The sequence below is a fragment of the Hibiscus syriacus genome, unplaced genomic scaffold (genome assembly GCF_006381635.1).
Source record: "Hibiscus syriacus cultivar Baekdansim isolate YM2019G1 unplaced genomic scaffold, ASM638163v2 tig00111754_pilon, whole genome shotgun sequence".
Taxonomy (NCBI): domain Eukaryota; kingdom Viridiplantae; phylum Streptophyta; class Magnoliopsida; order Malvales; family Malvaceae; genus Hibiscus; species Hibiscus syriacus.
Window position 1 is genome coordinate 792752 of NW_024063169.1, and position 54616 is coordinate 847367.

General features: G+C 35.8%; 3 protein-coding genes and 1 pseudogene across 3 annotated transcripts in view; all 4 read right to left on the reverse strand.

Moving 5' to 3' along the window:
* Positions 1-6649: 6649 nt before the first annotated feature.
* Positions 6650-32675, reverse strand: LOC120169173 (probable disease resistance protein At4g27220). The gene is made up of 6 exons (XM_039177386.1): positions 30980-32675; positions 30799-30884; positions 30403-30657; positions 10426-11388; positions 7494-7751; positions 6650-6946 (listed from the first exon to the last, which is right to left on the reverse strand). The coding sequence occupies exons 1-6, from the start codon at positions 32583-32585 to the stop codon at positions 6650-6652; spliced, it is 3465 nt and encodes a 1154-aa protein (XP_039033317.1). The 5' UTR covers positions 32586-32675.
* On the reverse strand, positions 11603-13190 carry LOC120169133 (annotated as a pseudogene).
* An 11446-nt stretch (positions 32676-44121) lies between the features above and the next one.
* LOC120169175 lies at positions 44122-45837 on the reverse strand. Its single transcript, XM_039177387.1, has 2 exons — positions 45064-45837; positions 44122-44877 (listed from the first exon to the last, which is right to left on the reverse strand). Exons 1-2 carry the CDS (start codon positions 45835-45837, stop codon positions 44122-44124), a joined length of 1530 nt encoding a protein of 509 aa, XP_039033318.1.
* A 6459-nt stretch (positions 45838-52296) lies between these two features.
* The window catches only part of LOC120169176 (probable disease resistance protein At1g61300), a 6917-nt gene continuing 4597 nt past the window's right edge, over positions 52297-54616 (reverse strand). Inside the window, exon 2 of the mRNA XM_039177388.1 lies at positions 52297-52629. Within this exon, the coding sequence (XP_039033319.1) occupies positions 52297-52599 (303 nt within the window). The 5' untranslated portion in view covers positions 52600-52629. The remainder of the gene's footprint in view (positions 52630-54616) is intronic.

Below are 54616 nucleotides of genomic sequence, written 5' to 3' on the forward strand. Positions count from 1 at the left end.
AAGCTCAAAACTTGTCAATGAGGGGAGATATGAAAATCAATGTCTCTCCCAAGATGTTGGTCAAACGTTAAACCTTCAAAGTGAACGTTCCAGTGGTCAGTCACAGGGTCTTCAATATGATCATAATAACGGCAAGGAGAAAGTAGGGTCAAAAGAGCTTTCATATAGCCAGATATATCCCAAGTTGCTCCAAGCCCAGCTGATTGCTCCACGTCTGGCCAAGCCTTTGTTGCCCCTTATCCGAGTTGGTATAATGAGAAAGTTTCCTGTGAATATCATGCGGGAGCCCGAGGACACTCCATCGATAATTGTAGCAACTTCAAACGACAAGTCCGAGATCTTTTGGCTCAAGGAGTTATAGAGGTGGATGCTAAACAGCTGAAAGTCAATCCCCAGAATAGAGTTGACGGGGTCAAAACAAGTGAAGTACACACGGAAGAGAGTGTTGGAAAAGAGAAGAGCGAAGTCAAGGAAATCGAGGTATGTGAAGCAGAGATAAATTACCCAACTCTTGAGACCTCTCTGACACTAAAAAAGAAGATAGAAGTGGGAAGTGACAAGATAAAAGTCAAAGGAGAGGTAGTCCGAGACTGGCCGCAGAAGATGTCTTGGGAAAATACGACCCTCAAGGTTTTTCAAGTGCCCATTTCTGACTTGCTATCCCCTTTAATCAAGAATCAATACCTCACTCCAAGGCCATTAAGAATGAAGACTAGCCCATCCGCTTATGGCTATGACCCGAATAGTGCTTGCGATTTTCATCTAGGGGCATTGGGCCATCACACTGATAAGTGTATACCATTGATGGAAGAGATAGAAAGGCTCGTTGAAAAAGGAGTCCTGACAAGAGAAGTGATCGAGAAATGGGGAGTAAGTGAGGGTAAAAACCCTAATCCAACGGGCACCCGCTATTCTAGGGAAAGTAGGGCCTTTTGGTTGAACAAGTGAAGGTTGTGCTCCACCACAATCGCATTTTTCATTTGCGGCATCTTGTTTGAACATGTTTTTTTGTACTTTCTCATCTTTCTGTTTGTAAGGATATTTTAAATGAATTCATGTTACTTTAAGGATGGTGAGCATTGAATCGAATTTTCAACTTGAAATTCTTTGAATATCAATTGAATTAAAAGCTCTTTAATGATTAGAGTTATAAATCTTTGACAAAATGACAAGATTGAAACCCGATAAAACAAGGACCTTGACCTTACCCCCAGAAGATACAATCGAACACCATACCCTATTCTTGCAGGAACCGATATAGCCTTCTCCTATCATAAGGGAATGAACCATAGGCTTGGTATTCAGGTATGCATAGGAGCGGACAACATGGGGCATCTTTTGCGTATGACATTACAAAATTGACTAGACCATTTTTGTTGACGACGTTTGATGATGATTATGATCTTTACAGATGAAATAGTCGAGTAGGTGAATCTAGTTTAGGTCAGTTGCTTGGAAATTGAACTCTAACGATGAGATTTTCTGACATTCAACAACACCTAGACTATGACAGGTTCTTCTTGACAAGCTTAAGAAATTGAATCCACATACTCATCAAAATATATGATATACATGTATACAATAAAGCTGAGCTATTCCACTAAGGCAATTGGTTATAGAGGAAACTCGAAAACCCTGGCTTTATGAATAGATTATACTCAAACCATGACCTTGATCGGGTACCTGGCAATTCGGTGTATGCTCCACTGTGATTGTCAAGTCAAAGACTTTGTGATGAGATGAACCCTTCAGCTAGCCTGATAAAGGCAAATTACAATAAAGCTGATTTCAGCTAGCCAGACAATGGCAAATTAAATTAATTTTATAAATAAGGAGTTTCGGTAAAGATGGACTAAGGGAGTTAAGGAACACCTGTTATAGTCAATTTCACACAAGCACTCAGAAATTTCATTTTTAGATCGATATTTCTGCACTGCCTTGGCTAGAGGATTCTACGAAGCTTGAACAAATGGAAGATTTTAGAGAACTGAAATAAAAATGTTCTAGAAAGTTTAGTAATCGATTATGCTAGTTGCGTCATTTTGTCCGCATCCGATTAAAATACCAAGCCAAAAAGAAGGGCATGTTGCAATGTTCACAATGATTGAGAAATAAATGAAATTTTGTTGGCCGAAACCTTAGAAAATAGGAAACCAACCTGAAACCAACCCCTCAATTTTGATATGTGTCAAAGAGCTATAACCCAGAAACATTAAAGAGCTATTGATTCTTTTGATATTCTGTGAACTCATGTTTATGATTTGATTCAATTGTGAGCTTGAATTAGGGGGCAATGTTTTATAAAATTATTTCATTCTTTGATCCCTAAAATAAGAGAAATGAAAAAAAAACATTTTCAAACAGGACAGTTCAAATGTGGAAGGTCCTTGAAGTTGATGAGGCTCATTGTGCCTCTTTTTGAGAAGAAGAATAAGCAATGTCGGAGCATGAAGCAATCCGCAATCTTGAAGCAGATGGTCCAAGATATCAAAGTGGATGGATAGAACTTGTAATGTTTCCTTGTGACGTTGTCAGTAGCCCATCAAGAAGAAGATGATCTCATCATTCAGGAGATGCAGTATCCCAGCTCGTAACAAAATGCAAGGCATTATGTTAGAAAGGTTGATCATTCCTTAAGCATCGATGGAGGCGCGAAGAGAAGCCCTCAAGACATTTGGTCGCACTGTTGTGTGGCGGCACTAGAATTTGAGCATTCGAAGTTAAGAGATTTTGGTGCGAAGGGAGCCATGAATACCCACATTGGGGCACGATTGAACCCCCATCATTTTGAATGACAAGATTCAGACAAAGAAGGCATCAAGAATGAGCCTTACAATTTGAGGTGATGGGGCATTTTGAAGGCCCGTACCAGTATGAGATAATGTTGGGGCGACTGAACCCACATCATGATGAAATGACAAGATTCAGACCAAGAAGGCATTGAGAATGAGCCTTATAATTTGAGATATTGAGGCATTTTGAAGGCCCGTACCAGAATAAAATAATGTTACGACATTAGTGAAGGCCTGTTTTAGCCAGAAGTATTGATGTGGGACATTTTTGAAAGCCAATGAAGGCCTGTGGAGAAATCATTGAAATGAACAAATATTTCCAATGGGATAGAAATGTATGAATGCTGAAAATAGTGAAACAGTGACACTGGGGTTTACAGTATATGATCATTTTGTCCATCATCAGTTGCATCATTCTGGTGATTTCACATGCATTAATGTTGGCAAGCCAAAACATCTCACCTTAATTTCTATTGAGTTTTGGTATCCTTGTAATACCATACAAAAACACTGAACGCTATGCAAAGAGCTTCTCTGGTGGAAAGATATGAGCAGAAACCGCATGAAAAGATGAATATGTTTTCAAATGATTTACGAACCGGTAAAAATGATGTTGAATCAATGTTGTGATCATGTGTTGTTTCCATTACCCAAGATGAAGGTTGTCTTACGCATCTCCAAGGTTAAAATGAGAAATGACGTGGTGACATGAAGAATTGGGGTAGATCCTCCTTGGGATGTGCTGCAAGAGTCAAATCAGAATAGATGCTGCTATCCCATTGATCTTTGTGGAGTCCGGCAGGGTCATGCATAGTCTCAAAAAAAATAGGGCAACACAATCATGCTTCTGGCCATAGCAAGAAGTTGAGAGAGAAGACACTTTCTTTGAAATGAAGAAAGAAGACAAAGACGACAAGAATATAGAATAAGATTAAATTGATCTTCAATGATGCAAGTTGGGAACTATGAGTTGCTACACGAGTATATGAAGCAGACCTTTTAAAGAGTGATCAAGTAGAAGAAGAATGAGTTCACTACTCTGGAGACGAGTGAAGATTGAATCAATATTTTTGCATTCATGAAAACATCATTCGCATAAAAGAAAATGCATTACACTGCTATATTTAGTTGCATTTGCATTTAAACACATGGCTTTGACAGATTTCAAGAGAAAAGAGAAGATTCATGATGTCAGAAGACCAACAAGTTGAAATGAAGATTTCAAACCTCAAACGCAAGGAGTCGCGTTTAGAGAGACATACCCTGAAGAATTGAGAGGTCTAATCCACAGAGGAGACATTAATCTGGAGTGATGACCATCAGATGAAAAAAAAAAAACAAAGATACTTGTGTATGAAGAAGTGAATCGATCGATTGGAAGGACTTGCACACATGAGATTGGAGCAAGTCAATCTTAAGCCTTCACCGAAGAGAAGTGAAGCAAACCATCCTAAGCCTTCACCGGAGAATAGTGAAGCAAACCATCTGAAGCCTTCACCGGAGAATAGTGAAGCAATCAATCTGAAGCCTTCACCGGAGAATAGTGAAGCAAACAATCATAAGTCTTCACCAGAGAGTAGTGAAGCAAACCATCTGAAGTCTTCACCAAAAAGTAGTGAAGCAGATCCATTTTAAGCCTTCTCAGAAGAGTGTTGGAACAAACCATCCGACCATCAGATGTAGGAGAAAAAGAAAAAGTTTTCGAGTACAAAGAAGCTGATCAAGTGATTAAAAGGAAACACGCGCGAGGAGTCATTAACCGATTCAAGGTCCCAGAAAGGGAGAGGTTCAAATGGCAGTCAAGTCAAGGAAGACTCTCGTATTCAATTGCGGCGAGACAAGCTCTCACAAGAGAAATGATTTCGAAAAGATTCTCTTAAATTTTAAATTTTTGAGTATAATGTTTTTCGAATCTTCAAGCATACATTAATGATTGATAATGTTTGATTTTCAGGTTCGACCTTTGAGGCAAATCAAACTCAAGCCTTCACAATAAAGTGGTGAAGCAAATGAAGATTACTTGAGTTCCATACTCCCTAGAGAAAGAGGGAGTGAACCCGTATGAAGATATCCGAGTTCTATACTCCTTAATGAAAGAAGGAGCGAACCCGTTTGAAGAAAATTTCCAAGTTCTATACTCCCTGAAGAAAGAGGGAGCGAACCTGTTTGCAGAAGATTATTCGAGTTCTATACTTCCTGAAGAAAGAGCGAAGCGAACCCGTAAGAAGAAGATTCTTGAGTTCTATACTTCCTGAAGAAAGAGGAAGCGAACCCGTTTGAAGAAGATTATCGAGTTCTATACTTCCTGAAGAAAGAGGGAGCGAACCCGTTTTCAGAAGATTATTCGAGTTCTATACTCCTTAATGAAAGAAGGAGCGAACCCGTTTGAAGAAATTTCCAAGTTCTATACTTCCTGAAGAAAGAGGAAGCGAACCCGTTTGAAGAAGATTATCGAGTTCTATACTTCCTGAAGAAAGAGGGAGCGAACCCGTTTTCAGAAGAATTGTTCGAGTTCTATACTCCCTGAAGAAAGAGCGAAGCGAACCCGTTTGAAGAAGATGTTTGAGTTCCATACTCCCTAGAGAAAGAGGGAGAGAACTCGTTTGAAGAAATTTCCAAGTTCTATACTTCCTGAAGAAAGAGGAAGCGAACCCGTTTGAAGAAGATTATCGAGTTCTATACTTCCTGAAGAAAGAGGGAGCGAACCCGTTTTCAGAAGAATTGTTCGAGTTCTATACTCCCTGAAGAAAGAGCGAAGCAAACCCGTTTGAAGAAGATGTTTGAGTTCCATACTCCCTAGAGAAAGAGGGAGAGAACTCGTTTGAAGAATATGTCCGAGTTCTATACTCCCTGAAGAAAGAGGGAGCGAACCTGTTTGCAGAAGATTATTCGAGTTCTATACTCCCTGAAGAAAGAGGGAGCGGACCAGATTATTGAAGATTGTTCGAGTCTTATACTCTTTGAAGAAATAAGGAATAAACACGATTGTTGAAGATTGTTCGAGTCTTATACTCTCTGAAGCATAGAGAACAGAGACGTTTGTTGAAGATTGTGCGAGTTTCATGCATCCTGAAAAATAGGAGCGAACCCGCTGATCTAAGATTGATCAAGTCCTATACCCATTGAAAGAATAGGGAGCAGACATGTTATCCGAAGATTTTTCAAGTCTCACTTACCCCGGAGATCGAGTGAAGCAGATCTCTTATCAAATTTTAAAGCAAGAAGATGGGACTGGACAAAAACGCCCAAGTACTATATAAGTCATCCGAGCCATTTTTAGCCTTTTCAGAAGAGTGTTGGAGCAAACCATCAGATCGTCAGATGTGGGAAGAAACCGAAGATTCTCGGATATGAAGAAGTGAAATAATCCATTAAAAGTGTTTGTGCAAGTGACGGAAGCGAAAGTCAAGAAGAAGACTGAAGAAAGAGAAATGACGTTGCAATCAAACAAAATTAGGTCATTATTTTTGTCTTTGCTACATTCTTGTGTTCACAAAAACAAGCAAAGAGGGGCAGCTGTAATACCCTAATTTTGTCCAGGCTTTTTAAATCCATTTGATGATGCCTGATAATTAATTTGGAAGTAATCATGCTCAGACGAAGAATCAATTCAAACGACGAAGCTTGAAAGTTTACGTTTGGAAGCTTTAGGTGCTCAATTGGGATTAGTCGTATATGGAAATCGAGACACATATTGAAGTTCAATACAAATTAAGTGTCTAAAGTCCATTTACATATTTGAAGCCCAATTACAAACCAAATTAATTGCAAGGTCAAGATTCAAGCCCAACAGTAATTAAATTGCAACCCAACCCAAGCTATCCATGTCTCCCATGTGCAGCACGGTTCCCCAACAGCTACTCCACGCCCTTCCAAGCATCACCCACGAGTGTCCATGCTTGACCGGACATCACCCTGCCAGCACTACAACCGAGCAGACAAGGCTCAGCTCCCAGCTGTGACCGAGTAACCTCCCACGTGAAACAACACAATTGCAGCTGCAAAGTGGCCGGTTCTCGAGTGAGACCCATGTCCTGTTGCTCCACTAACCGTGCACAGCTCCCTAGCAGCTGCTTCCCACGTGAAATGCTAGAACCAAGCAGCAACTCATGCTTCACCGTTCCCACGAGCAACAGCTCATACGCCCTGCTCCACTACAGCAGACCACGCCCGTGAAGACAGAGACATGGCTCTGCCACCCATGCTCTGCAGCATCAAAAATAACGACCACACAATTCAAGACCAGGCAATTAACGAGGAGCACGGACTGAGAAGGGAACCAAAAAAAACACATAAAGGGAAATCAGTTTTAAAAGCAAGAGAGGAGGTTCACGAGGAAAAAAAAAAGCATTCAAAGAGGAAAAAAGCAGGCCAGAAAGAAAGAAAGAAAACTTGTGCTTGTAACGAGGGTATTATGAAACCCATTAAAATGCTGTAACGAGGGTCATACCCGGTTCCTTTGAAAGCAATATCAATGGAGGTATTCTCTTGAAATTCGTTTTTTAGTGTGAGTGTTTGTTTTAACAAGAGTAAAAAAAAACAGTAACGAGATAGATTAATCCTAACAGCTTATGAGTAGAAAATCAAGCAACTCCCAGTGCATTAAAAAATTTAATTTTCGATGGTTAGCCTGAAAATCAATGAATGATCGAGCAAAACAAAATGAAGGTAAGGGAAATAGAAATAGACAGTTAGATTTACCTTTGGTTCTATTCTGCTTGATTGTTGATGTCGGTTTAGCATCGTCGGGGTTTGGGTTTTGTGCCTGGTTCGAAAGTTAGCAGGGGCCACCTGTGAACGGTGGCCGAGCGTCGTCCTTGGGGAGGTGAGGAGCACTGCCGTGGTGGTTTGAGGAGAGAGCTGCGGCGAGGATGAACGAGGGAGATGGGTGAGTTGTAGATGAGAGTAGCGCCGTTCTGCGTGGAAGAAGAGAATAGGCAAATGAAGGTTAGGTTTAGCCTAAAGTTAGTTTTATATTAGGTTTTTAGGGTTAATTGCTTTAAGGTCACTATACATTTGCCATTGATTTCCATTTTGGTCCCAATCGAGTTCTGTTTGTTTCGTAATTTGGACTTCATCTTTCATGTACATTTTATTTTAGTCCTGAATGATAGGGTATGCATTTTCTTTCGTTTGCACATTTGGTTTTCAAGTTTTTGCACATTCTATTTTAGTCCTTGAACATAGTTGTTTGAATTATTCTTTGTTTGTACATTTGCTATGCGGTTTTGTAAATCTACATTTTGGTCCAGCATGTAATTGTGGATTTATTTCCTAGGTAGTCATGCATTTATTCAGCTTAGTCCATTTTAGTCTAAATAGAATATTTATGCTTTTAAATTTGGTCTTCATATTTTACATGTGTTATGTTTCAGTCCCCAATTTGATATTGCCTTGTTTTTGATTTTGTCTTGTAAGTTTGTGATCTTTTAATTGTAGTCCAGCATGAATTGTATTTATTTTTCTTGTTGTTTAGACATTAAGGCTTTTAATTTTTGCATGTTCCTTTTTAATCCTAGTTGCTTAGGTTTTATTTCTATGTTAGTCCTTTGTAATGTTAAGTTGTTTTATTTCAACTTTTTGGTTTATCATAGTATAATATTAGTTTTTACCTAAATAATTATTTTATTTGTAATTAAGTCATTAAAGTTATGTTTCAGTATTTAGTCCTTCTGTTTAATAGTTGTAATTATTTTTTAAAATTTATAGTTTGAAATGTTAAGTTTTCTTCTTTGTATTTCAGTCATGTTTGTATATTATGTGTTAATGCGCATGGTTTTAATTTTCAATTAAAATATACATGTAGATAATTTTCACATGTCACATTGCATGATAGTTTAATCATAATATTCAATTAATTTCTGCATGTTACCCTCATATGCATAACTCGATCTAATCACATAACCGGATTAAGGGCAATATCCTTTTAATGTAAAACTGTCATAATGGCTTTTCTTAACTTACAGGAAAGTTGTTTTTGACGATTTTAAATTACAAGTGTATCCCGTCAGTGACGCCTGATTAAATTTGGATATATCATTGTAAAATTTGGGAGCGAAAGAAAAGGAAATATTCGACTATTTAAACTTTTCGAGAAAAGGTCGTTAGAACTGAACTAAAGATTTGGTCTCGGTATTTATAAATAATCGAATATTCTTTATCTTTCTAACGACTTGGTAATTTTAACTTAACTTATTTCGTTGCTTTTGCATACCATAAAATTTGCACTTTTGTTGTTTTAAGGATCAAAAATTAAATTAAAGTTGAACTTGTAAAATTCGCTGCAAAGACATTAATTAATCGACTAGGTACCGATTTAGGGCGCTGTGGGGGTGCTAATCCTTCCCCACGCGTAACCGACTCCCGAACTCAGATTTTGATAACGCAGACTGCAAATTCGTCGTTTTAATTAAAAATATTTTTTTATTTAAAATGACAACGTTTTGGGTGTCCAATCACACCCTAATCAAAGATTGGTGGCGACTCCTCGAACCTTATTTTTTATCGTAAAGGAATTTCCAATTTTTCGAAACGAGAGGTTTTCTAAAATCGTATTATTTTTAATTAAAATCAATCGTAAAGAGAATAATTAAAAATGACGTGGTTTCCAAAATCTCGCCCCCTCCACGGTTTAAAAAATCGTTTCGACAATTTCAACCAATAAAAATCATTTATCTCACTCTTTTTCTCTATGTTATTATCAAATATGGAAAAAGAATGAAGATTTATCCTTAGAAAAAAATGACATAAATGATAGTTATTAGTAGGATTATGAATAACGTGATAAACGGGATTCCTATAATAATTTTTAGTGTAAACTACCAGTTTAATATCTAAATTATCAATTTTGATTCGTTTTAATACCTAAATTTTTATTTTTTTTAAAATTATTTTTTGACATTTAGGTTTTGTTTCATTTTAGTATCACACCGTTAAAAATTTAACGTACGGGCTGACGTGGCATAACTCCAGTGGAGGGACGACCAATCTGAACGGTGGGCTGCGAGAGAATGAAGAGTCGACCAACATACTCCATTTTCAGGCTCATCGGGTTGTGGACCATGGAAATCAAAGGATGAATAAATCAAAGAGTGCATCATCAATTTGGGGAGATTGAGGCGTTTCTCAATGAAACAGAGGTCAGAATTGCGTTTAGGGGGTCGAAAAGGTGCGGGATAGAAAGTTTGAGTTTTATCGGCCAACGAATACGAAAATCGACAATTGTAGACGTGGTGGCTGACGGATACGACGTTCAACGACTGTAGACGTGACGACGGACGAGCCCATCCGTTAAGTTTTTAACGGCGGGGTACTAAAATAAAATAAAAAATAAACGTTATGTATGGTTTTGAAAAAAAAAATTAAGTATTAAAACGAATCAAAACTGATAGTTTAGGTAAACGTGTAATTTATCCTAAATTTTATTCATATAATAATCCAGCTTTCATTCACCAAAGTAATTCCCCGTAAACAAGAAAAATAAAAGCAATGCCAATGACCCGTAGTTCCCCTGACTTTCAACAAAGAGCTATCCAGTTTGATCCTACTAGAACACCCTCACCAAGGGCTCCAAAAGAGACTTGACATCCTATTGACACTGATTCCCACCACTCATTTGGCTTTATATAAACACCAAGAGAGAAGGTGGAGGTACATATGCAGATGCAGATGGTGGCACATTATCAGGTAGGGGAAGATTAAGACCCATTCTTTTTAACTTGGGACATTTCAGTACTTCAATTTCTACTAGAGAATCACAAACCACTACTGAATCCACACTGCAAATGCTCTTCAATTCCGGTAGAGAACACAACTTCAATATCCTTAATTGTGGAAGACGAAATTCCACGGTAACCATTACTCTTTCATCCACTTCTGATGCTATTATTTCCTCCACTTGCTCACACCCGACAACTCTAAGCTCTTGTAAATTCAGTGGTACGCAGTCTGGGGAGAACAACTTTCTCATATTCCCACAATCATATATATGAAGAAATTTAAGATATGAAAAGGAGCCAATTGAGGAGAGGATAAACCTGGAGAAAAGGGGGTATTCTTCACTACAATCAACGTTGCAATCCCAGATACGCAATCCCTTAATGTCACGTGGAAGCATAATCTGATAGCTGTAAATATTACAACCACATACAACAATGTCTTTTCTTACTTCTTTACCCACCGCATGCCATAGTACACCTCCCACAGAGATTATGTATTGTCGTGGCTCTTCTCGACCACGACAAGTTTGGAGATACATATGTAAGTTGTGCCAGTCGTAAAACCTTCCTTTAAGAATTTCCAGTTTCTTCAATCCACCAACCTCCTTTCCACTTATCAGTGTTCCTTCCACGATCAAGTGTTGAAGGCAAGCAAGTCTTGAAAGTATTCCATTTGGGATCTCATTTAGGTTCTTTGACTGATCCAGATTTAGATATTCGAGACTCACCAGGTTTTCCATTCCTTGAGGGATTTGCTTGATATATGTTCTTTGGAGATCCAACTTCTTTAAAACTTTAAGATTTGACAACGATGGAACATTCTCTAAATCTTTACAATAAGCAAGTAACAATGAAATGAGATTCTTCAAATTTGATAAGGAATGTGGAAGACTCTTGATAGGGTTGAAGGAAAGATCAAGAATCTTGAGTGCATCCATATGATCGAAGAACTCTTCTGGGATACTCCTTATACCACAATCAGACAATAACAATGTTGTGAGCCCGGGACACGTCGACAAGGAAACTAGAAGACTCTTGATAGAATTTCTGGAAAGATCAAGAATCCTAAGCCCATGCATATGCTTGAAGAACCCTTCAGGAAGACTCGCTATATCACAATCAGACAACAACAATGTTGTGAGTCTGGGGCACTTCGGGGGTGACATTTCCAAGGGTATGTATAACCACCGATTCCCCATCAACGAAACTTTCTCTAGATCCTTGCTCCATTCTTGAACATCTGGTGCCTTTCTTAACATCATGCCCGCTTTTACCAAGAATCGAGATTCTGCAATACGTAATGCCACGTCCCTTAGAAGATCATGCATCTTTACAGTTCTTGCATTTTCAACATGAGTAAAAACTTCTAACAAACAATTGTTGATGAGTCTATTCATTATTGCACGACCCCTGTCAAACCCTGCCCGCATGCTATCCATTTCTTCCACAAGCCCTTCTGCGATCCAAAGTTGAATAAGACCTTCCTCTTCAATTTCCTCATCTTCGGGATACAATGCACAACTGAGGAAACAGTCTTGAAGTTTTGGATTCTTTAAACGATCATGACTAAATTGTAATTGTTGGAACACTTCATCTTCGAATCCATTAACACTCTTTTGCGTAGACTTAATTCTTTTAGTGCATTCCTCCATTCTGAAATGTCATCAATGCCCTTCATACAAGAAGCTATAGTAATTACTCCTAAGGGCAAACCTGCACAACGCTTTGCGATCGATCTTGCAATTAGTTCCAGCCCTGGAATATTGAGAATATCACGACCCACCTTCTCCAAGAACAACTTCCATGCATCTTCTTCCGTCAGAGGCTTTACTTTAATTACTCTACAACCCACTTGTCGACACACATCAAAAGATCGAGTTGTCAACACTAACTTACTCCCATTTGATGGCTCAGGAATTCCTATTCTCTCAAGTGAAACCTTCTCCCATAGGTCATCCAAGATCATCACAAACCTACTCTTTTCAGACAATGTTTCAAAGAGAATCCCTGCCTTAGTTGTTTCATCTTCATCGCCAGAAAATTCTACTCCGATTTTACTGGCAATGTCTTTCTGCAGTTTAGGAATACACATCTCTTTGGATACGGTGATCCAAATTACAATATCGAATTTCCCCGTCTCTTTTAGGAGCTGGTTGTTTGTAACTTTCATGATGCTTGTTTTCCCCACGCCACCCATCCCCCAAACTCCAATCTTTGTGACCTCATCATCCATTAAGCACTGCCAAATATCTTCAACACAGGACTTTACAGCTTCACCTGATAAATTTGTTGTCGACAAAATCTGTCCGATCCATTCAGGATTGTCAACCACCAAATCTCCATGAAATTTTCCGTATTGAGTAATAAGTTCTTCAACTTCCGTTGTACTCTTTGACACATCTTCTGTGTGAAATCCACGTGTAAGAGCATTGCTTTCACCAATTCTTCCATCAAGGTCTTGCACTTCGCCATTGATTCTCTCAACATTTTCCAACCATATTTGGACTTCTGCCTTCAGTTTCTTCCTTGGCTGCAGCTGTGTTCTCATTATGGATTCCGTATCTTTCTTCGTACCATTCAATTCTTTTAATTTCCTTTTAAGGTCCTTCATATGCTGATCAAAGCTCATGTGATTGTCCAAGTGCTTATTAATCTTATTCAGAATAAAGTCCATGGCTGCAAGTCACGAGCAATATGTTAGAAACTGGGCAACACAGTTAATGAACATGGGTAGAAAGCAATATATGCCATGGACTTGCAGTTTATGAAAAAATCAAGTTAATGAACGTAAAAAGAATGAAAAAGAATCATGTTCCTTGCTGTTTATGAGATTTGAAAGAACAATAAAAATGTAAAATTCAATAAATACCTCTTCTGACAAATTTGTTCGGAGATGACCGGATAGAACTAGCGAAAAAACGTTCCTGATAATATGAGGACACGGTGCTATAAAGAGCCACTCCAAAAGGTTCTCTATGCCTGACTGCCTGTGCTAGAATCACCTACACTAAAGCAATTTTCACCAAAAACAACAACATACAAGGAAATCACATACCCTTGGCGGAACAAGTAACTGTTACACGCACACAGCACAACAGGTAATTACAAATTTCCAAGTGTATTGGTAATTGTTGTCTTTTTTTACCTTACAGGCTACTGATATTGGTATTTGTTATTTGGGTTTATTTATTTATTTATTATTAAATTAAGTTTATTTTGAAATGTATTTTTTTTATAGTTAGGACAGTGTTTAGAATAATTATAGCGTCGTGCCTAAGGAAATAAATAAGATTTGCAGAAAGTTTCACGTAGGAAAATGTTTGAACTTTGAAGCGTGTTTATTGTTTTTCAATGGTTTATGTCATGGGCAGTGTAGTCAATAAATACCTGCTGGAAGAAGATAATGAAGGTTGGGTCAAATAACTTTATTGTTTTCATATCCATTTTCTTCTCTTTATATTTAATACTAATTTTATACTGCAAATAAAAAAGAAAAAAAAAACCAAAGTATGTTAGGTTAGGTACAACGACGTCAATTTTAATAAAAAAAATCAAAGTATATTTAATAATAAAGATGGTTTGGTGCAATCACTTCAATAAAGGCAAATTAAGTTTGATATCACTTTATTAAAATTTCGAGTTTGAGTATTTGTATATGTAAAAAATTTCTACTGTGAGATTGACCTATCAAAATTAAGTGTACGATATGAGTCGATACGAATTAATCAAGAAAAAGAATAGACCATAAAAAAAGTTTAATTTGAAAATTCTGATTTTATTGTTCGTTCCTGTCCTTTTCAATTTGATGTTACATGATGCGGTATTGATACCAACTAAACAAATCCAATTTTAAAATATTCCGAATATGATTTAATCCGAGGTCAAAATAATTTAGGGTAAATTTTATTGTTAGCCACCCAATTATTCGGGTGTTGTTATTTTAGTAACCAGACTACAAAAACTTTTAATTTTGTTATTTAAGTTTTTTATTGGTTCTATTTTGGTCCCTCTACATTAAAACAAAAATATGATGTGGTATTTTTAAACTATGCATACATTTAATTCTTTGATATTTATACACTTTGTCAATTTAGTCCTAATTCTAAATAATTAAAAAAAGTTACTCGTCTTTACGACCATAATGGAATTTCGTTGATCTGACGGTGGTGCAAGGTGTGTGAGTTTACGGGGAGGGCATGTGAGCGGACATGTGGTCCATTGAGGGGTTTGGGTGTTCGATTGAGCAACGCTAGAGTGCCTAGTACTATCAAGGCTAGGGTGAGGGCCTAGGATTCCAGATATGAGGGTTGTGAGCGTTGTCAGGACCTATAGTTCTGGATGCTAGGGCAGAGAATTCTGTTAGGGTCCAAGGTTCTAAAACTGAGGCCGCGAGCATTGTTCAATGGAATTTCTAGTAGGGTGGTTAATTAGTTATATAAATATGTGTTTGTAGCTTAGTTTGGGTTGTAAGCATGAGAGAAAATATTGATGAGAAAAAGTGTGTTTAAAAGAAAGATTGTATGAGTGGTAATAATATTATGTGAGTTGCAAAGTCCACGTGTAACCCCCAGATTGATACGGTAGACCCGATCCGATCTGGAGTGTCACATTAGGGCCACCGGAGCGATCCACTGTAAAAATAGCGAAAAATTTAAAACTTTTTATCATAACATGTAAACTTATAAAATCATTTGTCACTATTTAAAAATAAAACATATTTTCAGACTCGTATATAAAACAAAATGCAATTACATGCCCCCTAATCACATGTACCATACTCTGCAAACAGCATCGGAAGAACTCCCTTACTGATGACGATAGTTGCACTGGTACAATTCTTTTAATCTGCAAAGGTGAGTAATAGAGTGAGCTTCGAAAAACTCAATAATACAAAACTACCAGATGATGCTGAAGAACGTGCAGATACATATAAACATATATTTCCTTATTGGTTCAGATATCTACAGATTTCTTTGGCTGAGCTGAGGTACCATTGATATTTCAGGTATTAACAGATAGTATTCAGTTCTGATGGAAAATATTTGGGATGTTTAGGTTCAAGAGATCAGAATAGGTTTTCTAGTGTGTTCCCAAAAATCATGTAACTTTTCAGATCTTTTTTAAAACATATATATATACCCCCATCCGTTAAGTCCAAAATGTGTAGGTTCCCCAGAACCATACACCCACCGTCAAGTCCAGTAAGGCCCTGAGTACACAGCCGAGGAGCCGGTAAGTAAGGCCCTGAGCACACAGCCGAGGAGCCTCCAGGTATACTTCCTCCAACATTACCCCTAATAAAACATGTTCCGTCTGTAAACGGATATATCAAAAATCAAAACATAATCCAGGTCAAGTATCAGATCAAAATCTAGGTCAAGTATTCGATAAGAATCCAGGTCGGGTATTATAATAGAAATCAAATCGGAAATCAGGTAAAATATACAGGTGATTAGGGAACACACCAGAGTTTACAGAAATTATTCAGAGGTACTGGATAATCTTAGCAGGTAGAGAAATATGAATCTTCAGTATACCGATAGGATATCAAAATTTAGAATAACTATAAGAAGAGTTCAATAACTAACGAAATCATCAGTTATTCAGAATATGACTTGGGCTGATAAGGAAGAAATGAAGATTCAGGACACTTACAGTCTATGTCGATTGATTTCATTATCAAACAACTTCAGATGAATATCTCCAAGAATTAATGCTTATCGACTGGTCAATTCATTATCCTTACAGGGTATTTACACTTTAATACCACAAATTCTAGTCCATATATAATCTTCGGAATCATCGCTGAATAAATCTTCCAATGCCTTTATTTCATGTTCACGCTTTCACTATATCATGAAATGCTGACGTGCTTGATTTGTAGTTCAAGATCCATAAGAACATTACATCATGTATGTTCATTAACGTTTCTAGACTCATCCAAATCACTTACTTAATCCTTAGTCCTTGAGGTTACTTAGTTCATTTAGCATTCAAGTCTATTCCAGTTACTTCGGGATTTTCCAGAGTAATTCAAACGTTACTGAATTTCAGATACATATTGTACTTTCGTTCCATTCAATTTGGTCTTCGTGGTTGATTTGTCGAACAAACGTCCAATTCTTATTCCTTAATGCGATCTAGAGTTGAGCTGAGCTGAATACTTCCAAAATTTATCAACGAGCCAAACTTGAGAAGACGAACACGCATTCAAGTAATATCTATGCCATCTAGGTATTGACATAGCTTTAGGGTTGATCTACTCTCTTAAATTGTGTTCCATTACTTTTAAAGGTAGTCCAACACCTATGTTTATTTGGATTCCTTAATTAATCCAAGACATTTACTTAATATAGGCCATAAGGGTATTTTGGTAATTTTGGTGTTCAGTTTTATTCCATTCATTTCAGAGCTCGAGGATATCCAATCATTCCTGAGTTTGGTGATATTCTTGGATTATTTCCATTACAGGGGTATTTTGGTCATTCTATAGATTCAGTGTATTTTAATCATTTTCTTCTGTCCGATCTTGCTATTAAATTCAATCTTATCATTTATTTCAGTTCTTTCGAACAATTCTGACAGCAGAATACCCTCGATAAATTATTCTTCAAGTATTTACTCATTACTCGAATATTTTTCGGTCAAGTGCCTTCTCAGATTTTACAAACGGAATATCATGAATTTTTCTGTACAAAGACAGGATCTTAACAATTAAATTTGTACTTAATCGAGTTAAGTAAAAATCCTCAAAGTACCTTCTCATTCAAGGTCAACTCAGGCTATTTTACCTCTCAATGGCATTTTCGTAATTTCTTAACCAGATAATTTCGATATTAGCTCTTAACGAAAATAATTATAATTTAAAGATCCTATGATTAATTGATTTCCCGAACCAGTTATCCAAATTTTCTAAACAAAACTATTATTTCTTATGCACATCTGTAATTATATCATATCAATATGTCTTTTCAGAGTTATTAACCAACTTCCAGGGAAAATTCTTGTCATCCTACAACATAAGGGTATTTTCATAATTTTACCCTACCTGAGTATTCTCATAATTTCCCATCCAAGTACCTTTAACATTTAACCTTTGATGATATAAAATATAAGTTACAAATCCATGACTGATTTCTTTTTCACTAATCATAAACTTGTAATTTAATTCTATCAATTCCTCAATCTCCTATTAATCATCTGAACCATAATCACTTGCCAAATTTCTACTGTTTTCGGATCGAGTGTAAAAATTCATTAACTACACTGTTAAGTTAATCGATTGATGGAATCGGCCAAGAGAGGGGTGAATTGGCAATTAAAATTTTGGTGGAAGCTTTTGCAGAAAATTGAAAATATTTGCACAGTGATTTAGAGTGGTTCGACTTTCTCAACCAAAGTCTACGTCCACTACCTTAGCTATCCACACTAAGGATTTTTCAACAAATTCACTAATTTGTTCTTACTTTTGAGGCCAAAGAGATAACCTTACAACACCTTCAAGAATATACCCCAATTCTTGAGAACACTCTTTCTCAAAGAGAAGATTACAAATTTGCAAACTTACAAGGAAATCCTCACTAGGTAGATTGTTTGCACAATTCTAGAACAAAGAAAAGAACACTCAAAAATGAATACAATTGAGTACAAGAAGTGTTCTTGAAAGCAAAATGAATATTGAATGAAAAATAGGCTTAAATTGCTCAAACAATGAGTTTGATGCTTTCTCTTTGATTCTCTCTTGATTATAGTTGCTTGTTGTTTCTTGTTATTGATCAATGGCTTCTAAGCTTGTTTAAATACACCTTCAAATGATTCTAAACGTTGGGGATGATTAGTGGAGTCAATAGAGCCGTTTAAGTGTGAAAACAATTAATGAAAGTGGATGGGAGCGTCAGTGCATCGATGCATACCCTAGGTGTATCGGTGCATCAATATAAAATTCAAATATTTTGACCGTTGGACTCTCAGTGCATCGGTGCACTACGAGTGCATCGATGCATAAAATGCATTCGATGTTTTGAAAAAGCCTGAGTGCATCGATGCATGGTCTTGTGCATCGATGCATCAAATGCACTGAGTGCATCGATGCATAAAATGCATTTAATATTCAAGAAATTAATTGATGCATCGATACATGGATTGGTGCATCGGTGCATGCCTTTGAAAAATTGATTTTAGGCTTGATTTTGGTTCAAAATACTTTGTGAAAATTTGTTTAAAAATAGTTTAAGTATAAAACACAAATTTACACATTTAGTAAGGTTTAAAATTGATCTTCAAAGACTTGGAGTAATAATTTGATATTCGAGAAATTAAATCGAATATACTTTAGAAAATCATTTGCAAAATCTTAAATTCATTTAACTTAATTTGTTATATCGAAACATCAAAATGTTTTCAACAATCTCCCCCTTTTTGATACAAAACACTTGAGTAATTTTAAGATTTTCTTTGAAAAACTATTTTGAAAATCAAGTTTGAAATTACTCCCCCTTACTATAGCACTTCTCCCTTTAAAAACATTGTAACTTTAAAAACATTGTAACACTTAACACTGCTCCCCCTTTTTTGTTAAATAAAAAAGACTCAAAAATTTAAACAAGGTTTTGAAAAACATTTAGCCAATTGATTATTAATATAGCTTAAGCTGCTAAGATAACAATCAAGAGAAACATTAGCCATTAGTTTCATAATCAATATTCATATCAAATGTGAAAAAATTGGTCATAATGCAACTAATATGATGAAAAATTTAATAAAAATTATGCTCATAATGAAAAATTCAAACCAAATATATAACTTAAGTTCAAAATCCAATCATCCAAATTATAACAAATCCAAAACAAACAATCCAGAAACATCAAAACAATCCATGTTTGAAATAACAAAGAAAGCATGGAGAAAAGGTCTAATCCATCGGAGGGTCGGGAGGAGGAGGATAATGAGCTTGAACTTCAAGAGTGAGCGCGTCCATATGTTCACGCATCTCCCACTGAAACTATGTAATCTGAGACTCCGTGGAAGCAAACCTCAGATCAAACGACTCCAAGAAAGATTGAAAATATGTTGGCATTTGATCTTCTTGACGTGCTGGTTCCGGAGCAGGCTCATCGTCTGGTACGTGATCGTCGATATCTTGCATAAGTTATTAAAACTCAGGATCATCGTCAGTAGCCGGTACCGGAGGAGGAGGAGGAGCACGAGAAGAGTTAGGAGCAGCTCGTGAAGAACTAGCTCCCGGAGTTTGCTTACCGGGTAGATAGACCCAAAGACCGGTTTTCTCTCGTCTTGTTTCCAATCCGCTTTCTTCAAGGATGTAAGATTGATTCGATTTTGGAGAGGAATAGGATTGTCGAGAGAGACGTCTAGACCGAGTTTGATAAAGATGTTACTAAGAAGACATCCATAAATCAATGTTTCAACATGTTTTGAAGGAACAATATTTATAATGTCCACTAGTTGACTGAAAATAATGTGGGGCAGATTTATTTTGATTTTATTTTTAATACAATACATCCACCATAAATCCCTAGCACGAAGTGTGGAGTACCTACCTCCGGATAGTCTAAACCACCAAGAGATCATCAAATGGAGAAAATGATCATGATGAGAATGAAGGGTACTAACACTAGCGTTTGGAATATAGTGATAATTCACATTTTCATTATATGACCCATCATCATCTAACCCAAAACGTGAGGCTATAATCATGGGGTCAATATCAATATATTGGCCTAAGATATAGGATCTAATAGAAATAGTCCCACATTGAGTATCATTTTGAATACACACCGCATTGGAATAGAAAATGCGGACCAATTATTGATAGACGATAGGTTTGAGCTGAAACATTTTATCAAACTTCCAAGTTTTAAGAATTGGGAGGTATTCAAAATCAATGTCAATCATAGCTTGAAGAGAAGGAATACACTCTTCCCGGATTCTATAGGATTGGAAAGACTCCATATACCTATGGTACAGGTCATCTCTACGACGTTCAGGCATGTTGAAACAAAGTTCTATAAGACTATTAGGAGGTTGAGGAACTGGAGTAGGAGGTTGGTTTGAACGAGAACAACTCGATGAAGTTCTAGGGCGTTTGGGATTAGACATGGTTTAGGAATCAGAATAAGAAATATAACCTATAATTTGAAACACATGTATGCAATTTAATCAATTCCAAAACTCAATTGAGTCCTCAATAATTCAAGGTTCTCTAAACTGAATCTTAATGGGCAAAGTTTTGAAAACTATTTGAAAATAATGTTTGTAAAATTATAATATGTATAGTTTTCATTAAAAGAACATAATTAAATCAAAAACATCAAATTTAAAAATTAAAGTCAGAATTTCGATTTTTTATTTCAAAAATTCAAAAAAAATCTTTGAAAATTTGTGAGTTTTTGATGAAATTAGTTGTAAAATTGAGTTTCTAATCATCAAACAATCAATGCCTGATATAATGTTCATCCTAGAACTAATTAAAACTAGTCCTAAGATCAAAAATCAATAATATAGAGGTTTTTGAAGTATTACCTTGAAAATTTCGGATTGATGAGAATAAGATGATGTTTTGCACGATTTGATGATAAGAGCAGGATTAGGAGTTGAAAATCTCGAAGATTCTGATAAATTTTTGTTGATTTGAGACAAATGGAGAGTTTAGAGAGAGAAGGGGACGAGCTGTTGTATGAAGAGAGAGAAGGGTTTTGAGAGAATGAAGGATAATTAGGGTTTTTAACCAAAAACCCGACGGATGCATCGATGCATGACCCCGTGCATCGATGCACATTCAAGGCGTGCATCGGTGTACCTTCATGGTATATCGATGCACATTCAAGGATGCATCGATGCACTGTTAGGTGTATCGATGCATGAAGCACAAAAATGTCAAAAATATGTTCTAAACACTCAGAATGCTAAATTAATTGGCTCTAGTGGTATTGGCAACTCATATATTGAAAATTAATCATGTTCAAACAATCAAATAAATCCTTAAACTGTATTTGAACATTAAATTATTTTTCATCAAGCAACATAAACTCCCCCTAACTAATAGCAAAGAATGCAATCAAAAACTATTATTATAAGCATTTTTCATTCATTCTTAAAAGTGCCAAAAATATTTTAAACACTAAGTGAAGATAGGTCAGTTAAACCTAATTCTCTCCTAAGTGTCCAAAATATTTCTTTGTCTAAAGGTTTTGTAAAGATATCTGCTAATTGATGCAAAGTATCAACAAATTCTAGAACTACATCTTCTTTAGCGGCATGGTCTCTAATGAAGTGATGTCTAATTTCAATATGTTTAGTTCTAGAGTGTTGGATGGGATTTTTAGTGAGACAAATAACACTAGTATTGTCACACTTGATAGGAATGGTACCTACATCAATTACATAGTAAAAAAGTTGTTGTTTCATCCATAAAACTTGTGCACAACAACTACCAGCTGAAATATATTCTGCTTCAGTGGTAGATAATGCTACACAATTTTGTTTCTTTGAAAGCCAAGAAATCAGCATATTTCCAAAGAATTGGCAATTACCGGAGGTGCTTTTCCTATCTAATTTGCATCCTCCATAATCCGCATCAGAAAAGGCATGCAAGCTAAAGCTAGAGTCTCTAGGATACCAAAGTCCTAAACTAGGAGTGTCCTTAAGGTATCTAAAGATCCTCTTAACAGCTAGTAAATGTGATTCTTTAGGGCATGATTGAAATCTAGCACATAAGCAAACACTAAACATAATGTCCGGTCTACTTGCAGTTAGATAGAGTAAAGAACCAATCATTGACCTATATAATTTAACATCCACACATTTACCTCCTTCATCTAAGTCAAACTTTGTTGATGAGCTCATTGGAGTGTCATAAGGTTTCCCATTTTCCAACCAAAACATCTTGAGCATATATTTGACGTACTTAGCTTGATTGATGAAGATGCCATCTTTTCTTTGCTTGATTTGGAGTCCCAAGAAAAATGAGACCTTTTCCATCATGCTCATCTTAAATTCACTTTGCATTAGCTTAGAAAATTCTTGGCAAAGAACATCATTAGTAGAACCAAATATTATATCATCAACATAAATTTGAACTACTAATAAATCTTTACCTTTATGCTTTAAAAACAATGTAGTGTCAACCTTCCCTTTTGAAAAACCTTTTTCAATTAAAAAAATTGACAATCTTTCATACCAAGCTCTAGGAGCCTGTTTTAAACCATAAAGCGCTTTTGTCAATTTAAGAACATGATCCGGAAATTTTGAATCTTCAAAACCTGGAGGTTGTTCCACATACACTTCTTCTTTTATAAAACCATTTAAAAATGCACTTTTAACATCCATTTGATATAATTTAAATTCATGAAAACATGCAAATGCTAATAACATTCTAATTGCTTCCATCCTAGCTACGGGAGCGTATGTTTCATCATAGTCTATGCCCTCTTCTTGAGTATACCCTTGAGCAACAAGTCTAGCCTTGTTTCTTACTATATTACCACTTTCATCAAGCTTATTTCTAAATACCCATCTAGTACCTACAGTAGATTTATTACTAGGCCTTTCAACTAATGTCCATACTTTACTCCTCACAAATTGATTTAACTCTTCTTGCATAGCCATAATCTAATGTTCATCTTTTAATGCTTCTTTAATATTCTTAGGCTCTATGCATGAGATAAATGCCACAAAATTACAAATATTTCTAAGAGAGGATCGAGTTGTTACCCGTTTGGATGGATCACCTATAATCTCACCATCATTGACATAATTGTACTCTCTTGGATAAGATACTTCCCTTTCTTCAATGGTTAGATTCTCGAGAGGATCATGAGTTTCCTCATTTTTTGTTTCTTCCTTTGATGATGGTTCTCCAACGTCATGTCTAACGTCATTTGTATTTATAACACCTACATCATTATTCAAACAAGAATCCTTCCTCGGAAGGAGGTTATCATCGAAAACAACATGTATAGACTCTTCTACAACTAAAGTTCTTTTATTAAATACTCGATAAGCTTTAGAATTTAAGGAATAACCCAGAAAAATTCCTTCATCACTTTTAGCATCAAATTTGCCAAGATTATCTTTACCGTTGTTTAAAACAAAACACTTACATCCAAAAGGATGAAAATAGATAATGTTAGGCTTTTTATTTTTGAAAAGTTCATATGGAGTTTTCTTTAAAATAGGCCTAATCATTACTCGATTAATAACATAACAAGCGGGTATTTGTGGCTTCCGCCCAAAAATATTTTGGCAAATTTGTTTTCACAAAGCATGGTTCAAGCCATTTCTTCTAAAGTTTGATTTTTCCTCTCAACAACTCCATTTTGTTGAGGGGTTATAGGTGCTGAAAAATTATGGCTAATACTATTAGAATTACAAAAATCAGTAAATCCAAGATTTTCAAATTCAGTTCCATGATCACTCCTAACACTAGTTATAGAGTAACCTTTTTCGTTTTGGATTATTTTTTTTGAAAACGTGATGAATTTTTCTAATGCTTCATCTTTAGTACTTAAGAATAGAACCCAAGTATATCTAGAATAGTCATCTACCAAGACAAATGCATATTGTTTTCCACCCAAGCTAGTAGTCCTAGCTGGCCCAAAAATATCTATATGGATCAATTGTAATACTCTACTAGTTGATACATTGATAATGGATTTAAAAGAAACTCGCTTCTGTTTTCCTTTAGCACAAGTATCACAGATTTTATCAATATCAAATTTTAGCTTAGGCAAACCTCGAACTAAATTTCCTTGAATTAGCCGTTGCAAAACACTCATACTAGCATGTCCTAGTCTCCTATGCCATAACCAACTATCATGCTCATCCTTAGCAACTAGGCATAAATTAGTCATAACACTAGAGTCTAAATGCACCATGTAAATGTTTCTTATTCTATGACCAACAAGCATAATCAAAGTAGATGCAATGTCAATCAATTTTACAAACACTTAATTTAAAAAAAAAACATTGTATCTTTTGTTAAATTCATCTAATCGGATTATGCTTTAATCCACTCACATACAAAACATTATGCAATGTTGATTATCGAGATTAAGAGCACATGCATAAAGTTTTTGAAAATGTTATGCATTAAAACTTTATAATATTTAAACAAAAATCTATGCATAATCATTAAGAAAAATTTAAGGTCAAAATTTTGTAAAACCAAAGTTCTTGAAAAATCGATATAAATTGTTAAAGATATATCAATTACATTTTTAAAACAATTTTGACCAACAATTAATACGATGAACTAGAGTTTATAAAATATTACCAAAAATTACTATGTTCATCATACAATATTTTTCAACATACATGAGATAAAACATAATTATTCAACATTTAAAAAAACCTCATGCATGCATAAACTAAATTAGCAACCAAATAAAATAAAAACATTAAGTTCGGAGGTTACTCATTCCTTTTTCATGTGTGGCTAGAGCATCTTGAATATCATCATCTTCATCACCATTTCTCCCACATACCTACAAGTGACATTTAAGTACATTTTGGTATCCAAATTATTTTGGATCCTTGAACATTAGTTTCAATGCCTCTTGTTCCTTTTGGAACCCATACTTGTCTAATTTTAAATCGTTTTCCTTTCTTTAAAGGACAAGTATGTTCCTTATGACCATGATAATGACAATGTAAACATATTGCCATTATTGAACTAGATGAATTATTTAAAATGATATGATTTTCTTTTGTTAAGCATTCAAGTTTAACTTTCAAATCAAAATTTTCTTATTCAATACTTTCAAATTTCATTTTTGAAAGCTCTAAATTCTTCTTCAAGAGTTCATTTTGTTTTTCAAATTCCATTTTCGTTTCTAGAAGAAGTTTGTTTAATTTGAAAAAAAAATTTTCAAAGTTTTCAGATTTTAGTTTTGAAAGCTCTAACTCCTTTTTCAACATTTCATTTTGTTTTCCCAAGTCTGTTTTAGCTTTCCAAAGAAGATCATTTTTAGTTATAAATTTAGAAATCAAATTCCTATATTTGGAGTTCATGGTATCAAACTCCGAAAATAATTTATCATAAGCATCTTGTAACTCATTAAAAGATTTTGAATTTAATTTATTTGAGTTAGAAGATACCTTTGGCTCTGTGAGAGCTAATAGAGATATCACCTTTGTTGGTTCTTTTTCTTCCTTGGCATTTGAACAAGAAGAAACTCATTTATATACAATAGGATCAATTGCACAACATAACATGTGCATAGCCTTTTTGTTTTGTTGAGCTTTCTTCCGTTCTTGATCACTCCACTTCTTTGCCTTCTTCGTAGGAGAGGAATATCCTTTCTTGATTATCATATAATCTTCCATATCAAATGATTGGATAAATATCATCATAAACCTCTTCCAACGATGATAATTTATTCCATTGAAGTGTGGAGGCACGTCAATTGGTCTGGATTCTTCCATGGAGAATGAACTGGAACTGGATGCAATCTTTATCGATTTAACTCTTCCCGAATCGACTCAAGAGGTGGTTAAACCTTCAAATGAGTGAGGCTCTTATACCAATTGTTGAGTTAATCGATTGATGGAATCGGCCAAGAGAGGGGTGAATTGGCAATTAAAATTTTGGTGGAAGCTTTTGCAGAAAATTGAAAAGATTTGCATAGCAATTTAGAGTAGTTCGACTTTCTCAACCAAAGTCTACGTCCACTACCTTAGCTATCCACAATAAGGATTTTCCAACAAATTCACTAATTAGTTCTTTCTTTTGAGGCCAAAGAGATAACCTTACAACACCCTCAAGAATATACCCCAATTCTTGAGAACACTCTTTCTCAAAGAGAAGATTACAAATTTGCAAACTTACAAGAAAATCCTCACAAGGTAGATTGTTTGCACAATTCTAGAACAAAGAAAAGAACACTAAAAAATGAATACAATTGAGTACAAGAAATGTTCTTGAAAGCAAAATGAATATTGAATGAAAAATAGGCTTGAATTGCTCAAACAATGAGTTTGATGCTTTCTCTTTGATTCTCTCTTGATTTTAGTTGCTTGTTGTTTCTTGTTATTGATCAATGGCTTCTAAGCTTTTTTAAATACACCTTCAAATGATTTTAAACGTTGGGGATGATTAGTGAAGTCAATAGAGCCGTTTAAGTGTGAAAGTAATTAATGAAAGTGGATGGGAGCGTCAGTGCATCGATGCATACCCTAGGTGCATCGGTGCATCAATTTAAAATTCAAATATTTTGACCGTTGGACTCTCAGTGCATCGGTGCACTAAGAGTGCAACGATGCATAAAATGCATTCGATGTTTTGAAAAAGTCTGAGTGCATCGATGCATCAAATGCACTGAGTGCATCGATGCATGGTATGTGCATCGATGCATAAAATGCATTCGATGTTCAAGAAATTAATTGATGCATCAATGCATGGATTGGTGCATCGGTGCATGCCTTTGAAAAATTGATTTTAGGCTTGATTTTGGTTCAAAATACATTGTGAAAATTTGTTTAAAAATAGTTTAAGTATAAAACACAAATTTACATATTTAGTAAGATTTAAAATTGATCTTGAAAGACTTGGAGTAATAATTTGATATTCGAGTAGTTAAATCGAATATACTTTAGAAAATCATTTGTAAAATCTTAAAATTCATTTAACTTAATTTGTTATATCGAAACATCAAAATATTTTCAACATACACAAATGAGACCAACATTAACTTATTCATACATTTACCAATATTCACATGTTCCATAAAGCATAAAGAGGTAGTAAAATATTACCTCAATTTTCGTGCAATACTGATCGATCATAAAAATTCCATTCGAACGCCCTCAATCTTGAAATCATCTTCCAATATTTCCTCATATCCATATCAACAGAAATTACATCAAAAACGGAGCTTAATTCTGAAAAACGAATCGAATTGGATGATAAATCAGTGAAAAATAGCTTATCTGGTTCGAATTTGGCAAAACGGACTTCGTATTCGGATTAAGGATGTTGAAAACGGACTTTTCAAAAATTTAGAATTTTCGGTCAAAATCAAAGTTAACGGGTTTGACTGGAAATTTCGAGGTCTTCGGGTCCGAATTCCAAAAAACGGACTGCGGAATCGGATTTGAAACGTCAAAAAATGTCAAGATAGATATACTCGGTCAAAGTCAAAGGTCGTTTAATGCTCGGTCAAAGCCGGTCAAAGTTTTGGTCAAATGTGGTCAACACCGGTCAACAGTCGACCATTTTACACAAATATCACCCTATTCTGCAAATATTTACGAAACTAACACCCAAATTTTACACAAATAGCACTCAAACATAATTTAATTACAAAATTATCACCCAGACGATGCCCACTCTCGGGGATGGCACGTGCGACACGTGAACAGTAACTCAGAGTCAGAAAATTCCCGGAAAAATTTCTAAAAATTATTTTAAGCGATTTTAAGACACTTACAAAGCTCGGTTCACAATTTTGAACGGCGGAGAGCTCGATTCCAAAACGTCGAAAACTTTGACGGTCTCACCCCTCCACGAGTCAGCGACGATTGAGAAACGGAGAACACCAGTGGACTCGGAACGATGCAGGGAACACGATGGTATGGGAGGTGTCGTAAAGTGATGACCAGATCGTCGTGAATTGACGAAAAACCAACTGAAATTGAGTTATTACCGACGATACTTACAACTGAAATTAACGACGAACGGCGACGATTCACGATGAAAGCTTTAAGGGTTTTTGTTCCTCGGTCGACAACGAACACGATGGTGATTTCGGTTCGTCGATCGGAGGTCGGACGGCGAGTAGATCGGAGTTGAAAGTAGGGTTGTTGGGGAAGGAAAAACTGGAAAATGTCTCTGGAACTGACGGGGAGAGTTTATAATTCTTTCCTATAGAATATTGGCTAAATTAATAGTTTAGCCACTAAAATTCCTGTAATTCTTAAAATGGTCTGTTAACTTTGCAATTTTATAATTTAATTCCTAATTTCTTCCAAAAATACCAATTAAATTCACCACTTTATAATTTCTTAAATTTAGCCCCTAAATTGGGGTGTTACACCACGGATGACCTATTTACGCTTCCAACAGATTCACTCCCCCAACAGGTCATATTTAATACTATCTTGGTCAGATAGGTTTACAGAAGAACTAATGGCATATAAGCAGGGACGGAATGAGGGGCTTCGGGTGCGGTCGTATTTTTATAAATTTTAAATTCTCTTGTATTTTAGGTATTTTTTTACATTTTATATTGATTATCTTATTCTGCATCTTGAAGAGCCATCCTGTTCAACTTCGGACAATCTTGTACCGAGATTTTATCTAGAGAATCACAAATCATCACTCCCTCAGCACAGCAAATGCACCTCAATATAGGTAGATGTTTCAACAACAGTATCCTTAATCGTGGAAGATGAAATTCCATGGTAACCATTCCTCTTTCCTCAGCTTCAACATCTGATGTTATTATTTCCTACAACTGCTCACAATTACAAATTCTAAGCCTTTGTAAATTCGGCGGCACACGGTTCTGAGAGAACAACTTTTTCATTTTTCTGCAATCATTATATAAAGAAACTCAAGAGAAGAAAAGCAGCCAATTGAGAAGAAGATAAACCTGGAGAAAAGCAGATATTTCACTACACAATCAACACTGCAATCCCAAATATGCAATCCTTCAAGGTCTCGTGGAAGCATAATCCAATAGTTATAGATATTACAACGGCTATGCAAATGTTTTAACCTTAAGAAAATGCTAATTGATTTATCAACAACAAAAAATGCAAAAACTAAAATATTGGTCATGAATGAGGTATGTATAATATTATTGTAACTAAATAATAAAATGAGGAACGATCGAGTCAAATATAAATAATTAATAGAGTTTGAATTCATCAAATTAAGCTTCGCTTAAATAAGAAAATAAAAACACTGCCAATGTTACAAACTCAACTGCTCCCTTTGATCCTCCCTCTACCTTTTACCATAAGCTCACGAAGGGGTCGAAAAGAGACTTGGGTTGGGGACCATCCCATTCCACTGATTCCCACCACTCTTTTGGTCTTATGCGAATTGAAAGATAGAAATTTGCAGATGCAGATGCAGATGGTGGGACATTATCAAGTCTGGGAAGATTAAGGCCCATCCTCTTTAATTTTGGACAGTCTACAATCCCAATTATTCCAAGAGAATCACAAACCAGTACTCCACCAGCACTGCAAATGTTCTTCAATTCCGGTAGATCACTCAACCACAATAGCCGTAATTGTGGAAGATGAAACTCCGTGATAAACATTCCTCTTTCCTCCTGTTCAACTTCTGATGTTATTATTTCCTCCAATTGCTTACACGCACCAACACTGAGCTCTTGTAAATTTAGCGGCACACAGTTTGGGGAGAACAACTTTTTCATATTCCCACAATCATACATATCAAGACATTTAAGAGATGAAAAGGAGCCAATTGAGAAGAGGATAAACCTGGAGAAAAGCGGGTATTCTTCACTGCAATCAACATTGCAAAACCCAATATCCAATCCCTCAATGTCACGTGGAAGCACAATCTGGTAGTTATAGATGTTACAACGTCTTGCAAAAATTTGTTTTACTTCATTTTCATAAAACATATCACAATTTATATCTCCCACGTTGATTGTGTATTGACGAGGCTCTTCTCGGCCACGACAAGCTTCGAGATACATATTTAAGTTGTGCCAGTCATAAAACCTCCCTTCAAGAGTTCCGTGCAGTTTCTTCAATCCACCAACCTCCTTTCCATTTATCAGAGTCCCACCTACGATCAATTCATGAAGACAACAAAGTCTTGAAAGTACTCCATTCGGGATTTCCTTGATCTTTGTTCGTCGAAGATCCAACTTCTTTAAAACTCCAAGATTTAACGACGATGGAACACTCCCTAAATCTTCACAATAAGCAAGCAACAATGAAGTGAGGTTCTTCAAATTTGATAAGGAATGCGGAAGACTCTTAATAGGATTGAAGGAAAGATCAAGAATCTTGAGTTCATTCGTATCATCGAAGAAGCTTTCTGGAATACTTTCTATACGACAATCAGACAACAACAATGTTGTGAGCCCGGGACACTTCGACAAGGAAATTGGAAGACTCTTGATAGGATTCCAGGAAAGATCAAGAATCTTGAGTTCATTCGTATCATCGAAGAAGCTTTCTGGAATACTTTCTATAAGACAATGACAAAACAACAATGTTGTGAGCCCGGGACACTTCGACAAGGAAATTGGAAGACTCTTGGTAGGATTTCTGGAAAGATCAAGAACCTTGAGTGCATCCATATGCTTGAAAATCGTTCTGGAATACTCGCTATATTGCATTGAGACAACAACAATGTTGTGAGCCCGGGACACTTCGACAAAGAAATTGGAAGACTCTTGATAGGATTTCTGGAAAGATCAAGAATCCTAAGCCCATGCATATGCTTGAAGAACCCTTCCGGAATACTCGCTATATCACAATCAGACAACAGCAATGTTGTGAGCCTGGGGCACTTTGGGGGTGACATTTCCAAGGGTATATATAACCGCCAATTCCTCATCAACGAAATTTTCTCTAGATTCATGCTCCATTCTTGCACATCTGGTGCCTTTTCTAACATTGTGCCGGCTTTTACCAAGAATCGAGATTTTGCAATACGCAATGCCATGTCCCTTAAAAGATCATGCATCTTTACACGTCTTACATGTTCTCCTTCAGTAAAAACTTCTAACAAACAATTGCTGATGAGTCTATTCATTATTGAACGACCATTGTCATACTCTGCCTGCATGCTATCCATTTCTTCCACTAGCCCTTCTCCGATCCAAAGTTGAATAAGACCTTTTTCTTCAATTTCCTCATCTTCTGGATATAATACACAACTGAGGAAACATTCTTGAAGTTTTGGATTCTTTAAACGATCATAACTAAATTGTAATGGTTGGAACACTTCTTCTTCGAATCCATTAACACTCGCTTTGCGTAGCTTTAATTCTTCTCGTGCATTCCTCCATTCCGAGATTTCATCAATGCCCTTCATACAAGAAGCTATAGTAATTATTCCCAAGGGCAAACCTGCACAACGGTTAGCAATTGATCTTGCAATTGGTTCCACCTCTGGAATATTGAGAATATCACAGCCCACCCTCTCTAAGAACAACTCCCATGCCTCTTCTTCCATCAGAGGCTTCACTTTAATAATTATACAACCCATTTGTCGACACACATCTTCTTTTCTTGTTGTCAACACTAATTTAGCCCCATTTGACGGCTCAGGATTTCCTATTCTCTCAAGTGAAACCTTCTGCTCAGGAATTCCTATTTTCTCAAGTGAAACCTTCTCCCATAGGTCATCCAAGATCATCACAAACCTACTCTTTTGAGATAGTGTTTCAAAGAGAATCCCTGCCCTTGTAGTTTCATCTTCATCACCGTAAAATTCTACTCCAATTTTACTAGCAATGTCTTTCTGCAGTTTAGCAATACTCATCTCGTTGGATACAGTGATCCAAATCACAGTATCGAATTTCCCTGTCTCTTTTAAGAGTTGGTTGTTTATAACCTTCATGATGCTTGTTTTCCCCACGCCACCCATGCCCCAAACTCCAATCTTTTGAACCCCATCATCCATCAAGCATTGCCAGATCTTTTCAACACAGGCCTTTACAGCTTCACCTGATAAATTTGTTGTCGATAAAACTTGTCCGATCCATTGAGGATTGACAACCACCAAACCTACATGAAATCTACCCTGTTGAGTAATAAGTTCTTCAACTTCCTTCATACTCTTTGACACATCTTCTCTGTGAAATCCACGTGTAAAAGCATTGCTTTCACCAATTCTTCCCTCAAGGACTTGCACTTCGCCATTGACTCTTTCAACATTTTCCAACCATATCTGAACTTCCGCCTTCAGTTTCTTTCTCGGCTGCAGCTCTAATCTCTTTATAGATTCTGTGTCTTTCTTCAAACCAATCGATTCCTCCAATTTCCTTTTAAGGTTCTTCCGATGTTGATCAAGGCTTCTATGATTGTCCAAGTGTTTATCTATCTTATTCAGAACAAAGTCCATGGCTGCAAGTCACAAGCAATATGTTAGAAACTAAATAATAACGCATCATTAGGTGAATGTATCTAAACATGACTAAAAATATTTAATTTTACTCTACAAAAATGTTTAAGAAACTATAAAGATGTAAATCAAGAAGTTTCACCCTCTCACGAATAATCAAATTAAATTAAACAGAAATTTAAGAGAGTGAAATTTCAAAACTTCAAGGCATAAAATTAAATCATGAATAAAAAAATACAAAAAAAATCTGAATTATAAGATACTTTTTGGGTACATGGCTGTCTATAAACAAAATTTAACAATAAATTTAAGGTCTATTGACATAATGAATAATCAAATGTCTTTTTTTTATAGTTGACAAAAAAATTAATGAATGATCCTATGAATCGACCTCAATAACTAAGGGGAGTTTTGTTCTCAATAAAGGTATTGGGTTCGAACAGTTGCGTTTATAAATATGTGCGTTGTCATTAATTAAAAAAAGATTTTGAACATCTTGTAATCACCCAGACTATTTTTAAAAAATTAATGTTGGTTTATCTTTTTGTTATCAATCATTTATTACTACTAATACTATTTATCTGGCATTATCATTTACAATATTCAATCTTAATGATAATGAAATTTGCTTTCATTCTTTGCTGTTATGTTTTCTATTAATTTCTGATTATAAAAAAAAACTAATAATTTATTCTTAAATATTTCCGATATCGAAAACATGCAAATTAACAATCTAATGCAAAATTGATATAATTGTAAACTAAAAGTGATGTTACAACAATTAAATAATTTATAAGGGTATTTTAAAATGATTTAGCAAAACATTTTTAGTCCAATTAATCAAAATTATATTTAATTTACATTTTAATAAAAATCTATATATTTCTTTTAATGAAAAAGAAAAATACTAAACGAAAACTAAGTTAAATTCCAAGCATAACGAAAAATTCGGCTTTGTTTGAAATTATCTCCCTTTACTGTTTTTAATGTTGGGTTGGGTCCTACCTGTCACACCCAATGTTAATTTTAAAATATAATTAATTTAATTAAGGACTAAAATAGACAGTTTAGAAAAATGTTAGATTACTTTTGAATGTTTGGGAAGCTCAAAGACTTAGCTATGAATTATCGCTTTTTGGATCAATAGAGAAAATTTTAAAAATGGATGGTTGAAAGGTGTTGAACTCCTAACTCAAGGAAACATATAAACGAACATATTCTCAAACGCTAAAAGAATGAACAATAACACTTTTAAAAATAAGTAAACGAACATAAATACGATATTAAAAATTTAAAGGAATATGAATCAAACATTAATGTTTTTTAAATTAAATAAACAAAGGAAACAGTCTTGAATAAGACCAAAGTTGAATAAGACCTTCCTCCTCAATTTCCTCATCTTCTGGATATAATGCACAACTGAGGAAGCAGCCTTGACGAGTTGGATTCTTTAAACGATCATACTGTCGTAACCGATTTCCGGCGATACGACAAGTCTCGACTCATTTCGTGAAAATCCGATTTTGTAAAAGAAATGTTTCGGAGTCGCCATCGACCTTTTGGGTTAGGTAGGCCGAATACCCAAAAATATTCTTTTAAAAGAGTTTTTTAAGAAAAACATCATTTTAAAAGATGCATCGATCCACGTATAACCAGAAATTCATTTTAAGTAAAAAAAAGAGTTCGGGAGTCGATTACGTGTGGGGAAGGATTAGCACCCCCACAACGCCCAAAACTGGTACCCATCGGTTATATATTGTCTCTAAATAGTAGAAATCTAAGAATTTGAATATATATTTAGATCACGATTCCATTATTCCTAATTCAACCATACAAATATTATAGAACAAAAATTCTAAGGAAAAATATAAAATATTCTCTTATTTCCAATTGAAGAGAAAATACTCCCTAAAATACTTTAGGACGAATATTTCTCTTCCCAACTGAAATAAAAAGAATATAATAATTTTTCGGATTCCATATAAAAAAAATATTCTACCAAAGAAAGAAATTAAATTTATTAATCTGAATATTATTAGAAAAGATAAGGGATATTCAATAATTTAAAAACACCGAGACTTAATCTCTAATAAAATTAGCAAATTGTCTCGATAAGTTTAAAATAATGAATATTTCATTTTCCCTTCAAAATTAATTAATTTTAAATGCAATCAATTTTTTAGGTTTTTCTAGTGGGATATTTATTTATTTTAAAATATCAGAAAATGACATCTAGTTGTTTAAGACTGTCCCTTCTTAATATTTTAATATACATAAATATAACCCTTAATCCAATTATGTAATTGGTTAAGTTATACTAATGAGGCTTTTAAACAAAATAAAATATGATACATTGAAGCACTTAAAGAAAAAAATATAAATACACATGGATTAAAAGAAAAATTCTAAATTTATTTTTAACTTAACATTACTTTAAAAAATATAAATATTTTCTAAATATTATACTAAACATAGAACCAAATATTTATTCTAAAATAAAATAAAAATAAAAAAATATAACATTTATACCATGCTCTACATACAATCTTATGTACATAAAATAATGTATAATAATACAAGTGAAATAAATACCTAGAACATAAAAATACTTTAATGGTACAAAGAAATAATATACACTTGGATTCATTCATAATATAGTGACAAAATAATTATAAAGTAACTTTGATATCCTAAACATTAATAAAACAAATATTATAACATTAAACAAGAAAATAACACATAGAAGCACCAAAATCATAATAAAACCATAAACATAGGACTAAATATAAAAACATCAACATCAGTAGCCAATCTCGAACAAAAAATAATACATCCAACAGAGGACTAAATTACAATAATATAAAATCATGCATCTAATTCGTAAATCTTAGAAAATAAAAGGAAATGATGACTAAATCACATAACATGCTAAAATGTAAGGGACCTACGGCTTGATTTACCCTAAAAAGTTACTAAATCACGAATCACATTCAACGTAAAGGACCAGTAAGGTAGTTTAACCTAAAACTAGTGGCCAAATAAAACATGCTAAAGGTCCAGGGACCTCTAGCGTGGTTTACCCAAAAATACTAAGATATCAACTTCCTCCCTTTTACCAGAACTCATTTCTGCGTGGATTTCTAAAATTCCTTTACTCTTTCTCTCCCTTTTCTCTTCCCCTCAACCCACGGTGGTTGCTCACTCTAAAGAACCAAAACAGAGCCACCACACACGGAGGCGCCACTACCCAAACTACACTAACCCGGCTCTAATCGCTTCCCCTACGATCCGACTCAAGGAGGAACACAATCAACTCCAGGTAAACTTACTCTTAACATATTTTCTTTCCCAAAAAAAATTTATTTAAGCTTTGTTTTAATTTTTATTATCTTTTTAAAACCAAAGAAAAATGAAATTGGGAAGAAAAAAAATACCTTAAGAGAAGGTTCTTGTATTTATGTTGGAAAAAACGAAGAGGAAGCCCCTCTTCTCTGTTACATGGTTTGGTTCTTATAACCAATTTACATAGGTTAAAAAACAAATAAAAAAATCCTAGCTATACTGTGGATCCACTGTTGTTGATGATGGTGTGCTTTTAATGCTCCGGATATTCTGGGGTTTTGTTGAGCGAGCTTGGACCGGCGGTGACGGCTGAATCATGATATCTCTATGGTTAGGATTAGGGTTAAGGTTCTATCGGGTTTGAATTTTTGAGGTTTAGGGTTATGGGATTTAGGGGTTATGAAAAATGGTGGCTACAGCTGCCCCTCTTTGCTCATTATTGTGAAACGGGGATGAAGCAAAGATATGAAAGCACCATTTTTCATATTGGTCTCATCTTGTCACATTGCAACCTCTTCACTGCCAATGTTAATTCTTCTCTTCCCACGATAGTTGCACCAATAGTGATGTCAATCCAACTCCTTATGCGATGGATTTAGATGGCAATGTTTGATCCACCTCATTCTGTAATGAACGAAATATTGGTGCTGTTCCAACTCCATATGCGATGAAAACAAGTTAAGGTTAAACAAGTTCTTCTCCTTATGAACTTCTTCTCACTTATCGGATGAGTTCTTCTTACAAACCCTCCATTGAAAATGTTAATCCCTCAAGCGAGGTATTGCTGATTCGAAGTGTTGTGAATCGAGCAATAGGTCGAACAAGCTCCTCTCATTATAAACTTCTTCGCTGGGGATGTCAATCCACTTCCTTATATGATGAAATCACCAAGGTTGAACAAGTTCTTCTCATTATGAACTTCTTCTCCCTCATCAGATGAGTTCTTCTCATTATGAACTCTCCACTGGCAATGCTGATCCCTCGAGTGAGGTGTTTCTGATTCAACTCCATATGCGATGATTCGAGCTAAGGTTGAACAAGTTCTTCTCATTATGAACTTCTTCTTCTTTTGTCGGATGATTTCTTCTCATTATGAACTCTTCTGGAAATGTCGATTCACCTCCTTCTGGGGTGAATTTGAAAGGAACAGGCTCTTCTCATTACGAACCTTCTCCTTTAAGACGAGTTCTTCTCATTATGAACTCTTCTGGAAATGTTGGTTCACCTCCTTCTGCGGTGGATTTGAAAGGAACATACTCTTCTCATTACGAACCTTCTCCTTTAAGACGAGTTCTTCTCATTATGAACTCTTCTAGAAATATTGGTTCACCTCCTTCTGCGGTGGATTTGAAAGGAACATGCTCTTCTCATTACGAACCTTCTCCTTTAGGACGATTTCTTCTCATTATGAACTCTTTTGGAAATATTGGTTCACCTCCTTCTGCGGTGGATTTGAAAGGAACAGGCTCTTCTCATTACAAACCTTCTCCTTTAAGACGAGTTCTTCTCATTATGAACTCTTCTGGAAATGTTGGTTCACCTCCTTCTGCGGTGGATTTGAAAGGAACAGTCTCTTCTCATTACGAACCTTCTCCTTTAGGACGAGTTCTTCTCATTATGAACTCTTCTGGAAATGTTGGGTCACCTCCTTCTGTGGTGGATTTGATTGTTGTTGAATATCCCTGCATTTCTGTCAAAGCATTTCAATGAACATGAATGGGTGAGTATGCTCCTATTTATAGATGCCTACTGATGTATGCATGATGTCGTTTTAATATGGTGAGCTCTGTTGTCATGCAAATCTTCAATTCAAATGCATCATTTGATTTTCATTTTTATTTCACTTGGGCTACTTTATATAAGTTCTCATTTCTCTCGTTCCCATATAAATCCTTTTCTGCTTCCATTTGAATTGCTCATCTCTGTCAGGTAGATAATTTCTTGACAAAATCCAGTCGTAGCACATACCAAAATATCATTGTTTTCAATGTACTCTTCGATATTTCAATTCACATGCATTTCTTTGGCCATGTTTTACCCTACACTCTCCGACTATATACACGAGTATTAGGGTCCTGACTTACTTTAGACTCTCTGTACTGGAAATATTAGTTCAAAGTAATACCAAGAAATCTTTTATTTTCTTTTTAATGTTATGTCAATCTACTTACAAGATGTTTATGTGTATGTACAGAACGAATAGAATTGGTCTTGAAATAACAAACTTCGAATTTACTGACAAGGAATTGATTTTACAAAGTGATGGCAATCATATAAATAGTGGAAATTTAGAACTACAAGTCAGATGTCCCTATAAGTCACTAGCACGAGTATTCCTGAACCAATCCACTTGATATAACTCGGAGCATTGAATTGAGCTTCTGTCTGGAGGACTTCAAGGGTTGCCAGAATGTCTGTAGATGTGAAGCTTCTCTCAAAATATCAGACTGTCGAGAGGGTTTAACTGCCTGATGCCTAATCTCAAAATGCCTTTGAACCACCTTTTCAGGTTTTCAACTCAAAGCCTTCCTTTGGTTTCAAGATGTCCTTTGTGGATTTTCATCTCGAACCCTCATTTTTCTTTTTTCTTTTCATTTTTTCATTTTTTCCTTTTTTTCATTTTTTTTTCTTTTTTTTAATTTTTTATTTTTTCATTTTTTTTTCTTTTTCACTTTTTCATTTTTTCATTCATTCTCTTTTTTTTTCAAGCATAGTACTTCTTGACAGAATCTGAGTTTACCGGATTTCTCAGTTTTTTTCCATCCATCTCTGCCAAAATCAACGCTCCCCCAGAAAAGGCCTTATTGACAACATATGGACCTTCCCAATTAGGCATCCATTTCCCTCGGAAATCTTTATGAATTGGAAGGATCTTTTTTTGCACCAGATCACCCTCTCGAAATTCTCTTGGATGAATCTTCTTATCATGAGCTCTCATCATCCGTTTCTGATACATCTAACAGTGGCAAATAGCTTTTAATCTCTTTTCTTCAATGAGATTCAACTGGTCAAACCGAGCCTGAACCCGTTCAGCTTCATCCAACTTCACCTCTTTCAAAATTCGAAGTGATGGGATTTCCACTTCCACTGGCAAGACTGCCTCCATCCTATAGACTAAAGAGAAAGGTGTTGTCCCTATCGAAGTTCACACTGTAGTTCGATATGCATACAAAGCAAAGGGTAATTTGTCGTGCCAATCTCTATAAGTATCAGTGGTCTTTGTAATGATCCTCTTAATATTTTTATTTGCTGCTTCCACTGCTCCATTCATCTTTGGACGGTAAGTCACTGAATTAGAATGTTTTATCTTGAACTAAGCACAAAGTTCTACCATCATTGTGTTATTCAGATTGGTGGCGTTATCTGTGATGATTCTTTCAGACAGCCCATACCAACAAATTATCTATTTCTTTATGAATTTGCAAACTGTAGATCTCGTGATATTGGCATATGAGGCGGCCTCAACCCACTTAGTGAAGTAATCAATTCCCACAAGTATGAAGTGATGTCCATTCGAAGCCTTTGGTGTAATTTCCCCAATGACATCCATACCCCACATAGAAAACGGCCATGGTGCAGTCATCACGTGCAAAGGTGACGGAGGTGTATGGATCTTATCTCCATAGATTTGACATTTGTGACATCTTCTTGTGTAATCAACACAGTATGAATGCATAGTGGCCCAATAGTATCCGTATCTCATGATCTTCTTGGCCATAGAAAGCCCATTTGCATGTGTTCCACATATCCCTTCATGCACCTCTTCAAGTATACTTCTTGCTTCTCGGGCATCCACGCATCTCATCAAAACTTGATCACTACCCCTTCTGTACAAAACTTCCCCATCAAAGATATATCCAGCAGCCATTCTCCTTATTGTCTTTTTATCAATCTTAGACGCCTGTTGTGGGTAAGTTTGATGCTTGATGTATTGCAAGATGTCATAATACCATGGACGACCATCTATCTCTTCTTCTAGGCTATAACAGTGTGCCGGGGTTTTATATATTTGCATTTTAATTGGTGTCATGTCAGCTTTTCTATTTGCTTGAAACATTGCAGCCAGTGTGGCCAAAGCATCTGCCATTTGATTATCTTCTCTAGGGAGATAATTGAAAGTGACATCTTCAAATTCTTTTACCAATTCAAGGATCAATCTTTTGTATTCCACTAACTTCGGATCTCTTGTCTCCCATTCTCCACGCAATTGGTACACCACCAGTGAGGAATCTCCATATACTTTGAGCTCTTTAATTTTTCTTTCCATGACCGCTCTTAACCCCATGGCACAAGCCTCATATTCTGACATATTATTGGTGCAAAAGAACTCCAATCTGCTTGTAAAAGAATAATATACATCTTCCGGGGAAATTAGTACAGCTCCAATTCCTCGTCCTAAAGCATTGGATGCCCCATTAAAATATAACCTCCAAGACTTATCATTTGAAACTGTTTCATCCTCGGTTGTGACGCACATCAGATCTTCGTCAGGAAAATTAAACTTTAAGGACTCATAATCATCCGAGGCACGACTTGCAAGAAAATCTGCTATGACACTCCCTTTGACCGCTTTTTTGTTTACATACACAATGTCAAATTCTGATAACAACATCTGCCACCTAGCCAATCTACCAGTTAGAGCCGGTGATTCCATCAAATATTTTAATGGGTCAAGTTTGGATATCAACCAGGTAGTATGGTAAAACATGTATTGCCTGAGCCTTCTGGTAGCCATACCAAAGCACAACATAACTTTTGAATTGGCGGATATCGGATCTCACAATCTGTGAACTTTTTGCTTAAATAATAGATGGCTCTCTCTTTCCTTCCAGATTCATCGTGCTGCCCTAACACACACCCCATCGAATTCTCAAAGACCGTTAGGTAAAGGATTAATGGTTTACCAGGGACTGGTGATACCAGAATTGGAGCATTGGACAAATATTTCTTGATTATCTCTAAAGTATTTTGGCACTCGTCATTCCAAACTTCGGGGTTGTTCTTTCGAAGCAACTTGAAAACTGGGTCGCATTTCTCAGTTAATTGCGAAATGAATCGAGATATGTAATTTAACCTTCCCAGAAAACCTCGAACTTCTTTTTGTGTACGAGGTGACGGAAGATCTTGAATGGCCTTTACTTTGTCCGGATCGATCTCAATTCCTCTTTGACTAACCACGAAGCCTAAGAGTTTCCCTAACATTACCCCGAAGGTACATTTAGTTGGATTGAGTTTCAATTGATATTTTCTCAATCTTTGGAAAAGTTTCTTCAAGTTTTGAATGTGTTCTTCTTCAGTCTTGGATTTGGCAATCATGTCATCTACGTACACTTCAATATCTTTGTGCATCATATCGTGGAAAAGAGTCACCATAGCTCTTTGGTAAGTTGCCCCGGTATTTTTCAAACCAAATGGCATCACTTTATAGCAAAATGTGCCCCACATAGTCACAAATGTGGTTTTTTCCATGTCTTCAGTGTTCATTTTGATTTGGTTATAGCCAGAGAAGCCATCCATAAAAGAAAACCACGAATGCCCAGCAGTGTTATCCACTAGAGTATCTACATGAGGCAACAGAAAATTGTCTTTTGGGCTTGCTCTGTTGAGATCTCTATAATCCACACACATGCTTCCATTTTTCTTTGGCACGGGGACTATGTTAGTGACCCATTCCAGATATTTTGTTGCCTGAAGAAACCCTGCATCAATATGTTTCATCACTTCCTCTTTAATTTTTAACAGCATTTCTGGCCTCATTCTTCTGAGCTTTTGCTGAACTAGCTTACACTCAGGCTTTATTGGAAGCTTGTGCACCACTATGTTTGTACTCAACCCTGGCATATCTTGGTAAGACCACGCAAAGATGTCTTTGAATTCTCGGAGCATATCTATTAGGTCTCGTCTTATTTCAATTGAAAGTGCACTGTCGATTTTTACTTCTCTCTTTTCATCATCAGTTCCCAAGTTTATAATCTCAGTCTCCTCCTGGTGAGGTAAGATCTGTTTGTCCTCATTTTCCACCAGTCTTACTAGTTCGTTAGGAACATCACATTCTACCTCATCCTGACACTCATTGATTTCTTCCAGACATATGGGTCGCTCAAAGTTTATCTCGAGATTAAATTTAGAAACATTCATGCTATTGATATTGTGACACCTGCAAAGGGAAAAATTGAATCGAATATATATATTTGGGAGGAGAGACAAAATTTATGAAATTAATGTAAAGAATGAAGAACAAAGAATGAAGAATGAAAACGTAAATAATGATGGCCATTTGAGAAACAAAAATATGTCTTTCATTGAAAGCAAGTAGAGTTAACATAGCTGCCCTTACAAAAAAGATTCCTTAATACTCGCGGGCACAAGTATAAGGATTAGTTCTGGGTATTACTCTGAATTAATCTTAACAACTACAGGGAGATCCTCTGCAGTCCAATTTTTCAGCGTTTCTCCTGGGAAGCAAGGACGAATTCTAGCCAAATATTTTCCCGATTTATCATCCCCAGTTATCATGTTGATGACCAAACCCTCCATGGCTTCGTCAAACAAGTCTTTGTCTTTCATCTGCTTTCCTTCATCAGTTGCTCTGGCTAACTGTTGCTCCATATCGTTCACTCCTCCAAACTTGAATGAGATTTTTAAGGGAGGGAAAAACATACGATCCCACGGAATGTCCTCTCTTTTCAGTCTAGCTCTTCTTACTTCACATCTCCTCTTTAATTCTTTCTTTCTTTGCTGAGAATCAGGCTCAAACCCAAGCCCAAAGCGGTCGCTCTTCATCATAACAAATTTGGGATGTAAAGTCCCCTGCAAGCATCTACCGAGACCTTTTCCAATTTTAGCTCCTTTTCCTAGAGTCTCTCGCACAATCATCTTAGTGCACTCAGATAAATGCGGGTGAGGAATCTTGTTTCCTTCAGCAATGAAAGTAGCGTTGACAAATTCTAAGGCTCTGAAGGAACACTCTAGGGCATTCTCATTGGTCTCAATGTAAGGGGTGTCAGTCGTCACGGAAGCAATGATCTCTTCCTCTGCCCCAATACTGATTAACTGGCCATCTGTCACAAATTTCAATTTCTGATGCAATGACGAAGGGACTGCCCCTGCAGAATGAATCCATGGTCTCCCAAGCAAGCAGTTATATGATGGGTTGATATCCATTACCACAAAATCAATATTGTAAACAGTTGGTCCAATCAATAATGGTACCTCCATCTTTCCAAGGACATCCCGCTGGGTTCCATCAAAGGCTCTAACAACATTTTGGTAGGCCCTCATATGTGAGTTGTCCACTGGTAATCTTCGTAATGTGGCCATAGGCATAACATTGAGTGCCGACCCATTGTCAATCAAAACACCTAGTAAGACATGACCATGGCAGTGGGTTGTGATATTGAGGGCTTTTATCGATCCCATTCCACCATCAGGAATTTCATCATCAGTGAATGTTATGTAATTGTCTGCGGCTATATGCCCCACAATTCGATCCAACTTGTTCACTGTTATATCCTCAGGCACAAATGTTTGATTGAGCACTCTAAGTAGAGCATTCCGATGTACTTCTGAATTCATTAACAGATCCAGAATTGAAATTCGTGCTTGTTGCTTATGTAGCTGCTACTACACTATACTCACTATGTTTTAAGAATTTCAAGAATTCTTGTGCTTGTGCTTCAGTTACCGACTCATTGATTAGTGGTAGGGGCTCATCATTAAATATCCTTTGCGGTACCACTGCAACTTTTCCTTTCAATTTCCCCTTGTCTGCTTCTTTTGATGTTTCAGGAGAGTAACACCTTCCACTTTTTGTAAAGTGCCCTACTTCACTCACTATTTCATTCTTCAAGCTGCTTCCTGGTGTTTTATCATTTTCTTCAGCTACTTTTGTTTCCTCTAGCGAACCAGATCCCCTTAACATTGAAACATTGGCAGTGTAGTTCCAAGGTACCTTGTGGGTATCTTTAAACGAAAATGGTGAAGGGGCCGTGATAACAACTTTTGGCTTCACTGACGTGGAATTCATCGCAGATGGTCTCAAAGTGATGACCACAGGCTTATTTGTTTTATGCATTGGCTTGGAATTTTCGGTTGTGCAGACAACTTCTCCTCTTTTTCCCTCATCTTTCTCAAAGAATTCTATTTCCTTGTTGTCCATCAACTTTTGTAGTAACCCCCTAAATTCAGGGCAAAGTTAAATTTTTTGTCCTTCTTCTTGGTGATATTCACAATAATTTTCACATTCATTGGGCTTTGGTTTAGGATCTTGTTGAACCATGCCGACATGATAAAGTTGTTGGAACACCCAAATAAAGGGAGATTTGATTTCATCAACATCTGTCTTCATTTTTTTCCTATTATCCTCATGGACTGCGTTCACACCTTTACCTCCATGATTCGGTAGTGGGTGTGTCGATACATCAGGTGAATCAAATTGCAATCCCCCAGTATTAATCAGATTTTGCATAACTTTTTTGAAGGCCAAACAGTTCTCAATAGAGTGACCAGTAATTCTATTATGGTAATCACAATGTGCATTTACGTCATACCAATGAGGGTACGGTGGTTGCAGAGGAGTCAAACGATAAGGGCGCACCACATCCGCCTTTAATAACGAGGCGTATATCTCAGAGTAGGGTACTGGTAGTGGTGTGAAGGACATTCTCTCATTCTCCTTGCGAGGTCCCTTGGAATCATTTCTGGTGGTGCTCGTGTCATTCCTTTCATCTCTTGGTTGGGTTATTGTGACACTTTTTGAAGTATTCTTGTTGTATACATTTTCATTATTAACTTCGTTTTCTTTTTTCCGGTATACTAGTTTTTTTGAACTGGACCCATCAACTGCCTCGATCTTGCCACTCTTTATAGCGTTCTCGATGAGCTCCCCTGAGATAACTAGATCAGCAAAGTTTTTGGTGGCATTTCCAAGTAAATGCCCTAAGTACGGAGCCTTCAAGGTGTTGACAAAAATTACAGTAGCTTTTTTTTCAAGTAAAGGGGGTTGGACCTGTGCGGCTATGTCACGCCACCTCTGGGCATATTGTCGGAAAGTCTCATTATTTCTCTTTTCCATATTCTGAAGAGTCCACTGATCAGGAACCATATCTGTGACATGGCGATACTATTCTAGGAATGCCTTTGCCAAGTCTCTCCATGATTTAATGTGAGCCCTAGTTAATTGGTTGTACCATTTGGCGGCAGATCCTTTCAGACTGTCTTGAAAACAGTGAATCAGTAGCTTTTCGTCTTGCACATGACCGGCCATCCTTCGGCAAAACATGGTGATATGAGATGAAGGGCATGTGGTACCATCGTAATTTTCAAATTCAGGAACCTTGAATTTCATAGGGATGATCAAGTCTGGGACCAAACTCAGCTCTCTAGTGTCAAACCCATATAATGATTCAACCACTTCTACCGATTTTACCCTTTCTTCCAAATTCTTCAACTGTTGAGTTATTTCTTCATTGGCTTTCTCCTTTTCGGCTAACTCATTTAGATCTAGGATTAGGTGCTCAGTACTAAATTCTCCTAGCCTTACTCCTGGAACAGACTGATAGCTATTTGGGAATGTGGATCCCATTTGTTGTTGTTGATTCTCATTGCTGACATATGCATGAGATCGAGCTTCTTGAGGTATCGAAGAACGAGCAGAGATGTGTATAGGTGTGAAACCAAGAGGATGACCAAATTCTGTTGTGATCCCTGGAGGGGGTATGGAATCTTGGTTAGAGGAGGTGGGATTTCCAGCATGACTCTTTTCAGCATGTTTCTTGAATAGGTCCTCTAATTTCTGCAGCATATTCAGTTGTGAACTGGCAATATTGGCCTCAATCTTTTCAAATTTACTTCTCATTTCTGCCTGCATATCTTTTTGCTCTTGCTCGAGACGGTCCAATTTGTCGTCCATCTTCTTACTCACTTTCCTAGTATAGTAAGAATGTTGCGTTTCTTTGTTGCTAACAGGGGCCAGGGTAGCTGCGATTGGAAACCTTATCGTATTATTTTGGTGATTTTAATTAATGAATGCATGTCTTAATGCGAAATATTTAAAATTCATACATAAATAAATACAAATAAAGAATGAATGTATGCAAGAGGTATTGATCCAAAAAAGTTAATTTTCATAGAACAACTTCCATTATAACAAAAAGTTTTCATTACAAAATAGTTCACTTCTACAGATACGGCTTAGTTCAACATCCATTGCAACAAAAAGTTTCATTACATAATAGTTCACAGATACGGCCTAGCTCTTCTATTAAGCTCAGCAATTTCACTAATCATCCACAACATCTTCTTCCCATACTTAGAAACCGGATTGATGTGGTGCTCGATGACCTTTGCTTCGACAGCTAGTTCTCCAATGTATCTGGCAACTTCACTCATCTGTATTATGGCCTCGGCTACCATGTTGCTTCTGGCTGCATTTTGTTCTTCATAGAAATCATTTGATTTTTGCCACTGTTCAGTAGTTCCTTGAAGATTTCGCTCTAGCTCATTAATTCGTACATGAAAAATCTGCAGTGCACTTTCCAGATGTTGAATTTGCTTTCGTAGCAAGGCATTCTCTTCAAGACTTTCCTGAAGATCACTCGGTCCCCGGAGAACATTTTGTTGGAACAAGGATTCTTCGAGTTGTAGGATGTAATCACTGAATTCTGTGTTTTTAGCCCGACACTGAGCCAGATCCTCTTCAAGTCTTGTATGTCTTTCCTGCATCCTTCGATTGAGACTTCGTACTTCTTTATTTTTGTCTCCACACCTTTTTATCCAGCCGTTGGTTGTCTCTTGCCTTGCTTCAAGTGTAGTATTGAAGTGTTGCTTTTCCAATTCCCATCTCTTCCTTTCAGTATCAAATTCTTCGATTCTTTGTCCTCTATCATCAAGTTCGACAAGCATGTTATTCATTTCGGCTTCAAATCCTCTGAACATGATGGTCTTCTCAGCCTCGAACCCCTCAAGAATGCTATTCTTTTATTCTTCCAGTTCTTTGACACGATCTTTCTCCCTTTTTTAATTCTTTCATAGCTTCGCGATTCTCAGCTTTATATTTTATGATCCGCTCCCTCTTATCAAGCTCAAGCTCTTCTACTTTTTTGCTTCACTTTCTCTAAGCTCTTGAGTAGACGATCGTTTCTTGCCTTCATATTTTTGACTCGATGTTTCTCTTCGTTTAACTCTTTGGTTAATTGTGCTGACGTTCTGCTTGACCCAACTGTGGACCTAGATTTTTGCAGCTTGTAGTAATCCTTCTTCAGATCTTTTAAATCCGATTCTATTTTTTCTTTTCTCACTTTTAGCATTGCAAATTGTGCAGCATGAAAGTCAGCATCGATACTCAACATGTATTTGTCTTGTCGTATCTGTTCCAGTTCTTTTGACCAACCTTCTTTCTCGGCCTCGAACTCTGTTCTCAAGATCTCTACCTCTGATGGGACTATCTGAATTCTTTCTTCCATAGAGATATCCTCATTTTGGTCAGGTAGAGGAATATTTTCATTCTTTCTAGCATATCTCCACTCCTCATAATCTGGCGTCAACATCACTTTGGCTGCCTCAGCTCTAGTACGGAAAGTCTTTTTCCATGCTCTAACTGCCTCAAGGATGTTCTTCTTATAATTGTTTCCGTGAAATACGAATTCAGATGAGTGCAATCTAGCAGTGACTGGGACAAATTGACGGCTATCATATTGCCTCAAAACCAAAAGGGGTGCGTACCCAATTCCTCCCCACAAACCAAGCAGCATCACCCAATTATAGTCACCACATTTATAGAGGAGTTCACTTTGTATTTGCCAAGGGGCGCGCCAAACAATGTCCTTGTCTCGCATATTTCTAAAGGCATCTATCCACATGTCTTTAGTGACTCCTTTTGGCCAATCTTGCTCGAGGAATTCTCTCAAAGGCGAGTAGTTGGTACTAAAACGATGATATGAAATCTTTTCAATTTTCCAAAAATGACTATGTATCCATACATATAGTAGTTGTGCGCACCCTGAAAATCGACCACCTCCAAGCCTTCAACAAGCATTCAAGGATCGGAAGGTCTCTACTAAAATCAAAGGAGCAGGGTTGATCTTTTTTGGTAATTGTTCAAATAAATCCACAACTGCAGCCTCAATATACCCCAAGGCCTTCGGGAAGATGACTAAGCCATAAATACCCAGTGCAAAAAGATCAAATCGAATTTTCTCGTCAGGATGACTTTGAATAATTTCTTTAATAGCAGTCCAAGAAATACCTTCGCTTTCGCCTTTTTGTTTGGTACGAGTAACCACCCATTCCTCGCGCACTCCCGCAATTTTTGTTAATTTGATTCTAAAGGGTTGAGTTTTGATGGACTTGGAATAAATCCGATTCTCTTGAGCCTCTTCTATGTGCAACAAAGCAATATATTCTTCGATGGTAGGAACCATATCTTCTTGATTGAAAGTGAAGCAGTTGTAACCTGGATTCCAAAATTGAATCAAGGCTCGGAGCAGCTCATCCTCTATGTCAACATACAACAGATAGGAAATGTCCCCATAACACTGGTAAAACTGCAGTGTCTTACTTGATTCCCATTTTTCCCAAATGTCTCGTAAGTCTTGGACGTCATTTCTTTTAAGAGAAATAGGATCATAACCCAATAATTCTGACACATGATCGGCTTGCAAACTGTCCCCTTCTTGTCTTTGTAGTGCTTCAGACCACTGTCGTACCTCGGGGTTTTGAACAATTTGACTCGAATACTTTTCGTCCATTACTGAAAGCTTTCCAATTTGATGATTAACTAAAGATCAACACCCTCAATCTTGAATGATGCAATGCAAATATCAAAAATGAAAGGAAACAAGAAAATGAAACAAGTTAGTACATGTAATGAGTTAATAAAATTTTGGAAAAAAAAACCTACCCATCATGATAGCTACCCAAACATACTTTTTAATAAATAACAATCCTACCCAATCATGCTTTCTAACCCATATACTTAAAATAATAAGATAAACCTTAAACCGTATAATTTTCTAATTCACATGCATTTATAAAAATAAATTTAAAAAAAGGTTAGAGTTCATTTCTCCTTTGTGTACACTTATTTGGGTACCTATGGACAAAGTTTCGGCTTGGTCTTAAATCGGGTGGGTTTCTATGGTTTATTATATGCAGAGTTTTGATTCTAAGAGTAAAGGTACTCGAATTGTCCTTGTTGGCGCCCCCTTGGGCGAGCCAGACCCTCAATCCTCACCCATTATAGGCTTAAGCGGATCGAGTTCAATTCGAGGGGGCACATTTCCCTTTGCCTGACACGGAGAATAAATTCTCACGAAGACATAGGACATATGAACCCTGGAAGCTAATTGCTAGGTCTGACACGGAGAATAAATTCTCACGAAGACGTCGCTTTCACTCCCACTTAAAAGGAAGAGCTCGGGTATAGAGCTTATGTTATGCAATGCAAGTGTCGTGTGTGAGGAGAAATTATCAAACCTTTGACAAACAACCACACAAAAATGAACTAAAGCGAATCTGAGACTTTAACATCTGAAAATCAATCAAATACAAATATTAATATACAATGATAAAAAAATAATAAAAGAATTGAAAGAAATCAAAATAATCGTAAATTAAATAAAATCGAATTCTCAATTTACAACTATAGAGACAATATATAATTGATTTAGGGCTTGATCCACAAAATCCCCAGCGGAGTCGCCAAGCTGTCGTAACCGATTTCCGGCGATACGACGAGTCTCGACTCATTTCTTGAAAACCCGATTTTGTAAAAGAAATGTTTCGGAGTCGCCATCGACCTTTTGGGTTAGGTAGGCCGAATAACCAAAAATCTTCTTTTAAAAGAGTTTTTTAAGAAAAACATCATTTTAAAAGATGCATCGATCCACGTATAATCAGAAATTCATTTTTAGTAAAAAAAAGAGTTCGGGGGTCGATTACGTGTGGGGAAGGATTAACACCCCCACAACGCCCAAAACTGGTACCCATCGGTTATATATTGTCTCTAAATAGTAGAAATCTAAGAATTTGAATATATATTTAGATCACGATTCCATTATTCCTAATTCAACCATACAAATATTATAGAACAAAAATTCTAAGGAAAAATATAAAATATTCTCTTATTTCCAATTGAAGAGAAAATACTCCCTAAAATACTTTAGGACGAATATTTCTCTTCCCAACTGAAATAAAAAGAATATAATATTTTTTCCTAAGGTTTCCATATAAAAAAAATTATTCTACCAAAGAAAGAAATTAAATTTATTAATCCGAATATTATTAGAAAAGATAAGGGATATTCAATAATTTAAAACCACCGAGACTTAATCTCTAATAAAATTAGCAAATTGTCTCGATAAGTTTAAAATAACGAATATTTCCTTTTCCCTTCAAAATTAATTAATTTTAAATGCAATCAATTTTTTAAGTTTTTCTAGTGGGATATTTATTTATTTTAAAATATCGGAAAAGGACATCTAGTTGTTTTAAGACTGTCCCTTCTTAATATTTTAATATACATAAATATAACCCTTAATCCAATTATGTAATTGGTTAAGTTATACTAATGAGGCTTTTAAACAAAATAAAATATGATACATTGAAGCACTTAAAGAAAAAAATATAAATACACATGGATTAAAAGAAAAATTCTAAATTTATTTTTAACTTAACATTACTTTAAAAAATATAAATATTTTCTAAATATTATACTAAACATAGAACCAAATATTTATTCTAAAATAAAATAAAAAAAAATATAACATTTATACCATGCTCTACATACAATCTTATGTACATAAAATAATGCATAATAATACAAGTGAAATAAATACCTAGAACATAAAAATACTTTAATGATACAAAGAAATAATATACACTTGGATTCATTCATAATATAGTGACAAAATAATTATAAAGTAACTTTGATATCCTAAACATTAATAAAGCAAATATTATAACATTAAACAAGAAAATAACACATAGAAGCACCAAAATCATAATAAAACCATAAACATAGGACTAAAATATAAAAACATCATCATCAGTAGCCAATCTCGAACAAAAAATAATACATCCAACAGAGGACTAAATTACAATAATATAAAATCATGCATCTAATTCGTAAATCTTAGAAAATAAAATGAAATGATGACTAAATCACATAACATGCTAAAATGTAAGGGACCTACGGCTTGATTTACCCTAAAAAGTTACTAAATCACGAATCACATTCAACGTAAAGGACCAGTAAGGTAGTTTAACCTAAAACTAGTGGCCAAATAAAACATGCTAAAGTTCCAAGGACCTTTAGCGTGGTTTACCCAAAAATACTAAGATATCAACTTCCTCCCTTTTACCAGAACTCATTTCTGCGTGGATTTCTAAAATTCCCTTACTCTTTCTCTCCCTTTTCTCTTCCCCTCAACCCACGGTGGTTGCTCACTCTAAAGAACCAAAACAGAGCCACCACACACGGAGGCGCCACTACCCAAACTACACTAACCCGGCTCTAATCGCTTTCCCTACGATTCGACTCAAGGATTGGAACACAATCAACTCCAGGTAAACTTACTCTTAACATATTTTCTTTCCCAAAAAAAATTTATTTAAGCTTTGTTTTAATTTTTATTATCTTTTTAAAACCAAAGAAAAATGAAATTGGGAAGAAAAAAAATACCTTAAGAGAAGGTTCTTGTATTTCTGTTGGAAAAAACGAAGAGGAAGCCCCTCTTCTCTGTTATATGGTTTGGTTCTTATAATCAATTTACATAGATTAAAAAACAAATAAAAAAAATCCTAGCTATACTGTGGATCCACTGTTGTTGATGATGGTGTGCTTTTAATGCTCTGGATATTCCGGGGTTTTGTTGAGCGAGCTTGGATCGGCGGTGGCGGTTGAATCATGATATCTCTATAGTTAGGATTAGGGTTAAGGTTCTATCAGGTTTGAATTTTTGAGGTTTGAGGTTATGGGATTTAGGGGTTATGAAAAATGGTGGCTACACATACTAAATTGTAATTGTTGGAACACTTCATCTTCGAATCCATTAAAACTCTTTCTGAGTAGACTTAATTCTTTTAGTGCATTCCTCCATTCTGAGATGTCATAAATGCCCTTCATACAAGAAGCTATAGTAATTATTCCCAAGGGCAAACCTGCACAACGCTTAGCAATTGACCTTGCAATTGGTTCCACCCCTCGAATATTGAGAATATCACGACCCACCTTCTCCAAGGACAGCTTCCAGGCCTCTTCTTCCGTTAGAGGCTTCACTTTAATTACTCTACAGTCCACTTATCGACACACATCAGATGATCGAGTTGTCAACACTTACTCCCAACAGACGGTTCAGGGATTCCTACCTTATTAAGGGAAACTTTCTCCATAAATCGCCAAGATCATCACAAACCTACTCTTTTGCAACAATGTTTCATAGAGCATCCCTGCCCTTGTTATTTCATCTTCATCACCGGAAAAATCTACTCCAATTTTACTCGCAATGTCTTTCTGCAGTTTAGCAATACTCATCTCCTTGGATACAATGATCCAAACCACAATATCGAAGTTCCCCGTCTCTTTTAAGAGTTGGTTGTTTATAACCTTCATGATGCTTGTTTTCCCCACGCCACCCATCCCCCAAAGTCCAAGCTTTGGAACCTCATCATCCATCAAGCACTGCCAAATCTCTTCAACACAGGCCTTTACAGCTTCACTGATAACACAAAAGAAACCAGTACTGAATTACCACAGAATCCAAATAACAAATGATCAATGAACTAACAAACGAAACCCCGATGATATCGGATAAACTGTTGATGATGATGACTATCCTGTTGAAGATCATCTAATACCTAAAATCTGGGACGTAATTGACGACGATGGGAATATGAGATCGATTTATATAGAGATCATCCGTGAGTGACAGAATTAAGAGCCAAATGGAAAGACGGATGAGCAGATGCAGGGACATTATCTAATGCCCGCCTGCTTCTTTTAATATTTTCCAATATTTTCAAAACCGGATCGGACATTGAACCGGTGAAGGTACTAGTTCACTGGTTTACTGGTTCAACCGGATTCAACCGCGGTTGAACCGAATTTTATATAAAATAATATATTTTTTTAATTTTACATAATATTCAAAGCAATATTAATATATATGTAACACTTTTTTTAAGTTTACAATATTAAAAGGTATAAAAATATCACAAGTCATAATATGTATAAATGAAAAACCATAAAATCAAGTGAAACAAAATGATTTAAATCAACTACAACATAATATTTAAGGTAAAACATATTAAATAAATATAATTATATAACAAATAAATGGGGCTTAAAAAAAATTATAACAAATGTGGCTAATTGAAAAAAACATAGAAGAGTATCACAAAAGTTTAAAGAGTAAAAATATGATAACAAAACAATATCACATGGCTAAGAAACATAGAAGAGCATCTCAACTTACTTCTATAAATAATAGAGGTAATTTGACATTCAAAATCATGGAGCCTTTTGGTGAGCACAAAGTTAACTATTCTTTCGCTTCAATTGAGCTAAAATTTTTGGCTTCAATTGAGCTCAAATTTTAGGCTTCAATCGAACTTCTAATTTTTTTTTGAGTTCGAGCCTTTTCGATTTCAAGTTTTATATTATATTCGAGTTGATAATTTTTAGCTCGTGAGTTTTTGAGTCGAGTTGAGCTTACTTTTAAAGTTTTCGAGTTCGAGTCGAGCTCAGCAATACTCGAATTTGACTCGGCTCGAACAAATGACGTCGTTTGGTTAATTTTTTTAAGAAAAAAAGTGAACCGGCGGTTCAAACCGGTTTTGCCGGTTTTCAGCCGGTTTTCTCGGTTTTCAGCCGGTTCTTTCGATTCTTTACTGGTTCTGTGCTAGTCCGGTTTTGGGAGTTAACCGGATCGGACAGACCACCGGTTCACGGTTCAACCGGTCGAACCGGCCGGTCCGGTCCGGTTTTAAAACATTGATATTTCAATGGTCTCATTAACTAGGATGAACGTTCGATTGAGTCGAGTCAAAAATTTTAAGTTATTGAGTTGACAAGTCTTATTTTATAATTTGAAGTTGACTTTAAATTTTTTCTAGTTGAGTCTAATTTTTTAGTTCCTGTTTAAATTTAATTATAATATTTATAATATTATGATATTATGTTATTTAAATTAAAGATATTTTATAACGTATATAATATATAATATATTTCTTCATATTTTTTGCATATGTAATGTATATATATTGAGTCGAGGGACTCGACTTAAACTTGAAAATTAATTTACTAATTATTAAAAATTTGAGTTATTCGAGTTGTATTTTACAACTCGATTTTAACTTGAAACTTTTTAAAAGTCGAATTTATAAAATTAAACTCGTAGTCGATTCAAATCAAATTAAATCACAAAAATCAATTTTTCAAATCGTGCCAACTGCTCTCGGCCTATCGAAACAACAAAACAAAACTCCATACAGGAAGATCATTACTTCTCTTCCTCAAAAACTCATTTAAGTCTCACAGCTAATAACCTCGCCAGAACTATGTGTAAGCGTAAGGTGAAATTACCATAGTAGTCCTTGTACTAAGCGGTATATTGCATTTTGGTTCTACTAAAAAAGGACTAAATTTTTTTTGTCTTGAATAAATTAGTCCCCCCGTTCAAATTTTTTGTAAT

Excerpts from the sequence above, each read along its gene's own strand:
- LOC120169175 (XM_039177387.1), bottom strand. The coding sequence starts at position 45,837 with ATGGACGACAAATTGGACCGTCTCGAGCAAGAGCAAAAAGATATGCAG. Across the intron at positions 44,878-45,063 it reads CATGGAGAGACTTGGCAAAG|GCTCCGTACTTAGGGCATTT; the intron begins GCATTCCTAGAA and ends AACACCTTGAAG.
- LOC120169173 (XM_039177386.1), bottom strand. The coding sequence starts at position 32,585 with ATGGACTTTGTTCTGAATAAGATAGATAAACACTTGGACAATCATAGA. Across the intron at positions 11,389-30,402 it reads ATTTAGGGAGTGTTCCATCG|TTATCAAATTTGAAGAATCT; the intron begins TCGTTAAATCTT and ends CTTCCACATTCC. Across the intron at positions 7,752-10,425 it reads TACCTCCACCTTCTCTCTTG|GCTAAACCTAACCTTCATTT; the intron begins GTGTTTATATAA and ends AACTAACTTTAG.